The sequence below is a fragment of the Mauremys mutica genome, chromosome 1 (genome assembly GCF_020497125.1).
Source record: "Mauremys mutica isolate MM-2020 ecotype Southern chromosome 1, ASM2049712v1, whole genome shotgun sequence".
Classification (NCBI taxonomy): Eukaryota; Metazoa; Chordata; order Testudines; family Geoemydidae; genus Mauremys; species Mauremys mutica.
Window position 1 is genome coordinate 323,422,437 of NC_059072.1, and position 72,089 is coordinate 323,494,525.

Genomic DNA, 72,089 nt, shown 5'->3' on the forward strand with positions numbered 1-72,089 from the left:
GTTTAACCTGTCAACCTTCCTCCTTTGAGCTAGCATGCTTGTGGCCATCCAGCCACACACTTCAATAACTCCCCAGAGCTGGCAGAGGCCTCTACTCTCTGGCATCTTCCCTCTCTCCCTCTTGGTTGTCAGGCAATGGAAATACTGAGCCTGCCCTTGGCCATGCTACTTCCTGGGAGAAGCAGTCCTCTCCCGAGGGTTTCCTCAGCAACCTGCTGCACTCCCTGCCTGAGTTGGTGGCACAGATACACCACAGAAGCCAAGGTAAACCCTGCAGGAGTGGTTACATATAAGATCCCTCTGTGCGTGTGCACAGCTATAGCCCTGACAGTTATAAAAAGTATGTTAAAGCTAGTCCTTTCCTCAAACAATGTTAATAAAAAGAGGAGTTAAAAAAGCCCACTCTACACAAAACATATGCTAACTTAACTTCTCAACCACATACCTAATCATAGATATCAGGGTTGGAAGGGATCTCAGGAGGTCATCTAGTCCAACCCCCTATTCAAAGCAGGGCCACTTCCCAGACATTTTTTTGCCCCAGATCCCTACATGGCCTCCTTCAAGCATTGAGCTCACAACCCTAAATTTAGTAGGCCAATGCTCAAACCACTGAGCTATCCCCCCATCTACCTCATCTCCCCCTCTATTTGTTTATTTATATCACAAGTTCTCCAGGACAGAGCCCTTGTCTGCATGTTGTGTGTCAGCTGCCTAGCATATTAGGTTTGTGTACGCTTCTGATTTCTTTTGGCACTCCTTATGTTACACAGTATCCTCATCTTATATTTTGTGTTAAGTACCTTCCTGGGTGAGATGGGATGACACACTTTATTGCTCCTATTATCACCTAATCATAACCTTGAACTATTAACACACCACAGATAGCACTTATTAAGTTTCACTGGCAGACTTTTTTTTAATAGGATGGCTAGTTGTAATACAGCTGGAGCTCTCTCAAGAGGCATGAGGTTAGCTTACATCACACTGTATCACTTCTCATTTTACTAATCATTGTTGCACTTGGCTGACATGGTTCACCATCATTGTATATATTCCTTTAAATAGCCTAAGTACTGCTAACCACTCTGCTGACAGAATGATCAGGGATTTTATTTGTTTGTTTTGTTAACAGAAGGAGGTTCTATCCAATACATAACTTTCTTGAACTTGAAATCTGATGATTGCCCTGGCCTCACTGTTGTTTATTATATTGTCTAGTGCTCGTGCATGCTTTCCAAGTGAGGGAGTAGGAATATTTTCTTCTAATTCTTAGATCTATTTCATTCTTCATTCCACAAATACACCTGGCATTGTGTTCTCTGTATATGATCATGTAAACACAGTTGTCATTGTGACATGGGGTCAGTTTATCACTGCGATATATGCTAAAGATGTTTCCTTAAAAGTTCAGCCGCCTTCCTCTTTTATTATAGAGTGCTGATCAAGCTTTTGTTTATGTTTCACTGTTGCCTGCCCTTCAGAGGATGGATGTTATGGCTGGTTTTGAAACTTTTCTGAATGCTATGTGGAATGGTGAGTGAAATTACTTGTAATTCTGCATAAAAGAGTGAGTGGGATAAGTGTGTATACATGTGAGTTTAAGAGTTTTTCTGTACATATTTTTGTCACTAACATATGACATGCAGACAGGCAGACATGGTACCTATGGTCAGCTTCTCATTGTTTGCAGGATTGTATGCATTTTTCACCAGATTTTACAATAGGTTGTGGTACCTCCCATTATGATTTCCATTAGAAATAATGGCTCACATCCAGCGCATCTTCTTCCAGCAATTGCTGAATACCTGCAGTTCTCTTGAATTAAACAAGAAATTTGTGTCACTTGTCCAAGAAATTATTTTGAAGAATGAACAGGAAAGTTAAATGCAAGAAAATGCGAAGGAAAAGGAGGGAAGAAAGAAAGAAAAAGAACAATGAGCTGGGATCAGACTTATTCTCTATTTCTCTCTCCGGTGTTGCCCTTGGCTCAGACACCCTGCATGGAAAATTTAAGTACAAAGAGTAAGAAACAAGCATCTGAAAAACAATATAAACAATTGGAAAATTGTTGGGCAACCTTAAATTTATATATCACTACCTGCACTGCCTATGATAATAAAACTTAGGTTATATATAGCATTCATCATTTTGAAGCATTTTACAAAAGAAGGTAAGAGATGTTATCTTCATTTTAAATATCAAGAAACTTATACACAAAAAGGTTAAGTGACTTGCCTATGATCCTATGTCTGGTCAGTGGCAGACTGAAGCATAGAAAACATGACCCTATTGAAGTCAATGGGAATTTTTGTCAGGATTTGTCAGGAATTTCATCCTATGTCTCCTTGCTCTTAGTCCAGTGACCTGTTCCATGAAACACAGCCATCTCTATCAGGAAATGCAAAGACTTTTTAACAGCATACAACAACATTACACAGTGCTCCTCAATTTGGGACTATGCTATCTATTTTATAGAAGCAGAATGCAATTATCCCAATTGGAATCTGGCCAGTTACCACGTTTAGTACTCTACTCTAGTCTCTACTTTTGTGAAAAGAGGCTACCCTGCATTTAATGCTGTGTCTATTGGATAATTTTGAGTCAAAGGAACTAATTAAGTTATTAAGGAAATATAAACCAAATATTAAAAGCTACATGTTTCCTGACTTTCTTTTTATAGTAAAGGGAACCTGCCATGCTTTCAATACATACAAATGTTCTTCTTGGGTATAGAGAAATAATATTCTTTTTAGGGAATTTGAATGAGGTTCCGAAAGAAATGCCTTGTGCATATGAAGTCCACGTGGTATGGATACTTTGGCATGGGACCAGAAGTTTTCTCTGAGGATGATCTCTAACTCCTCCTGTGCCTATTAAATGACTGGTAATTCTATTTCTATGTAGTTAAACTCCTGCACTGGGTCAGGGGCTGTTTTGCACAAGCTAGAAAAAAATATAATTGCTTGTGATGGGCAGGTACTGAAATACCAATCTCTTCCACCCTTGGTACCTATGGGTACCACTACAATACTTGGCAATAACCTGGTAACCAAATCCACCTAATATCTCAAAGTGTAGCTCACATATCTGATATATGAAAAAGAACTACTGGAAACATACTGCCAAGATTGCTCTAATCAGAATCTAAGCACTACAACTGCATGGAATATTCATTGGAAAATATATAATGCTAGGGGACAAAACCCAACCCATGAGGGTCCCTTTTATCCACTCTACTGCCATCAGCTGTAAAGCTGCCCTAACTGAGTAGCTGAGGATTCTGTCAGTAGGTTAGAACTAGAATATCTGTTTTATGGCACCCCAGTCCCGTTGGTCATCTACAGGTCCAGTGCCAAGTTGAACCTGAAAACAGAGACCTTAAATCTTGCCTACTTATCAGTTTGCTGAGCTCCCACAAATATGCAAGCTACATTATGAAATTTTTGCTGCCAGTGGCATTAATATTTTTTTTATTCTGTAGACGGCCGTGAAAATGTGAAGGCTGCCATTCTGAGTTTCAAGATGGGAGTAATCACATCTATGCTCAGGAAGGTCAACTAGGATGACCAGATGTCCCGATATTAGGGGCTCTGTCTTATATATGCAACTATACCCTCCCACACACACAAAAAAAAGGGTCCTGATTTTTTACTGTTGCTATCTGGTCACCCTAAGGTCAACAGAAGCCATTTTGACATGTTCTTGCAGCATGAGTAGTTGCATTTTGTGTGCTATCTCTGGGACAATCAGAAAAAATAACTGGGGGCCAGATTTTTTTTCTCCCTTAGGTGTAAATTCGGAGTAACTCCACTGAAATCAATGGAGTCACATTTGTGTAAAATTAGTTTAAGTGAGAGAAGAATCAGGCCCTTGCTGTGTAAGCCACCTTTCCAGAGATAAGCCCTAGAGTTTCCCTAGCCACCTGATATGTGATCTCTCTGCTGTAGAATATGGAAGAGAGTAATTTACCCCATCCCTCCACAGAAGATTAACTGGAATTGGAGGGATGACAACTGATGCTTGTTTACACCCCAAAAACACCAATAGGAAGACTGGATCTGCTATTTACCAATTTAATCTTTGATAGGTGTAGCATGCTATTGGTCTTTGCCCTTCAGCCTCCTAAAAAGTTAAAAAGAAGTACTATAAGAATCATGGGGGATGTCAGGGAATGTGATAGGGTCTATTCAATGGAGGAAGATTGTGTGAAGAATATGCACCACTATGGCTCTGGTTTTGCACCATTGATGTTAATGGGAGCCTTGCAGAGGTTGCAGAGGAGCACATTAAAAAAAGAATAAATATTAGCAGCAGCAAACGGACATAGACCCTCTGCGCTGCTCCCCCAAACAGAAGCCCTTTTTACTATTGCTAATACTTAAATGTAAAAACTATGTTAGTCAACATTAAGACTTCCACAGGTGTGCACTCAAGTAAGAAAATGTCAAATTCAAGGATGAACATGCAATCGTAACACTGCTCCATTACATTACAGCCTTGATTTCTCTGGTCACACATTTCTCAAACACTATAAAAATAAAATATAATAAACATAAGAAATAATTTTAGAGGAAAATGGCTTTTACTTTAATATGAATATATCTGATGCTGTTAAAAAGATATAAACCTTTCTGCCAGGAAGACGATATTTTTCTTTCATTTAAGATCCAACCTTGAATTGGCAATGCGCAGAAGCTACATCTTCTGGAGTTTGCAATATGCTGAGTAAATGCACTTCATCCTCACACACTGTTAGTATGGTCTGTAGCCACTACAAACCAATGCTAGCTTTATTGATTCCTGGAGATAATCTCCTTGAATTCTTTGATTACAAGCAGAATGCTAATTCAAGAAGGGTTTAATAATCATACATAGGTCAAAAATCATAATGCTCCTTACAACAAAACAGAAAGTAAATATAGAAACTGTTGGAGGATTATGCAAACAATTTATTCGAGGAAGCTTCTACTCAGGTTAAGGGGAATGTAAACACTGACCTTAGTGTACTGTGATCTGCTGAAATATTTGCAGTAGCAGATATCACTTTGTCGATGTTTTTTCTTACAAAATCAATAGTGGAAGTAAAATCCCAGAACACAATCACAGAGAGACAAAAGGATCAAACTTGATGGGAGAGTTCAGTATTCCCTTTTATACTCATACAAAGGAAATATTTTTCAGTTTACAACAGTTTATAAAAGAAGAGCCAGATCACAACAATATTACAGCACACAGCAGATCATTGTGTGTAATGCCAGGAAGGCCAGATCACATTGCTTTTGACATACAAATAAGACCTGCAGAAGTAAATGAAGTAGCACTATAATGGAGTCAGACAGACCCCAGAGGGTCATGATGGGTACCTGCTCTTCGTCCCCTCTGTTTTTCTTATGTTAGGGCCACTTCTGCATGTAGCAGGGAGATCTGCCATGGAAGTGCCTGGCCTGGACACACATTTTTTCCATTAAAACCATAAGTTGGCTCAAGTTGTTAAGTCATCTGTTTTCTATAAAAACAACATAGATTATCAGTACATTTGTCTTCCTATCAATTGTGATCGCCAGTGTGTTAACACTGAGCTGCATAAAGGACAAAGATAGATCCGTGAAATTCCTTTGTATATATATTTTAACCAACAGATGGCTATACAGCACAAAGCATACATAGAAAAAGAGTAATTTGAAACCTGGATGGCAGTCTATTTGTATGACACAGCTCTTGCGGACATTTCAATGGATTTGCTAAATGTTGCCCATACAATAGTACTGTATCAATATTTTTTTTCAAATATGAGTAATTAAAACAAAATAATCAATATAAATGTTCTTGTTGTTGGAATAAAATATTATCATCACTTAGAAGGTTTACATCAAAGAGTTGGTCAATGTGTCTCCACTTTTGCTCTTGGGTGAGATACTAGCATGAGCAGTAATTACTTGCACGTCTGCCACAGTTCCAGTATGAAGGAAGTCAGCAAGGTCTGTCTTCTCTTTCTGTAGTAAGCAATAATCAATCTATCTTTTGTCCACTGTTGATCTTTCTGCCAACCAAAAGCTTTCAGATAATCAGATTGCTCCAACTGTATGGAATGGACATATTCATAGCCAGCTTCAGTTATTTGCCTTGCTTCCTGCAGCTACTATACAACCAAACAATACTCCTTTCTTAGAAATTCTGCCTCAGCTTCTCACATTACAGGTTCTGTTCTATATTATATCTACAGTACACATTTAACTAAATAAACTAATATCCTAGCTCCAGTTCTTCTCAAAATGTTTCAGCAGTCATGAGTTTGACTCATGTTTCTTTGAAGCATTCAAAAATAGATCTACAGGTGTCTGCAGTTACTTCTTTATGCAACAATAGAGGAGCATGGCTGGGTGATAATGGATTCTTTAACTATCGGACCTCTTTAAAAAGAGGAACTACATATTCAGATAATTTATTCTCAGGCCTATTTCCTTGCTGGAAATGTTGACTGTAAAGTCAATCACTGTAACACAGACATGTCTGATGGCTTAGTATGAACTGGCTTACAGAAAACTTGTAAGGAGTTCAATAGACAAATACTCTGGGACAAATTCTGTTCTTGTTTACACTTGTGGACCCCTGATTATATTTAATGGTCTGTGATTGATGTTAGGAGTGTTAGCAATGATAATGTAGTATTCAGGCCTGTATATTTGCCTGAGATAGAATTTTGAGTCTTGTTTGGCCATTTGACTTTTAATACTTTTATATTCTTACTAATATGTATGAACAAAGACACTGTGTGTTACATCTGCCCACAAGCAGATGGGGTGAAAAAAGCTAAACTGTTGCTGGGTATAGTGGGAGTTTAATATATGAGCACACACTTAAAGAACAGCCCTGGCTCAACTCCTCTCCTGAGATAAGGTCGAACAACCAGTGAGGAGGTGCGAGGGGAAGAAGGGGAAGGTATAAAAAACACTAAAAGCCAAATAAATGCCTGTCCCTGACAGAAGCACCTTACCTCTCCTATAGGGTACAAAAAAGGTGGTACCAAAGCCCCAAGACCCTCCAAAACAGAACATGACTGTAAATTGCAAGGGGTGGGACCAAGGGTGTGCACTACAGGTATAATTATGCCTGCTAAGAAAGAGAATGGGAACACTGGTAAGGCTCTAGAGCATACAAAATTATGAATATAGACTCATAGACTTTAAGGTCAGAAGGGACCATTATGATCATCTAGTCTGACCTCCTGCACAATGCAGGCCAAAGAATCTCACCCATCCACTTCAATAACAAACCTCTAACCTATGTCTGAGTTATTGAAGTCCTCAAATTGTGGTTTGAAGACCTCAAGATGCAGAGAATCCTCCAGCAAGTGACCCGTGCCCCATGCTGCAGACGTTGCATTGCCTACACATCAAACTTCTGGTCTTCTACTTTCTGTCTGTATGACAAAAAACAGAGCAGGGTGAAGGGAAAGCCCTTAACAATTGACAATACACTAAATTAGAAGTTTGGGTCCAACTGAAGACCCTCCTCGGCATATCCATTTACCTACACTGCATCATGTGGTCTCCCCTACTCACCTGGGGCCAATACGTGCTCTCATTTTTCACTCATGCAGCTCCATTGGTTACTCAGAGCAGAATTTGGCTCCAGAATACTAGTGTCTCCTCTGATCTCATACTTTTGTGTGGGATTTAGCTGATTTTTGAGTGCAGGTCTCTTAAGGATTTAAGATTATTTAAATGTTTTTATTATTTAAATGGTTTGAATATTTGGTTGCATGAGCATGACTGAGAGTTTCCATCATTCCTCCTGGAATAATATTTCACGGTCTTGGAGTATGGCTTGGGACACAGATTATCCAAAGCTGCACTGTGGTTGGCTATAGAAGCCTTTTTTTAGGAGGTTGGAACTGTGCTGTAAACTAACTCCTATGGCCCTGTAGCACTGCATTTTCTTATTTCCTCCTTATTGGCTGCCCTTTTCCAAAATGAGAGGCTCCTCATATAAGTCCCACTCAGGCCTTTTCTTCCTCAGGCAGCATTCCTGGGGATATTTGTCTCATTCCCTTCCTACTGTCTGCACACACAAGATGGCTCCCTCCCATAATTCAAACACTGCAAAACAGCATGATTGACTGGAAAGAACTGAGAAGCTGCCCACCAAAACAGCCTCTGACTAGTTCCAAAGCTGCTTCCTGCTGAGACAACAGTAACCCACTACAGTTACAATCTGTGTCAGAGCCCGGGTTTAGGAATTTTTACATGATTGTTGCCTCTTCTTGAGTTTAACCCCCTGATATCTAATACATATTTACAAAGAGAAACAAATTGTAAATAGAAGTATGAAATGGCACATCCCACCTCTCTTACTCTCCAGGGGAACCGTATATAGCTTCTCCCCTACATTAGGGCTGCCTTATGCATGAATCCCTAAAGCCAGTGTAACTAGACATCAGAGGATCACCTCCAGTAGCACAGAGCAGGTGCCCTGGAATGGCTCCTATGCCACCCCTGTTCTGTAGGGAACATGGCAGCCTGCACAATTTAGAGGAGTCACCAGCTATGCACCCTCGCCCACCGCAACCTCACAGATTACATTCTGCATTGGTTGGCCACAGCCAGGGTTTTGGGCCATAGTTTCCCTGTTTATACTACAGTAAGAAAATAGTAATAAAGATTAAATATCTATCTATATTAATATATTGTCACCCCTCACTGTAAGCTCTAAATCAGTCCTACAAGTGGTATCCCATGCACTGTGGGGAGATCTGTTGATTAAAAACAGAAGCAAACTACTAAAAGGAAAGAGAGGGATCATTTCAATCGCAACTATTGAGCAGAAAGGCAAAGCCAAAGGACTGTGACTGATTCATTGAATAAGTTATTCTTCCATAGACTGAAGCATCCATATATTTGTCATTAAAGTCCCTTTTTAAAGAAGTGAAAGATACTAGTAGAAATAAATGAATACCAGCAGAATGAAATTAAGCAGAACAGAGTCCCAATGGTATTTAATTCTACAGTCTATAATGAATGGATATGTGTTTCTGAGAGATAAACTAGATAAACGAACCACAAGATCCAATCATTAATCACTAGAGAGAACATGACTTAAACATCAAAACAAAAGGAGAAGAATGGAATGTTCTATGGAGGAATGCAGTGAAAATTCCTAAAAATGTCAGAATGAAAAATATTGGGGCCTGATTCTCCTCTTTGCACTGGTGTAAATCAGAAGTAACTCCACTTAGGTCAGTATAAAACTTGTTATTATTAGGCGTTCAGTACACAACCGGTGTGAGTGAAGATAGCTGGGCCCATTAATAATAAATATATACACAGGGCATACCTAACACTCAAAACTATAATTGCCAAATGATGGATTTGGCAAGAATTAGTGTTTGTTTGGAGAGAGTCATGGGTAAAAATAGGGTGAGGTTGAATTTTGAAAAATTTTGTTGGTCACATTAAAACTTTGCACAATGAAAAGTGGTAGCTGGCTTAGCAAATGCTTTGGCTGAGTTTTTCAAACCCTATAGCAGGAGATTTTTGATCCAGGTCTCACTTTATCCCCAAGCCTCTAAGTTTAGAGGGATTTGATACAAGGTTCTGGTGTGGCCCATCTTCATATATATTCATATTCATGATATATTCATATTTCATTTATTAAAAATTGGATCTGTACTGGTACACAGAGTATATGCACAAGTGATAAGATTGTTCAAACCTGGTTTGAAGGCTATATAGTAACTCTTCAAATTAAAGATCTGTCAGGCATATATTTTATCTATGCTCTACTTTTAGGATGTTGTATCTCCCACTGGAGTTAAGGTCAGTTAGTTTCCTGGACTTTTAGGCCCATGTTCTCCCTACAGCTAACAAGAGCAGAGAAGAACCAACCCTTGTAGAATTCAGGGCAGGGGGATTGAAACTGGAGGAAGCAGTGGCTCCATGGAATGCTGCCCCTTCCCATTCATGCCACAGATGCCTCCTTCCACTTCAGTGCAGTTGGGTTGAGGCCCTGTGATGAGCAAGCCAAAGGTGGGATACAGTAGGCCAGGCGATACTGCCTCACATCTTCAGGGATGTGTAAAAGATTCTATTAACCCTGTTGGCATTAACTTCCATACAGTTTCCATAGCACAGGATGGAAAAATCTCACAGGATGGAAAAACTCCCTGAGCAAGGAGACCATTAGATCATCAACTAGGACTTCCCATCTAACAGAGGCCAAAAATTACACCAAGTTATCCCTACACTGAGCCCAGTACAGAGAGCACTGGGAGGCCATTACAGAAACCTTTGGGAGCAGGGCCGCCCAGAGGGGGGGGCAAAGGGGGCAATTTGCCCCGGGCCCCGGGCTCCGCAGGGGCCCCCAAGAGAAGAGCGGAGGCTCCCGCCTCCGCCCCTCTCCTGGAGCCTCAGCGCATCAAGCGCCGAGACTCCGGCCGAGCCCCTGAGCCCCGCCCCGCTCAGAGCCGCGTGGTGAGGGGGCGGGGCTGGGAGCTCCAACGGCTCCGCTCGGCGTGGAGCTCACAGCCCCGCCCCCTCACCACGCGGCTCTGAGCGGGACGGAGCTCAGGCCCTGCCGGCGACGCGCTCGGTAAGAGGCCAAGGCCGGGGCCGGGGGGAGAAGCGGGGGCCGGGGCCAGGCAGGCAGGCGGGCGGGCGGGCCGGGAGAAGCGGCGGCCGGGGCCGGGCGGGCGGGCGGGGGGGGGAGAAGCGGCGGCCGGGGCCGGGCGGGGAGAAGCGGCGGCTGGGGCCGGGCGGGCGGGGAGAAGCGGCGGCCGGGGCCGGGGGGGGAGAAGCGGCGGCCGCGGCCGGGGGGGAGGAGAGAAGCGGCGGCCGGGGCCGGGCGGGGGGGGAGAAGCGGGACCCGCCGCCGTCGAAGCGCAGCCCAGTCTTCGGCGGCGGGGGGCCCCTTCTGTTCCGGGACCCGCCGCCGAAGTGCCCCGAAGGCCCGCGGCGGGGACCCCTCCCCCCGCCACCGGATTACCGCCGAAGACCGGGCGGCGGGTCCCGCTTCGGCGGTAATTCGGCGGCGGGAGGCTCCCGCCGCGGGTCTTCGGGGCACTTCGGCGGCGGGTCCCGGAACGGAAGGGGCCCCCCGCCGCCGAAGACCCCGGGCCCCCGGAATCCTCTGGGCGGCCCTGTTTGGGAGCCCATTAGATCATCGTCTGACCTCCTATAGGCCACATAATTTCATCTGATTGCCCCTGTATGGAGCCCAGTAACTTGTGTTTGGCCAAAGCATATCTTCTAGAAAAGCAACCAGTCTTGATTCGAAGACGTCAAGAGCTGGAGAATCCACTGTTTCCTCCAATGGTTAATCACCCTCACTGTTAAAAATGTGTGCCTTATTTTTAGTTTGAATTTTTCTGGCTTCAGCTTCTACCCTTTGGTTCTTGTTAGGCCTTTCTCTGAAGACCCCTTTATTTCCTGGTATTTCCTCCCCATAAAGGTACTTATACATTGTAATTAACTCACCTCTCAATCTTTTTGTTCTTTTTAAATCTCTCACTGTAAGGCATTTTCTCTCTGCTCCTACTCCCGAGTCTATCTATTGCATTATCCCTTTTTGCTACAGCGTTGCACTGGGAGCTCATGCTGAGTTGCTTGTCCACTATAACTCCTAAATCTTTTTCAGAGTCACTGGGTTTTCAGAAAACAAGCCCCAATTCTGTAGGTTTGGCCTGTGTTCCTTGTTCCAAATGTATGACCTTGTATTTAGTTGTATTTACACATATTTGATTTGAATAGGCCCATCTTACCAAGCGATCTAGAGTGCTCTGTATAACTGCCCTGTGCTCATTATTTATAATCCCACCAGTCTTTGCATCATCTGCAAATTTTATCAGCAGTTTTCTATATGGGGAGCAGGCATTTGGGAGCAGCTGCCAGACAGAAGCACATAGGAACTCAAGAGTTGAGGAGGCAGTGCTCCTATGATTTGCGGGTGTGGAGCAGTTAGGAGGCTCTAGGGGTCAGACACTCACAGCCAATCAGCGTGCATAGAATTGGATAAATGAAAATTCATGGAACTGATCCACTGTAAAACTAGAGTAACACTGTGGCCCATTGCGTTAATTGTGGATTTGTAAATTTTAAGGCCACAAGGACCATCACGATAACCTAATCTGACCTCCTGAATAATAACTCAGCCCACAGAACCTCACCCAGTAAACCCTGCATCAAGCCCATAACTTCGGATTAAAGTAGAGCATATTTTTAGAAAGACCTTTAATCTCAGTTTAAAGATTTCAGTGACAGAGAATGCATCACATTCTTTGGTAAATTGTTCCAGTTATTAATTACCCTCACTGTCTATATTTTGCCTCTTATTGAGCCACTGGAAGTTTTAATTCTATATTCATTGTATGCCTACATCTTTAATTTTACAAATAATATTTGGCCTTTCCTCACTGTTAATCACATTGAAGGCCCTAAATTAATCTAGGGAAGAGAGAGAGAGAATTTAATACATTATAATATGTTTAAAGTTTGCTGTTGATAGAAACTCTTTCTAAAAAGAAAAAAATATTTGGTTATATATCATGTATTATATGAGATTGTAAGACTGGGCAAAGTGTGTGTGTGTGTGTGAGAGAGAGAGAGAGAGAACACAGCTCTGTTCAATTTGCTGAGAAAAAAACAACAGGATGTTTTGTTCATAAAAGCAAGCCAGAAATTATTCCCTTTTTCTTATTTTAGCTGCAAATAATGGTGCCTGCTCCATAGGGCATTTTTAAATAAGAAGGTTTCAAATTTTGAAATATATAAGCTCATGTTTCTTATTTTGGTGCTTTGGTGTCAAACAAGAAGAATGTGCTGTACGTTAAGGAAAGGATACTGCACCACTGAACTCCATGGGAGCTTTGCTGTTGATTGGCATGCACGCAGCATCGGGTCTTTAATGTAAAATTAGGAAAGGGGGTGCTACTTCTACACAACCAGACCAAAACCACTGTCAACTTACAAGGGTTTGTGCAGTAATAGTCAAAGTGACACTACTTTGTTGCCTGCACAAATCTGGAAGATTTGAAGACCACTTGCCTTATAACACAAAGGGATTTTTTTGGTGTGGAAGGTAGGCAGAGGGGTTGAGAGAGAGATGGGGAATGAACAAGTTAACAATGATTCCCAAAAGAGCATAACTGGGAATCAGTATTCTATGGGGAGGAAACTATGTATGGCAATAGTGATTATATTGCATAGTAAATCTTATACAATCCTGAATAGAAGCTAAAATAACAAGGAGAATGTATATTTTAAAATAAAATTGTTACTGGGAATGTAAATGATTGGGAAGAGTCATGAGGAGTTATAATCCTGCATTAGCAAAAGCTTCTGAAATTACTCTTAAAAACGAAAAAGCTTGTTTAAGCAACAGACAACAATAAATATGGGCCCAAAAAATAAGTGATTGACACTATAAGATAGAGTAGAGATTTCATAGATACATTCTAAGGGTAGGTCTATACTCACCGTCCAGGTCGATGCGGTGAGTTCGAACTCCCCACGCGCTCCGGTCGACTCCGGAACTCCACCACCGCGAACGGCGGTGGCGGAGTCGACCTTGGAGCTGCGGAGTTCGACCCTGCCGCGTCTGGACGGGTAAGTCAGTCGAATTAGGGTACTTCGAGTTCAGCTACGCTATTTGCGTAGCTGAACTTGCGTACCCTAGTTTGACCCCCCCCCCTTAGTGTAGACCAGGCCTAAGAGACTCACAGCAGTTTACTGTGCATGGCTATATTGAGGGACCCATCCTGCAAGTGCCCTGCAAACCCATCTCCCACTGAGGTAACTGGGAAGTCAGTTTATGAGACATTAATGGAGCTTAACCCCCATCACGTGATAGCAAATGCACCCAATTAACCACATATTGCTCCTGGAGAGGTGAGTAGCTAATTGGCTCCTGATCACAAGGGGCAGAGCTAAGTTATCATAAGTAGACTGAAGAAACTCAGTTGAGAGAGAGACAGCAGAGGAGACAGGTCTCTCTGTCTGAGAAAAGCCCAGGGTTAGGGTACACAGACAGAGACAACAGGGACAGTGCAGGCTCCTGCCAGATTGGAGAAGCCCTGAGATAGGGGCTGTAAGTAGAGACGAGAAGACTTCAGTAGCCCAAGAGGACAGAAGAACTATTCAGTTTTGTTTGGACTTGTTTGATACCCCAGAAGGGTTCTCAATTTAGGTGACTTGGCCTCAGGGCTGAGACACAGAAGACGTGGGGCCAGAGGCAGGTGGCAGCAGGAGGTGCTGGAGCTGAAGATAGAGGCAACATCCTGCATGGATGCAAGGGAGCACTCCAAGGGTGAGAGAGCCCCACCACAAGGATACATACAGGACTGGCCTCTCCGCTTATGGCTGAAGTCAATGGGACTACTTACAGAGTAAAGGTACTACTCAATACAATCTGGCTTTATTGTATATAGATAGCAAACATCCTAATTTTTACATTATTATGTCTCAGACATACAAAAACCTGGTTTTCATTGACACTGAGCCCCTTTAATATCACTCTAGCAGTGAAATGGGCCACTCCCATTTTCAGGCCCCTTTTTTTTACAGTGACAGAGCTGTGTAAAAGGCCTTCTGTGTAAATGTGAATCAGGACTAAGTGTTTTTAGGGAGTTAAGAGCCTAACTTGCGTTGTCTTACTAGAAATTATGAAAATATTATAATTAAACAGGTTCAAATACCTTGAATATATCAGTGTCATTACCACACCCTCTTTTTAGTCTGTCTAATACCTTCTTTAAGACAAGACCGTAGATATGGATCCTTCATTAGAGCGCTTGTAAAATTCCCATTTAAGAACAAAGAGGTTGCTGAACCTCTGATTAGAAACCAAGTTATAATTCAGTGCTCCTGCATTTCCTCCAGTGCATTTGGGATGACTGTATAGGAAGAGTATACTGTGATCTTGGGGACTCGATGAAACCATAATTTGGAGAAACAAAAGAATTTGGGACTGAAAAATCCTAAATCATCTCTGTGATCCTGACAACTGTACTTTGCACTGGGGTAATAGATCATGTGTAAATAATAATCCCTGAAATTAAATGTGTAGATATTGGATACTTTCTCAACTTCACCCACTAATAATAATTTTGTTAGTATAATGTATTGCTATCAACGGCTTCTACAGTGTAGCTTTCAATTATTGGGTCATACATTCCATTTCAAAATGACACAAAGCTTTAGCTGACTTTTCCTCATAAGAAATATTTGCCAAATGTCTTTTGCCACCTTTTCTGTTGCTGTGTTTTGCCTAATTTTGGAAATGAATTTAAGATTAATTTGCCTAAACCATCACAGATTATATTTATAAATACCATAATAACTCCTCAGCACCCCAGTGTCACCATTATGATTAAACACACTTAATTTGTCCTGTACCCATTGTACTGGAGATTTTAATTTTTCCGTGGATCCATGTCTACACCATTCAAGTTACACACTCTCACTTGCTCCTCAGCTAGAGTAACTGTATTGTGTCTCCAAGAGGGACTCAGGGACCCACCGCCGAATTGCTGCCGAAAAATGAATGAAGCGGTGGCGGCAATTCGGTGGCAGGTCCTTCCCTCCGACAGGGACTCAGGGACCTGCCACCGAATTGCCGCCAAATAACCTGAAGCCGGCCTTTGCCTTGGGTGCAAAAATTCCTTGTTAATCAGGAGTAACTCCATTTAAGTGAATGGTGTCATGCAGAGCTGTAACACCAGTATGAGATAAGAATCAGGCCCAGAGACCTTAGAATTTATCCAGTGCTCAATAAGTCATGTGCATGAAGGGAGCTTTTGCCTCCCTACACAAGTGAAAATTTTAAATTAAATACAAATAATAGGAATATATGGGGGGAGGGAAATACTAGAGTCCAATATCTCTATTAACAGTGCAACTAAACTTATCACTTCAGTAAACAAAATAAATACAGTTGAAAAAGATATAATTATCAGCCTGCTCAAATTCAGAAGAAAATATATTTAAGTATTGGCTCTATTTCAAGGCTTCTGTTCTAATCTCTGCCTGCATTATATTTGTGTTACTGGTAAGAGGACATCAAATTTAACATAAATACTAAAAGCCCGGTATGCCTTGTGAATGGCTCTCCAGTGGATTTCTATAGTGCACTACATGCGTACCAGAAGAAATTCTACAAAGCTGTATGAGCAGTAATTACATCTTTTTTCATGCTTTGAGTAATCTGAGGAAACACTGTTTTTAGAGAGGAAGAGAAAGCATGACAATATTATATATTAACATCCAGGGGTTCTCAGGGAATGAGTTCTTAATAACTTTCTTTAAGACTTTCTGACTTCAGAGAATGTAATTGAGTTTTCCTCCAAAAAACAACCCCTGTGCCACATCATGGAGCTATCCTCCACCACACACATCATCTTGAAAAAAGTTACACTCCCTATACAGTAAAAAAGTATCTTACTGTGTAAGGAAGGAAGCAAAAGCTAGAAAATAACAAGACACAATGCTAATAGATAAGACAATAAAAGATAACTTTGTATTCATAAAAAAGGTCAGCATTAATTAGAACAAGGGCAACACTTCCCCAGGACTAAGGAAAGTACCAGGAATAATTTGACCTGAGTATGAAATGTAGGCAAACAATATTGCTCTATATCTACTATAGACAGGGAAACCCCAATTTCACAAACTTCAGTTAACCAAAACTCCCAGTAAGCCAAAGTTCACCTACATGCCATAGGGCTGCTCAGTGGTCCAATACTGCTTAGCTCAACAGGAGGGAAATGTCAGGCTGTACCGTTGTTAATTATTGTGTGTATTGTGTGTATTATGGTAGCACCTGGAAACCCCAGTAGAGTAGAATGGAAAGGGTTATTTGTTTGGTTTTTTAAAACCAAAACTATCTTGGTTTTCAGCAACCCAAAACTGAAAATTTTTGGCCAAATACTGCTGAGACCTTTTTTTTTGGCTAAAACTCAAAAATTGTTTGACCAAATTGCTTCTGGCTTTTCTTTCTCTGTTTAAATAATTGCATCAAAATTTAATATTTAACAAATTATAGATCCAGACTCTCTGCCAGACATTCAGATCTGGGTCATCTTCTAACTTTGAGGTTTAGCCAGTTAATTTTCCAGTTATCAAATTACAGAGCTGTAGACTCCTGTTCAGTCAAGTTAGGGCTCTTCACAACAGGACTATTTTTCTCTTCCCAAAGGGAGTATTATTGCTACTGGGGCCACAAGACAATTCAACACAATTTGGAAGCAGGTGAAAATGACTAACTACCTTGAGGTGCAGCTATATCCCGTGACTGCATCTGGTGTTATCCAATATTTTTCCTCATTCAATTTGGTCAAGATTGGGTCTCCTGGTTAAACTTTGTTTTAAGCTCTTGTGTAAGCTTTAGGCTGCATGCTGGTAAATAAAGAAGAGAGCCTGAGACCTCTTAGATTTGACATCTCAGTCTCACATTCTTTACGCAGCATGACTTATAATGAATATTTACTCAAAAGTTAGCAGTGTTATACTGATCCATTGACCCATAAGCAGCTGAGTCAGGCTTACTCCTGAGACTGAAGAATGGGGTTGCCCTACAGCTCAGTAGAGCTAATAATCAATTTTGTTAGCTGTAGAGTTTTATTAGTTACCTATACTGTGCTCCCTGAGGGGTCTATTCTCTTGAAGGTGGGGGACTGGAAGTAAGCTCCTTGAAATTTCATTCCAGAAGCTTGGAAGACAGCCCTCGCAAAGTAATGAGCATTGTCAGTGATTATTTCTGACAAAAGACAAAACTAGAAAAGATGTCTTTTAACTTCCTGTGACCAATTGACGTTTGAGTCGCGTGAGAAGCAGAATTTCTACAAATTTAGAAAGATAGCCACTGGGAGCAGATAGTTATTTACCTTTTCTCACCACGGGTCTAGTGCTATTCTGCTGTAAATCTTACTAGGTACAATTTTTGATATGAACATTTCTTTGAGTTGTGTATTTATGGTTATTCTGTACAACTTGCTTGATTGTAGGTCGTACTCTGTGCCGGAGCATCTCACTGACATTCCAGCTTACTCATGGCATTTCTAGAAAAGCCCTGTTATCCTGATGTATCCTTTCTAAAATATCCTGCAAGGACAGTGGAGCTACGTCATTCCCAGAAGTAATTGGACCTTCAGTTTCAAAGAGTTTCATCTAATTGTAAAATAATAGAAGTCATGGACCAGATATGAGGTCTTGCTAAGTAACTGGGACAGCCATGCTTCTAAACTTGGGTCCAGTTGTAGTTGCATATCAGCACTAGTGGCTGTTTTAATCAGTTCTAATTTCTGTGGTGAGACTAAGAGGCCAATAAAAATGACACATGCTTGGGCTGCTATATTATCCAGAGCCTCCAGAAAATCTGAGTGATCAATAGAGCTCTTTGATAAGGTGTCAGCCATTACTAGGGACTTCTTTGGTGCATATGCTACAATAACTTTGAATCTTATCAAATGTATGAATAAATGAAGACTTTTAAAGTTTAAACTTTTTCTTTAAACAAACACTGTGAAGGTACAAGTCACACCATTCCTCTGGGTCAGAGGCCTGCAATTGACTGATTAGCCCCACCTGCTGCACCTGAGAAAGAGCTGTAACTCGATTAGCTGACTGTATAAAAGAGGGCAACAGGAAATGGAGGGGGGGAGACTGTCCACCCTGCAGAAAGCTGAGGGGCCACACTCCCAATGGACTGCTACTGGAGCTACTGAAAAGAGGGAATTGCTTCAGAAACCAAATGGACAGAAGGGAGACTGTGTGAAGTCCTTTATGCCTGAGGTATAAGCCTGGAAATTCTGGGTTGCTGAAGTTACTGGTGTGAGGGACAGACTTGGGGAAGGGACTACTGGGCCTGCACAGACTTTTGAAGGAAGAGTCAGGGAGGTTTTGATTTGTTTGTTCATCAAGCTTAAAATCAAACTATTAACCATGCTGGAAACTGTTTCCCCTGGATTCCCTTAGAGCGCTCAGGCAGAATTACCCCAGGGAGTGAGCTGGCTCAGCAAGAGCAAAGCCAGGTCCAGGAGGAGGAGGAAGCTATCAGACAGTTCCCAATCCTTTTACACGTGGCATCTGAACAGGGACTGACCTGAACACCTTCCATTGAGAAGGGCATGGAGGAGATAGTCTAACTGACAGTGAATCAACAGCAGGCGGAGAATGAAAGGAATCACCAGTTCCAGAGGCGTTGCTTGCTGGCCACCAAGCAGTGCCTGCAGGAAGCCCAGCTGGTTGAATATGAGCAGAACAGACAGTTCCAAGTAGAAATGGCCCAGCTGCTCTCTCAGCAGCCACTGGAAAAAGGGTGGTCATCTTATCTGTGCATATATATTCCAGAACAGCCTTTGGAGTTGATTCTGCAAATATATCTTGAAAGGGCTTTCAGTTCATCGCCTAAATCACTTGCATCAATATCATGCATGTCATCATGTGTCAACACTGTCTCTAATGCCATGCGTTGCTGGTGTAGGTCTTCTTCAGGTATAGTGAGGAGTTTTGGAATATCATATAACATCCCAAATATACTGCTGTGTTCCTTGAGATGCATGAAATGTTCTTCAACTGACTGTATTGCACAATCTAGCACCTGGTTAAAGAATTCAACTTTGAATTGTTATTTGGGGTCTCTTATGGGATTATCCCGTGCCTCATAATCAAAATATCTTCTTCTTCAATGACTCTTGTATTCTTGAATAGGTGGGAAAGTAGCTTCAGTGTGAATTTCCTCTGCCAACTTCTGTACACTCTTCAGAACGTTTTGAAATCCCTCATCTGACTGGTAAGACTGTAAGTATGACTTTGCTTTGTCCGGTTGTTCCATTGCTCCTGATATACCAAGGTCAACACCTTGGAGTCTCTTGCTTATAACATTTATTTCAAACAGTATGTCATGCCACAACACTAAGCCACACAGAAATTTGAAGTTATGTATGTTTCTGGTGATTCCATTTCCCTCTGCCACTGTTCTCCCTCAAACAGTTCCTGTCATAGTATTATCCTCCATAATGGCAACTTTGGCATCATCTATCTTCCCAATGTGGTGTTTAATAGGCTTTATCGCCTCCACTCGACTTTCCCATTATGTGGCACTCAGTGGTTTCAGTGTCAGGAGGATGTTCCCAGATGTTGCTTCAAAATTTGCCATCGATGAGTTGATGCAGAGAAAAATACATAGATGCTTTGAATGACATTAAAAAATTCAGCAACCTCACTAGAAGCTGATGCTGCATCACTGACCACCAAGTTCAATCAACGAGAACTGCATGGGGAAAAAAAAAAGCTCGAGGGTTTAACTCTTGGATCTGTGTCTGCACTCCTGTATTCTTTCCTCTTATGTTGGCACCATTATCGTAGCCCTGACCTCTCATGTCAGCTATCGCAATTCCCATATCTTCCAGCTTTTTAAGAAGCACATTTGTCATACCAGCTCCTGTAGTATCATCAATGTCAACAAATTCTAGAAAAAGCTCTCTGACAGTCACCATTGCAGGGACATTTTCTCTAGATTCTGTTAATGTTACAAAACACACTATTAATGTAATTTGTTCTGTATGGCTGATGTCAGGTGTGCAGTGCAGAATAACAGAGTAATATCTTGCTGACTTCAGATCTGCCACAATCTTCTGTTTGACTTTTGTTGCCAGTAACAATATGATCTCATTTTGAATTGTTTTTCCAAGGTAGTGGTGTGTGAACATTTCTTGGGTGGTGACTCTTCTTAGATGCTCCTGGAGTACAGCATCAAACTCAGCCATCAGCTCCACAATTTTAAGGAAGTTTCCATTGTTTGGCACATACAGCTATCTGAAGTGCCACGCAGTGCTAGGTTTTGGGTAGCAAGCATTCTCACAATGGCAATGAGCCTTTTCAGAACATTTTGCTAGTAAAAAGACTCTGATGCAATCTTCTCTTGATGCTAATCATCTGTGGTGGCCTTTAACCTCAGTCTCATCTCAAGCTCTTTCCACCTATGGAATGCTCTCTGTTGATTTGCTGCCTTCTCATGGCGTGCCAGATTTCTAGCCAGATTTTTCCAGCCCATTGTTCCTGTAGAACCCAATGTGGCTGGAACATTGGACTGGAAGAGTTTGCAACAAAAACAGTATGCAGCATTCTGGGTTTTTGAGTACATAAGCCTCACTTTGTCATCCCTGGGGATTTCACACCAGTAATGTGTTAGATGGAAACTTCTGTTTTCATTGTCTTTGGGGAACATGAAGTTTTTCACTTGCTGTGGCCCATTCAATAGAAGGAAGTCCCTCAGGCTACTGCTCAAGTGGGTCCACAGTCCTGGATCATCTGGACTTAAGGAACTAAACTCAGCAGCAGCTGTTTCTTATGCCTCCACCACACTCTTCTCTGATCTACACTTTTCTTCAGGAATGTGCATGGTTACATCCATTTGAGATGGATGCTGCAGTAGCTGCCTGGTCACCTACACTCTGGGTACGTCTACACTACGGGATTATTCCAATTTTACATAAACCGGTTTAGCAAAACAGATTGTATAAAATCGAGTGCGCGCGGCCACACTAAACACATTAATTCGGTGGTGTGCGTCCACGGTCCGAGGCTAGCATCGATTACTGGAGCATTGCACTGTGGGTAGCTATTCCATAGCTATCCCATAGTTCCCGCAGTCTCCCCCGCCCCTTGGAATTTCCGGGTTGACATCCCAGTGCCTGATGGGGCAAAAATCATTGTCGCGGGTGGTTCTGGGTACAGCCTCACCGCTCCCTCCCTGAAAGCAGCAGACACCCGTTTCGCGCCTTTTTTGCTTGGTGAACTGTGCAGACGCCATAGCACAGCAAGCATGGACCCTGCTCAGCTCAATACCGCAATCGTGGATGTTTTAAACACCTCGCGCACTCTCGTGCAGTATATGGTGAACCAGGACCTTCAAACCGAGGCGAGTAAGAGGCGGATACGGCAGCGCGGCGATGACAGTGATGAGGACGTGGACACAGAATTATCTCAAACCGCGGGCCCCTGCGCTTTGGAGATCCTGATGGTAATGGGGCAGATTCTATCCATTGAACGCCGATTTTGGGCCCGGGAAACAAGCACTGACTGGTGGGACCGCATTGTGTTGCAGGTGTGGGACGATTCCCAGTGGCTGCGAAACTTTCGCATGCGTAAGGGCACTTTCATGGAACTTTGTGACTTGCTTGCCCCTGCCCTGAAACGCCATAATACCAAGATGAGAGCAGCCCTCACAGTAGAGAAGCGAGTGGCAATAGCCCTGTGGAAGCTTGCAACGCCAGACAGCTACCGGTCAGTCGGGAATCAATTTGGAGTTGGAAAATCTACTGTGGGGGCTGCTGTGATGCAAGTAGCCAAAGCAATCACTAAGCTGCTGCTACGAAAGGTTGTGACTCTGGGAAACGTGCAGGCCATAGTGGATGGCTTTGCTGCACTGGGATTCCCTGACTGTGGGGGGGGCGATAGATGGAACCCATATCCCTATCTTGGCACCGGAGCGCCAGGGCACCCAGTACGTAAACCGGAAGGGGTATTTTTCAATGGTGCTGCAAGCACTGGTGGATCACAAGGGACGTTTCACAAACATCCACGTGGGATGTCCAGGGAGGGTTCATGACGCTCACGTTTTCAGAAGCACTACTCTGTTTAAACGGCTGCAGCAAGGGAATTACTTCCCAGGCCAGAAAATAACAGTTGGGGATGTTGAAATGCCTTTTGTTATCCTGGGGGACCCAGCCTACCCCTTGATGCCATGGCTCATGAAGCCATACACAGGCAGCCTGGACAGTGGTCAGGATCTGTTCAATTACAGGCTGAGCAAGTGCAGAATGGTGGTGGAATGTGCATTTGGCCGTTTAAAGGCGCGCTGGCGGACATTACTGACTCGCTCAGACCACAGCCAAACCAATGTCCCCTATGTTATTGCTGCTTGCTGTATTCTCCACAATCTCTGTGAGAGTAAGGGGGAGACCTTTATGGCGGGGTGGGAGGCTGAGGCAAATCATCTGGCCGCTGATTACGCGCAGCCAGACACCAGGGAGATTAGAAGAGCACACCAGGAAGCGGTGCGCATCAGAGAAGCTTTGAAAACGAGCTTCATCAATGGCCAGGGTACAGTGTGACTGCTGTGTTTGTTGATGAACACCCAACCCCCTTGATTGACTCATTCCCTGTAATCAACTCACCCTCCCCCTTCGAGTACAGCTTACTTATGCAAATAAAGTCACTCTCGTTTAAAAATCATGAATTCTTTATTAATTCATTATAAAAACAGGGAGAGAAGTAAGGGTGTGGTTTGGGAGGAGGATAGGAAGGATGGAGAAGGCCATTAAAAAAATTTCACAGTAACGACAGCCTTCTGGTTGGGCTGTCCACGGGGGTGGAGTTGGCGGGTACACGGAGCCTCCCCCCACGCGTTCTTACACGTCTGGGTGAGGGGGATATGGAACATGGTGAGGGTAGAGGGTGGTTATACAGGGGCTGCAGCGGCACTCTGTGATCCTGCTGCCGTTCCTGAAGCTCCACCAGACGCCGGAGCATGTCAGTTTGATCACGCAGCAGCCCCAGAGTTGCATCCCGCCACCGCTGATCTTCCTGCCACCACCTCTGATTTTCCTGCCGGTCTTCCTGCCGCCACCTCTCATCTCGGGTGTCTCTCCTGTCTTCACGTTCACTGGCATCTTTCCTGTAATTTGATACCACGTCCTTCCACTCATTCAGATGAGTTCTTTCATTGCGTGTAACTTCCATAATATCCGAGAACATTTCATCTCTCGTCTTTTTCCTCCGCCTTATCTGTGCTAGCCTTTGGGATGGAGGAGGCACGCTTGAAAAATTTGCAGCTGCATGAGGGAGAGAAATATTTTAAAAGATACATTTTACAGAACAATGGTTATACTCTTTCACAGTGAACAGCACTATTCACCTTACATAGCACATGTGATTTCCCTACAAGGTCGCATTTTTCATCTTAATAGTGAGTGCCTGCAGCTCTGGAGTTACAGATCTCACAGACACAGGTCCGGGCATCAGAATTCAGCTTGCATGCGGCCATGGTAAGCCACTGTCTTTCGGCTTCTGCAGTGATTTACCCCTCCCCCCAATGCATGGCTAATACCACGCTAGCTCCCTGCTAATCAACACCCTTCCCACCCCCCCACCCACTGCGTGGCTGGTAGCTTGGGGAAGATCGACGGTGACCAAACACAAAAAAGATCATCGGCATTTCACTCCTCCCCTCCCCCCGCTTGGCTACGTGCAGGAAAGGTTTTTTTTTAAGCTGCTGCAGTCCACGAACCCAGTAGGAAAATGGCCATCCCCCTTACTTAAATTCCTGATTTTTAACCAGGTTATCCTGAACGATATCACTTTGCTGAGGATCACACAGCGAGATAAAGAACGGATGCTTCTTGAATGCCAGCAATCACCGGGACCATACGCTGCTATGCTTTGCCATGCAATGATACCTGATTACTTGCTACATGCATGGCGTGGTAAAGTGTCCTACCATGGTGGGTGGAACAAGGCTGCCTTGCCCAGAAACCTTCTGCAAAGGCTTCTGGAGTACCTACAGGAGTGCTTCATCGAGATGTCCCTGGAGGATTTCCTCTCAATCCCCAGACATGTTAACAAACTTTTCTAAGTAACTATACTGTCTGCGAATGCATCCCAAGTCCTCAGGGCAAATCAATCATTAAAAAACACTTGCTTAAAAAACAATGTTTGCTATTTGCAAAGGTACACTCACCAGAGGTCCCTTCCATGGCGTCATTGTCTGGGATAGTTGCTTGGGAGGGCTGGGAGGAGGGTAATTCCGTCAGGGTGAGAAAAAGCTCCTGGCTGCTGGGGCTCACGGAGTGCTGTGTGCTCTCTGCTAGGTCTTCCTCCTCTTCTTCATCTTCATCTTCCCCGTCCGCATCATCCTCAGACATGGCAGAGATTACAACCCCCACCTCGGAATCCACGGTCAGGGGTGGGGTAGTTGTGGCGCAGCCCCCTAAAATTGCATGCAGCTCAGCATAGAAACGGCATGTTTTTCGACCTGCCCCGGACCTTCCGTTTGCTTCTTTGGTTTTCTGGTTGGTTTGTCTGAGCTCCTTAACTTTCACTCTGCACTGCACTGAGTCCCTGCTGTGGCCTTTATCCGTCATAGCCTTAGAAATTCTTTCAAATACTTTTTCATTTCGTCTTTTGGAACGCAGTTCTGTTAGCACTGAATCCTCTCCCCATATAGCGATCAGATCCAGTACCTCCCGTGCAGTCCATGCTGGGGCTCTTTTTCGATTCTCAGGAGACTGCATTGTTACCTGTGCAGATGAGCTGTGCGTGGTCACCTGTGCTGATGAGCTCTCCACGCTGGGGAAGCAGGAAATGAATTTCAAAAGTTCGCGGGGCTTTTCCTGTCTACCTGGCCAGTGCATCCGAATTCAGAATGCTGTCCAGAGCGGTCACTGGTGCACTGTGGGATACCGCCCAGAGGCCAATACTGTCGATTTGTGGCCACACTAACCCTATTCCGATATGTTAATCCCGATATTAGCGCTACTCCTCTCGTCGGGGAGGAGTACAGAAACCGATTTAAAGAGCCATTAAAATCGATATAAGATGCCTCCTAGTGTGGACGGGTGTGGCGTTAAATCGGTTTTACGCTCCTAAAACCGGTTTAAACGCCTAGTGTAGACCAGGCCTCTGACTAACTGGAAGATCAGGCATCTCCTCACCACTCACATCCTTGCTGGGGCCACAAGGCTCACCGTGAACATCTGTGTCTATGTATCTCAGGAGAGCTCCTTCCTGCTTAGATAGAAAAGTTTCCTTTGCTTTCTTCCTTTTTCTGAATGCTGCCCCAGAGGGGCGTTTTCTTCTTTCACTCATGACTGCTGTTCTGTGCCAGCTATAGTGGCTCTCAACACTCATTTGAAGGGGACAAATAAGCAGGCTGGTAGCAGGGCCTGAGTGAGGGAAGATATCAGCATCTTAAGGGCCTAACTGGCCCTACCACTTCGGTTGACTGCCTATTTTCCTCAAGTGGGTTCAGGGAAGCAGCAGGAAACAGGAAGCTCCCTGAGAAGCTGGTGTTAATCAGTCCAGGCTCCTGGGAGTGCTAGAGAGGTACATAAGAGTCTCCTCCTCCTCTCTCTCCCTGCAGTTCCTGCTGCTTTCTGTTATTCCCTCTCACCTTTTCTCCTGCCTGCCTGTTATGTCTCTTGTGCCCTCCTTCCTCCAGCACAGCACTCCACCATCTCTGTGCATCTAGAACAGAGAGAATACATATGCACCAGCAGCAGACACAATTTTCTACACTCTGAGTCCTAGTGGCGCCCCTGCACAGTCTGGCACCTCAGGTGATCGCTTCAGTTCGCCTCATGGTAAGGCCAGCCCTGCCACCTGCTGATTATATGAGACAAGTTGCACCAGTTTATCAACAGAAGACTAATCACATGCCCAAGATGTCATTGTTCACAATTGTTAAACACATACTGTATTTTCTTCTCCCTCCTGCTGCTGCTAGTTGCCTGTCTGGAGTAGCAAAGACAGCTTTTTGAAAATACCCAGCTTCTCTTTTAGGACCTACAGCATCTTATTGCATTAGAAGTAATAACACCAATTTCTCTTCTTCAGTCCCCCCAGGGAACTAAAACATTACAATGTGACTTAGGGCACCAGTTCAAATAGGGAATTATGACTAGCCGCTCTGAACAATTACTCTAAGATGGGAAAATTTTGTGCAAAAGATTTGTCAATCACTTACAAAGAGATTCAAAAAAATCACTGTTGGCACACATTTAACAATCAGAAAAAGGGACTTAATCACAACAAATAATTTAGTGAATATGATCACTCAGCTCTCCCTCACTTTGCATCATAACATAAAGGCATGACAGCACAATGTGATGCACACAATGACGTGCGGGTCTGATTTTCAGAAGATTGACTTCAATGCAAGTTGTAGATGCACCTCTTACAATCAGGCTGTAAGCCTTGGAGAACAAAATGATAATGGTAACCCTAATCTAAATCAAAGCCAAAACCATTATGTTGGCAAATAAACTTGACAAGATAATGACAAGATAATGACAAACTGAAGGAGTTGTTGTCCAGTACTAACAATACTGCTGTGTGGGGAGTAACTGTGGGAGGGGGCTATTATGGCTTTTCATTTTGCCAACTGATATATCCTATACTAAAGCAGCAAAGAGTCTTGTGGCACCTTATAGACTAACAGACGTTTTGGAGCATGAGCTTTCGTGGGTGAATACCCACTTCGTCGGATGCATGTAGTGGAAATTTCCAGGGGCAGGTATATATAAGCAAGCAAGAAGCAGGCTAGAGATAACGAGGTTAGTTCAATCAGGGAGGATGAGGCCCTCTTCTAGCAGCTGAGGTGTGAAAACCAAGAGAGGAGAAACTGGTTTTGTAGTTGGCAAGCCATTCACAGTCTTTGTTTAATCCTGAGCTGATGGTGTCAAATTTGCAGATGAACTGAAGCTCAGCAGTTTCTCTTTGAAGTCTGGTCCTGAAGTTTTTTTGCTGCAGGATGGCCACCTTAAGATCTGCTATTGTGTGGCCAGGGAGGTTGAAGTGTTCTCCTACAGGTTTTTGTATATTGCCATTCCTAATATCTGATTTGTGTCCATTTATCATTTTCCGTAGAGACTGTCCAGTTTGGCTGATGTACATGGCAGAGGGTACATCAGCCAAACTGGACAGTCTCTACGGAAAAGGATAAATGGGCATATGGATAAATGGGCATATGCCAGCAATGCCCCTCTGCTATGTATATCGGCGAAACTGGACAGTCTCTACGGAAAAGGATAAATGGGCATATGGATAAATGGGCATATGCCAGCAAAGACTGTGAATGGCTTGCCAACTACAAAACCAGTTTCTCCTCTCTTGGTTTTCACACCTCAGCTGCTAGAAGAGGGCCAAGCATTTCTGAGCAAGTCGTAAACTCTGGGGTTTGTTCTCATGTCTGAAGAGAGTCGTTCTGATCAACAGGTTCTACATACAGTCATCCTGACCTTCTTTCCCAATAGTTGTCAAGACTGTGAAGTGTAAACACTCTACAGGTTACCAAAAAGTATTGCAGCCATCCAGCTCAGTGAGTCTAAAACTGTGGTCCAACAACCACTGATCCATGGAAGACTACTAGATGACCCATGGAGCTGCTTCTGTCATAATGTTTGTGCATCTATCTGTCTTTCAGGATGACTCCTTTTAATTTTCTCTCAAGCCCAGATGCTTTATAGTTTTCCAGAAGCTTCTTGGCCAACTAAAATTAAAAAAACAAACAAAGAACCTCTTTGCATCCTCTGTAACTGCTTCTGCCTTTTCTTTCTTAAATGTTTCTTTAGGGATGACAATAACATTGAAGGGGTAGCCAACACACAGGAGGGCAAAACCAAACTCAAAGTGGCCTGGAAAGAAGTGAATGGTGGCAGTGGCTTCAAGGTAGAAGTTTTGTTCTAATAAATGTAATACCCTTCATTCAGATAAAAGAGCTAGCCCAGCTACAAAAGGCCTATGCGAATGAAATAACACGTTGCATTTTGTGTGACAAGTAAATCTTTCAGTCTCCTTAATATTCTTTTAATATTCCTTTCCCATGTATCCTAGTGTTATAGTCGCTGCAAGGAATTGGGAAATGTTTTTCCCAGCCTGTGAGAATTTGAGTTTTCAGCAATATTTCCTGACCTCACTTGGACCCAGAAGTCAGAATCTCAAATTTTTGCAAACTACACATAAGAAACAAAATTCTAATTGGGTCAATCCAAATGGTACATTTTGATTTTAACATTTTTTTCTATAAATAACATTTCTAAATGAAAAGTTAACTTATTTTGACTTTTTTTTGCTTTGAAAATTCCAAAACAGGGCATTTAGATGATTTTTTTCTCAACATTTTATAAAATGGGAAATTTGTCAAAACCAACCCTTCCTGAAAACACTTTTGGTTTCGACAAACTGGCATTTTTCTAAAGAAAAAGTTTTGTTGAAAAGTTCATGACCAGCCCTAGTTAAATTTGGATTAGGGAATTCTGGAAGGTATGTAGCCCATAAGAATGTCTCCATTTTAAGAAGCATGAATAAGTCTGAGAACAACCACCTAGCTCCTGAAGACTCTGATTTATTTCTGGACTGTCTTAAATCTTCCAGAACCGTTTTATACAAAAGGAAAGGACCATTAAAAAACTGATGCCTGCATATGGTGAAGCTAACTTACTGAAAAATGTCCAGAATCCCTTTCTTACTGTTCTGGCTCTGAACGAAGACCACCTTCAGGCACATTCCTGACACCAGGGCAATCGCCTGGCCAAATTTCAAGTTCCTGCTACAAAAGCATGGAAATGCTAGAGATTCTCAAGTAAACAGCTGAAAGCATTTTTCAACATGGGCAAAACATGTTTTTCCCTAGTCTGATTCTGAGGAACAGCAGAGTTGTTTCTGGTAAAGCTTTTTTAAAAAGTCTTGCAAAATTATAAGTAACTGAAAACAGGGTCTTGTAATGGAAACCTTTATCATAGGCAGTGCTATTAGCTCAACCTGTAATTTTTGTTACAGTATCACCCCTTCCCACCAAGGATCTGGCCAGGATCAGGCCCTGTAATGATACGCACTGTGTACTCAAAAAGAGCTTAAAATCGAAGAATTGTATTTGTTTACAAATGTTGAGCACTGTGTTTATAATAATTATTAAATTTGCAGCAATTGTCTGTTAAAAGCTTAGTTTCCTGCAGATATTGCAATGGTACCGCCAACCCCAGGCATTGCCTGCCCCAGGTATTCATTTGGGCACAAAAATCATGGAATTTTTTTTTAGTCATGATTTTTAAGACAAACTCATATCGGGTGCTTTTTATTTGCCTACAGGTTTCTGAGCCATTAGGTGAACTTGCTTCAGGTTTTCAGGCTTTTCTCCATAACCATGGGGGCTAGCAGCATCCTGGTTTTTAAATGAAATATGAGATTCTTACCTAATCACATGCCTCCAGCAGTTGGAGCTTTAAGAAAAATACCAAATATTGCAAGACACACAATAAAATTAGAGTTGGTAACATTGCCTGAGGGCCTGATTCTCAGTTCACTTAAAGCCCCTTTATACTACCAAAGAAGAATTGTCTTCGTGTAAAGGATTCAATATATTTACCAGCTGCGAAACATTTTCCCCTTGCAAAGTAAAGTTTTCTGCAATTTGCCTTTTAGGAATCTATCTTATAAAAACCATAAGCACTTAACCTTCTGTAACAATATTCATAAAATCCCTATAAATTGAAGTTAAAACTTTGTTCTTGAACAATGAGTGAGAGATGTCTGCAGTCACTGAAAGAATTGCAGAGAAACTACCATTGGGAAATAGGGCTGTAATTAGCTGGTGCTGATTCCCCATCAGGAAATCGCTGTATGAGAGGAAAAGAAAGAGGCAGTTGTTGCCCTAGGAGCTGAACTAAAAGTGAAATAGACAGAGAAGAGACCAGTGAAAGACTCTGGTTAAAGGCTATTACTGGAAAGACTGTCGGGATATGGCAAACCTGATTCATTTTATTTGTTTGAACTCTGGCTGTGAAAAGCTATTTATTGTGGTTTTGCTCTTTGGCCACAAAGGGCTGGTTTTAGTTTGCAAGATGCTAAATAAAGGTGAGACGATCTCTGCTCCTAAGAGACATGACCATGCTGCAATAGGTGTACACCCAATGAAATAAACTACACGCACAAACTCTGCAGCTGTGTGCTCCAGATCCATAATTGTGCATACAGACCCTGGTCCAAAGCCCTTTGAAATCAATGGACAGAGCCTCACTGACTTCAGTGGGCTTTGGATCTGGCCCACAGTGAGGCTTAAGCATCCACAGCTACCTGTTTCTTCAGCAGGGATGTCTTTGCTATAGAAAGAACAGGAGTAATTGTGGCACCTTAAAGACTAACAAATTTATTTTAGTATGAGCTTTCGTGAGCTGCAGCTCACTTCTTCGGATGCATAGAATGGAACACACAGACGGGATATTTATACATACTGAGAACATGAAAAGATGGAAGTATGCATACCAACAGGCAGAGTCTAATCAATTGAGATGAGCTATCGTTAGGAGGAAAAAAAACTTTTTGAAGTGATAATTAAGATGGCCCATAGAAGGTGTGAGGAGAACTTAACATAGGGAAATAGGTTCAATTGGTGTAATGACCCAACCATTCCCAGTCTTTGTTTAGGCCACAGTTAATAGTATCTAGTTTGTATATTAATTCAAGTTCAGCAGTTTCTCTTTGGAGTCTGTTTTTGAAGTTTTTTTAAGTTTAGCCTTTAAAGGCCTCATACATACATTTCGTCCAACACAAAACAAGCCAGTGCAAACCAGCATAGCAACACAGTGTATTTTACCACAACAGACCTACTTTTTGGACATTGTGCCAACTCTTTGACATAAGTATTGCAGAATTGTTTTTTCTGCCAAGGTAACAGCTCAGCCATTCCCTTTCAGATTTGATATCCTTTTGTTATCAGCTTTTCTTGTGAATGAGCGCCTGACGTGTTTGGAAATGAAGTGAAATTCAGTTTCTCCTCATGATTGCAAAATATCACTTAAAAAGACTGAGAGCATTTGTTTTCAGAGAAACTTACGTACGTTGTGGTTAAATCATCCAACTGTCATCTTGGATGAAGCAATATCAGCTGGCAGAGGAGGGCATATCTACTACCTGTAAGTCCATAATTATGGACTAAGATGAGTTCAGAGAAATTCAGCTTCTCCTATAGGGCACTTGTGCACCCTAAAGTTGTTCAAAATGAAGGGCTTGATCCTGCAGGTCTTGAGCACCTGCAACACCTAGTGATTTCAATGGCACCTGAGAACACCCAGTTACTTTGGGATCAGACCTTAATACAGTGTGATTAGTCCTGGGATCCAAGAATATCTATGACATTCATTCTTGGGACTCTAACAGAGTCAGGGCAGATCTAGACAGCAAAATCACCAGATTGACTAACAGGAAAACAAAGGTCCTTTAAGCAGAAAATGTTGCTCCTCTCTTTAGAGACTGGATCCTGAGAAAGACTGAGTGCCTGCAACTCCCACTGATCCTGATATCTTTCAGGAAGCATTTAATGCAGGCTGGGACCCACAGAGAACTTATATCAGCAATAATAGACATATATGGTATTGATGACTGGGTCAATTGGAAAATTTGGCATTTTTTGGCTCTGGTTTGGATTTGGCTTTCCATAGTCAGCAGTGGCTGAGCTTGGTCTTGGTAGAGATGGAGTCCTGTTACCCATTTCTGGATGGAAAATACCTTCAGGGAAAATTGGACTAGAATTTTATTTCAAAAACTGAAGATAGATAGTTAGTTTCTAAATAATGTTTAACTACCAATCATCAGACAGACACCTCTAAATCTTTTATCAGGTAGCAGGATTTTAAATAAAAAGAGCTTTAAGAAAATATTTCAGGGAATATATAGTTTGAGTATCTTAATATTTTTGAGTTTTCTGGGTCACATTTTTAAAAATTTGTGGCATTCAAAGAATCTGTTTTCTCAATAGATATTTCCTATTTTTCTTCATCTTCGTGCCCACCAAAGGTTTTATATTAAGTGATCTTTATCCAAATCTTTTTCGTGGGTGGAGTTTCCCAGTTGGATAGGATAATATAATATCCCACAGCTCTGCAGGTTCTCCTTGTTTGGAGGTATTCAAATTACTGCCTAAATTTTCAACAGACGCGTATCTCTGCTCGGTGAGCAATTTCTCATCTTCTGTCCGTAAACAGAGACCTGGAAGTTCCCCAGGAATTCGTAGCATTCCACTGGGGTTCATTCTCAGCTCAACACTGTGTCTGAGCTCTATGCTGATGCTCTGGGATTTGAGCCATTTGTATAATGAGGCTCTCTCTCTGCCTGCTGATGACATACAGCTGTATTTTTCTTTTAAGGCCATTTCTTCCCAGTGTTGTTTTATTGTTGTCTGATGCCTGTAAGATATTTGCAGCATAATAAACCACAGGTTTTTTGTGGGGGTTGAATTTGTTTGTAGGCACCTGTTCCTGCTGTCACAAGACACCTTGTTTCTATATTAGCAACAGAACTTGCCTCAATCCTTACATGTCACTGTGATGGGGTTCACTCACTGCAGGTGGCATCTCCTTAGGGATCAGTTCTCACCCGGTCTGGTGCCCTCTTTCATTGGTTATTCAAGCTGTGATCCTTCTCTCTCTCTTCACGACTCAGGGTGCTCCCTTTTCATGACTCAGCCCTTTGGCCAGGTCACTATATAGTCCTCCCTTTCTGGAGTAACAAAGTCCCTTTGGACCAGCTGCTCAGTTGGCATCTCCAAAGCGCCTGTGCCACTTCCCAGTGGCTGGTAGGGGAACCCAGGCCTGCTCTCTTCATTGGATTCCAGCCCAAAAACCCTATAACAAGCAGCCAAGGTTCACACAGTCCTACCCTTTGATGGTGTTTCCCTGGGCTTCTTCCTACCTAGTCCTCTCAGGCATTCTTTTACCACAGCTCCTTTGTAGTTGACTCTTCTTCCAGGGCTAGAACCCCAGGGTTTATTCTTCCTCTTGGGTTTTCACCTCCCCTGCTCTGTGCTCCCAGAGAGTAACTGCAGACTCTCTCCCTGCACCCCACTTCTGCTGCAAAGTTCCTGGCTTTATACTCCAGCCTACTCTTTCCCAGCTGGGTTTCTTGTTCAGTTAGGCCTGGATCCCCTCCTAGTGCAATTTAAGTGGTTAACTGGCCACATAGTCACCTAGCCACCAGCAGGGGCGGCGAGTTATATGGGTCCTTGGTGCCCAGACTCCTGCAATATTCAGGGCCTGGGGACCTAGCTCCACCAGTGCTTGGAGCTGGGTCTCTCCCCTGGCCCTGCCTGCCCCTCCCCTGCACGCCTTCCCTGAGTGTCCCCTGGCCCCCCACTGGCTGCCCCCTCTGCTCTGCTGGCTCCCGGCATCAACTGCCACCATGGGCTCCTAGTGCCCCCCAACCACTAGTGCCAGGGCAGGCTGACCCTGACCTTGCCCTTCTGCCTCAGACCCTTCCCTTTTCCAGTGGGACCCTCCACCAGCACAGCCCCTCCCCGCCCCACCGGCAGTCACCGCTCCTGCCCCACGCTGGGAAAGGGGCAGCCCCATCCCTCACCCCCAGTAAGGCTACAGTGAGGGGCAGCAGCAGGGGAGAAGGTGCATATGTGATGGCAGCCCCCCCCCTCGGCACCCACCATAGGGGAGGCGAGGGGGCTTCCTGGACCTGAGGGGGCCCTAGGAGCACATGCAGTGACAGTGGTGCGAGGTGAGTGTGCTGCCGGGGAGTGGAGAGGGGAGTCCTCCTCTCTGGCCCCAGCCCCGGGGCAGCCTTCCTGCACCCCAAACTCCTAATCCCCAGCCCCGCCCCACCCCAGAGCCCACACCCCAGCCAGAGCTCTAACCCCCCCCGTGCCCCAACCCTCTGCCCTAACCCTGAGCCCCTCCCACACCCCAAAGCCCTCAGCCCCAGCCCTGAGCCCCCTCCTGCATCATGAATCCCTCATCCCTGGCCCTACCCCATAGCCCTCACCCCTGCACCCCAACCCTCTGCCTGAGCTCCACTCACACCCCAAACCCCTCATCACCAGCCCCATCCAGAGCCCTCACATTTTTGCATTTAAAAAAAATGGCCTTACAAGGCAGGTGTGTGGGGGCAAGGCTTGGACCTGTTCTGGGCAGCACCAAAAATTATACAAACCTGCCGCCCCTGGCCACCAGGGACAGTTATGAATATCTCATCACAGTCACCTTGTACTTAGATTTTTGGCCTTCAACTTTCCATACCCAAGATAGAGTTCTGCATACACCTTGTTGCTGGAAGACTTATAAAAATACCATTGCTGAAGTACAGTTCTCTACGGTATTTGTAGCCAGTCTCTAAAATATTTGTAACAGTGTTCCAAGATATCATTGTGTACATACAAATAAAAATCAAGAGACCATTTCCCACCCTGCTGAGATGATCAGTAAAAATAAACTGATAAACTAAGAATTTGGGAAGTGTTAACAAGGCAAAGAGTGTTCCTTTCATACCAATTTTGTTTGGGGGGGGGGAGGGGGAATTTTTCACACACACACACCCCAACTCCCTGCTCTGTGAGGCTACTTAAATCTCTACTAATTAAAAAAAAAATCTGACTTTATTGTCATCACACCCTGTTCCAGAACTTTGGTTGTCAGGAAAGTATCAGCCCTACGATTTGCACTCCCCTATGCGCCGTATTAACTAACATTCCCCTCTGTTCCTCTCGCTCATTTCTACCTTTCAATTCTTGCTTCTGTCACTTGGCACTAGTGTGTGGGGTACTCTTCCCAGAGACACTTTGTGTTTATTCAAGTATTACTTGGCTCAGTGACCAGAGGCGTCACATGGGGTCTCAAGCTCGGGGGTGGGGGGTTAGAGGGGAAGAAGGTGAAGTCTAAAAAATTTACTGAATATTTCCTGAAATTTTACCAAATCGTATCAGCGGCTGGTATGGAGGCTGCAGGAGGAACAGGAGGTGCAGTTTAGGGGCGTGGGATAAAAGCGTTTGGGGAGCAGAGACTCTAGCAGAGGGAGGAGATTGGGGAAGAGGATTTAGGTGCTGCAGTCGGGTGGGTCAAAGGCGGTAGAGGATGTGCCTTACCAGGTCTGATACTGAGACCTGAAGTTGAATTGCTGGGCAGGATTAGTACTTTTCTGCATGATCCCCCCACTCTGCACTAACACCCCCTTGTGGCCGGGCTGGGCCCTTCACTCTGGACACATGCCTGGGACTGAGCCAGCCTGGCCCCACCCTGCATCACCTCAGGTGTTACTAGGAGAGGGCAGCAAAGTTTGGGCTCCTGGGTGGAGCCTGAAAAGGGTGTGCAGTAAAACATGCCTGGCAGTGGCAATGCTGTTCCGCAGGCCACCCCACCACCCCTTTCCTGGAACCAGCATCCCCAGTGCCAGCTCTTTGGCAGCCTCTCTCCCTGGTATCCCCAGAGCCAGTTCCTTGGCATCTTCTATCTCCCACAGCAGCCCCAGAGCCAGTGTCATCCCAGCTGACTGACAGCAGAAGCAGCCTGAGATCCTCCACCCCTGCCACTCTCTTTGAGCAGGGGGAGGAGCCTTGCCAGCTCAGCACCACACTGCCTCTGAAGCTGCAGCAGCAGCAGCGCTACCATTCAGGGAGCAACATTTTATTGGATGTGTTTGGAGTGTTTTTCCCTCTACGGCACCCCGTCTGTGATGAAAGAGGCAAAGCAGTTGTGGTCAGCTAGAGCTGTTTATTTCATAACACTGCAACGCAGATCGTTCTTGTGTATGCGGATGTCCAGATGAGGAAGAGTTGCCTAGCTGTAAAGCCAATCAAATTCAATCCCATGGAATTGTTTACCTTTCCCTCACCCTTTCTCCTTATCTACCTGAAATTGTAACTGTTTGTGTTATATGCGCTCGGTACAAACAAGGCTCACAGACCCCAGTGAAAAAGGCCCATCTCTTTTCCCTAATGTCATTGTTTCATTATTCATATTGGGTCAGACTGTGCCTGGCCCTTGGGCTGACAAACAGTGAAAAGGGAAGACTGTAAGGAGCCTTGTGCCACCCATATACAGGCCAGGTAGAATTTCAGTCGCTTGCGCTGAGGGGAACACAGAGACTATTCCATTCCCACTCTCCTGGGAGCAAATCGTCCTCCAAAGGGGGAAAAAGACAGGCCCCTCTCTACAAGAGCCTGCAGAGCAGGATTGATACATAAGGGGGAAGAGGCTCCATACCAGGCACAGTGCCCCTGCAAAATATGGAGTTCAGGGAGACGGTCTGCCTCCTTGAGGTATTGGACAGGAACCAAATTAAAAAATTACCCAATTTCCTCTAAAAGAGTCACCTAATATTGAGAGACACAGCATGGGCTGGAGGAAGGGGCACTGGAAAGGTTGGATTCTATTTCCAGCTCTGCCACTTACGTGCTTTGTGACCTTGGGCAAGTCCCTTCACCTCTCTGTGCCTCTGTTTCCTTTTCTCACCTATTCAGAATTTAAAGTCTTCAGGAGAGGGACTGTCTCTCACTATGTCTGTACAGCGCCACATGCAAATGGGCTTCGATCCAGCAAAGCACTTAAGCACATGCCTTACTATAAGTGTCTGAAGTCCGGGGGCAACCCAGGTACTTAAAGTGAAGCACGTTGTCAAGCACGTTTTTTGGTTGGGGACTCTAGGAGCTCCTAGGATACAAACAGTATTTTTGTCAGTGGCCCTGAAATATTTTGAAAGCTGAGGCATTCACTGTACATGGCCATTAAGGCCAATATTGAGAACCAAGCAACGTTAATTCACAAACTGTCCATGAATGAAGTACAAATGAACAATCTTTCCAGTATACTAAAAAAATCATCCCCTACCATTATTTTACTGGTTAGGTCCCATGATAGATCTCTTCTTGCTCTAGCTTCTCTAGCTTCCCTTCTCCCGCAGGGTCTCTCCTGCTAGCAGGTGCTTGTTTCCACCACTTTGGTGGGCACCTAAAGGGCTGCTGCTCTTCATCTTTGGCATTTCCATTGGATGGGAAGCCGCACTTCAAACAAATGCCTATTAATAGCTGCATTCTTACTTTCAATAAGCAACACAAATAATTAAAACTGAAAATACGTAACCTTCATACATTTACATACGGAAAGGTCCCTCAGGAACAGCTGCAGAAAGGCCCTATGCCTGCCAGCGGAAAGCTATCCAAAGTCAGAGAATGCTTGGTATCAGGGTCCAATCCTGATCACTCTCAACTCCCATGGACTTTAATAGGAGTCAGCAGCGCTCAGAAACTCCAAAGAGTGCTCAGGGCCTGCTGTTCCCATTGAATTCAGTGGCTCTCGGGATGCAATCTTTCAGGACGGAAGTGTGAGCCCTGAGTAGCATTTGACTCCACGTGCAGCCCCACTGGCTTCCCTGGGACTGTGATTTGATTTGCATTTTTGCTGAGTGTAACACTCAGCGAGTTTTCTGACATGTAGTTCTTTCAGGACGGAAGTGTGAGCCCTGAGTAGCATTTGACTCCACGTGCAGCCCCACTGGCTTCCCTGGGACTGTGATTTGATTTGCATTTTTGCTGAGTGTAACACTCAGCGAGTTTTCTGACATGTAGTTCCCCATATTTCTCACTGCATGTACAATCGGCTACCAAGACATCTTCATTTGTCTGTTATTTATTTATTTATTTATTTATATTATTATAGCACCTAGATGCCCCAGTCATGGGCCAGGATCCTTCTTGTGCTAAGCACTGTACAAACATCAAACAAAAAGATGGCCTCTGCCCCAAAGAGCTTACAATGTACGTTTAAGACAAGAGATGGTGGATGCACACAAACAGATCGGAGAGTACAAGGAGTCAGCATGATAGGCCAGAGTCTCAGGAAACCAAGAGCCCAGCCGTTGTCAAGTTTTTCTGTAAACATCACAGCAATGGAGAGAGCAAAGGAAGATAATAAGGCAGCTTTATGGATGTTTATGCGAAGCTCCTCCCAAGCCTGAGGGTAGCTTGGGAGAAAGCACGGAGGTGCTTGATTGAAAATTTGACAAGTAGGCGATGGAGGCTGGCATCACAAGGTGATCCGAGGGAAGCACTGATAGCTCAGTAGTGAATAAGACCTGATAGGTAGGTTGGGGATAGGTCATGAAGGGCCTTGAAAATAAAGACAAGCAGCTTATATTTGATGCAGTAGAGAAGCAGGAGCCAGTGAAGGGATGCGAATAGAGGGAGGACATGGTAAAATGATGGGCTACAACAGCATTCCAAATGGATCTGAGCAGGGCAAGGCTCAGTAATCAAGCCGTGAAATGATGAGCGCTCGGATGAGAGTTTAAGCTGTGCAGATGGATAGGAAAGGCCCTATCTTAGAGCTGTTATGCAGAAAGAATTTACAAGATGTAGACATAGCCTGGATGTGAAGACCTAGAGGGAGGTGTGAATTGAAGACAATGCCCAAGTAATGGGCCTGAGTGACAGGCGGGATAATGGCATTGTCCACAGTGATCAAGAAAGGAAGTAGTGGGGAGGCTGGGGGAGGTGGAGATTAGGAGCTCGGTTTTAGCTTTGTTGAGCTCGAGCTGACGGCTAAACATTCACAAGGCGATGTCGGATACAGGCTGAGATTTTAGTTTGGACACAAGGAGACAGGTCTGGGAGAGAAAGGTTTACCTGTGAATCATCAGCAAAGAGGCTGAATTTGTAGTTAAATTCGTGTTTGCAGATGACATTACCCAGAGGTAAGGTGTAGAAAGAAGAGAAGGGGACCAATGGCAGAGCCCTTTGAACTCCCACAGAAAGTTGGAGGGTAGATGAGGAGAATCCACTACAGCAGGGGCGGACAAACTTTTTGGCCTGAGGGCCGCATCGGGTTTCGTAAATTGTATGGAGGGCCTGTTAGGGGAGGGGGTCGTGGCCCGGCCCCCCACCTCCTATCTGTCCCCCCGGGACTCCTGCCCCATCCAACCCCCCCCCGTTCCCTGACGGCCCCTCTGGGACCCCTGCCACATCCACACACACCCACTCCCTGTCCCCTGACTGCTCCTGAACCCCTGCCACCCCACCAACCCCTCCTCTCATTCCTGATGCCCCCCCAGGACCCCTGCCCCATCCAACCACCCCTTCTCCCTGTCCCCTGACTGCCCCCGGAACCCCTGCCCTTGACTGCCCCCCGCCGGCCCATCCAACCCCTCTCCTTCCTGACTTGCCCCCCGGGACCTCTGCCCCCATTCAACCCCATTTCCCCCCGACCACCATCCACACCCCCGCCCCCTGACCGCCACCTCGAACTCCCCTGCCCTCTATCCAACCCCTACGCTCCCTGCCCCCTTACCGTGCTGCCTGGAGCACCGGTGGCTGGCAGTGCTACAGTCGCGTCACCCAGCTGGAGCCGGGCCATGCTGCCACCGCCACCACCACACAGCACAGAGACCAGGTCAGGCCGGGCTCTGCAGCTGCGCTGCCCCAGGAGCTTGCAGCCCCGCCGCCCAGAGCATTGCGCCGGCGGTGGAGAGAGCGAGCTGAGGCTGCGGGGGAGGGGGGACAGCAGGGGAGGAGCTGGGGGCGAGCCTCCCAGGCCAGGAGCTCGGGGGCTGGGCAGGGCAGTCCCGCGGGCTGGATATTGCCCACGGGCCGTAGTTTGCCCATCCCTGCTCTACAGGACACACTGAAGCAGTGATTAAAGAGGTAGGAGGAGAACCAGGAGAGGACAGCATCATGAAAGCCAGGGTTAGACTAGATTTCAAGACAAAAAGTATGGTCAACAGTGTCAAAAACACCTGACAGATCAGAGGATGAGGATAGATCACAGGTAGTGAACTTTAGCTAGGAAGCAGTCATTAGAGACTTTGGCAAAAACTGTTGGAGAGCAAAGGGGCAGAAACTGGATTGGAGAGGGTGGACTTTGAGTAATAGAATTTAAGGCCAAAAGGGACCACCTAGTCTGACCTGTACATCACAGGACACCAACACCACCCAGCACCCACAACTTAAACCCAACAACCAAACTAGACCAAAGTATTACAGCTTACAGAAGATTAGACTATTGTGTGCCACAGGGAGAGAGACTAGGAGGGACCAAGGTGCACCAATGCCCAAAGCCCCTGCAATGGCAGGGAAACAATTAAATGCGATAATCCTGGCAAGTTACCGACATGCTGCAGAGGAAGGCAAAAAAAACAAAACAAGTCCGACAATGTGACCTAGAGAAAATTCCTTCCAACCCCCACATATGGTGATCAGTGAGACTCTGAGCATGTGAGCAAGAACCAGCCAGCCAAACACCTGAAAAAGAATGCTCAGTGCCACCTCAGAGCACTGGCTGCCACCTTCCAGTGTCCCATTTCCAGCTGTGGCTATCCCTGTTGCTTCAGAAGAAAGATAGTAATTTTTTTTAAAAACAGAATACGTTGGCTTCCTGATCCCTACAGATGGCTGGCTGAAGCCCTGAAGTCCTGAGTTTTTAGGAACATAAGACATAAACCAGAAGAGAGCCCCAAGGCTGCTGAGCCCTGCCCCTTACAATCACAAGCAACACCTTCACATGACATTCACAAATTTGTCCAGCTCTGTCTTAAAACTAATTAAGTTTTTTTGCCCTTACAACTCCCATTGGGAGGCTGTATCAGAACTTCCCCTCCCCTCACCCCTATGGTTAGAAAGCTTCTAATTTCCAGCCTCAATTTGTTCATGGCCAGTTTATATTCATGAGTTCTTGTGCCAACTTTGTCCTTTATCCTAAATACCTCTTCACCCTCCCTGGTATATATCCCCTAATGTATTTATAGACAGCAATCATATTCCCTCTCCGCCTTCTTTTTGCTAAACTCAACAGCCAAGCTCTTCCAGTCTCCTCTCACAAGATAGGCCCTCCATTGCACTGATCATCCTAGTAGCTCTGCTCTGCACCTGTTCCAATTTAAATATGTCTTCCTTGAACATAGGTGACCAGAACTGTACACAGTATTCCAAATGCAGTCTTACCAGTGCCTGGTACAGTAATATTAATACTGCTCTATATCTAGTGGAAATGCCTCACCTGATACATCCTAGGATTGCATTTGCCTTTTTCACAGATGCCTCACACTGGTGGCTCAGTCATCCTGTGATCGACCCACATACACTGGAGAGGAACTTCAGACAGTGATTGTAGACAGTGCATTCAGTATATTTAGAGATGAAAATGTGATATGTCTATGAATGGTACATGTGGTCTGATGGAAAGTGATGAGCAAAGTGAAAAGAAAAAAAGTTACTCTTATTGGAAAAATACTTCTGTTATCTGAAAATAATATTACACAAGTTTCTCTTTTTGGAAAATATCTATTCATTCGCTTCATAAACATTTCCTAAGGAGAAAACTATTTTATGAACATATGGCACTTGTCTCTGTTTTGGATGTAAAAACGTCTGGTATTTTGCTGACTTCATTTCATTGTGAGTCACTTTGTAGCTTTGTATAAACACCAGGGTATTTTCATCAATTAGAAATAACTGAGATATTTTAACATAACATTCCCATTATGTATTTGTAATCTTGTAAGAGCTCCCAATGTCCTAGACACTGTCCACAGAGAGAGAGAGAGAAAGAGAGAGAGATGCAGACATGCAGTCTCTGCCCCAAAGAGATTACAGTCATGGAAACCTCACCTTAGAACCCATGATTCTGTCTTTTCTATATGTCTAAATTAATAATAGTTCTTGAAACGTCTATAGCATGTTTCTCTTCAAAGCAAAAATTGTCTTGCTTGCTGCATGCCTGATCATTATAACAGCGGTCACATAAAGGGTGAAATCCTGGCTCCACTGAAGTCAACAGCAAAACTCCCTTTGACTTCAGTGAGGCTGAGATTACCCCCAAAATGTGCAATCTTTAACTTTTAGGAACACCATTTCCAGATACAAGAAGTCTTGCAATCTGCTCCATCAGTGAAAAAATCTGCAACCCAGTTCATTATTTTCATATTCCAGTGATTGTGCTATTTTCAGGTACTGATGGTGAGCATTGCATCTCACTGATTCAGCTACCCCTCCTCTGTCATGCATTCCTGCATATCATTAGCTAACTGGATACCAAAGGTGAACAAATTCATGGTTCCAGCACTACATTTATGGCCAGATTAAGCCTGGCTCTATACTGGATTACTAGAGTGAAAAAAGGAGATAGGGAACCTGTTTTTCCCCAGTCCAATACATCTGTGAAAACATGAGCCATAATATTAATACAAAGAAGTGGGCAGCACCATGGGAAACCAAGCCAGCAATCCATGCTCCTGAGATGGCCTCTCTGGGAGGGGCAGAAGTGTTGACCATCTTGTGCACTGATAAGCATCAGCAGAACTATGCAGCTCCAAATCACTCCCTACTGAAGACCATGGTATAAATGTCCTGATCCACAATTCAGCCCTCTAACTGCAAATCACTTTTCCTCTCAGTAGCTCAGCTTTCAGTATCTTCTCTCTTGTGAGGTCATAATTTCAGTGGTACTCTGTTCTCCATACAGTCTTCCAGAGCAGAGAAGACCTGAATTTCCATAGTTAAAAAAAAAAGCATAAACAAACCTTTGTGCTAGGTGCTGTACAAAGAGTGCCCCAAAGAGCTTTTAAATCTAAGTAAAAAGACAAGAGACAACAGACAGATACAGGCAGACAGGGGAGTACAAGGAAACAGTGAGACAATAGGCAAAATTAGACATGCAGGGAGTAAAGGGTAGAAAACTTAAGCAGAGTGAACAAGTCCCCAAAGAAAAGTGAATTTCAGAAATGCAACCTTCTTCCCCTCCAAAAGCCATGAATTTGAAATCAACAGCCTGTCCTGGTGAATTTCCTTGTCCTTCCAAGATCTGACATTAGATGGTGGTACTGAGGTCATTATAAATGCTGTAGATCCTTTGCAAGACACCAGAAGGCTCTCAAGAGAACACTGATCATCTTCCTTTGCCATGAGAGCGTGTGGTTTCATTGTTACATTACTGCAGACTGTAAAGGCCACTACATTACTGTGAAAAGAACAGGAGTACTTGTGGCACCTTGTGGCACTAATAAATTTATTTGAGCATAAGCTTTCGTGGGCTACAGCTCACTTCATCGGATGCATGCAGTGGAAAATACAGTTAGAGCGTGTATGGTAACACCCATTGTTTCATGTTCTCTGTGTATATAGATATCTTCCTACTGTATTTTCTACTGCATGCATCCGATGAAGTGGGCTGTAGCCATCGAAAGCTTATGCTCAAATAAATTTGTTAGTCTCTAAGGTGCCACAAGTACTCCTGTTCTTTTTGCGGATACAGACTAACACGGCTGCTACTCTGAAACCTACATTACTGTGAGGAGTCTTATGCACTGTAGTACTAGTGTAGTGTAGTACTAGTAAATATTTGATTTATATTATGGAGGAGACCAAAGGACCCAATGTGTGTAAAACCTTATTTTTTCCTGAATTTGTTTGTCTATCCTTAGTTTTTATTCTGTTCTGAGCCTGGTCTCTAAGGCCAGTTTGCCTGCATTATAAATTACAGATTATTTTAAATTAAACTCATAGAAACCTTGAAGCATTTTATTATCCTAATTGTTATATTGGAATTAACCAGGCTACCTTTTGGCTGTATTGTGCAAAATCCCAAGAATAATGATAATGATAGTACATCATCAATAATAATCACCGAATAAACAAATTGCAAATAATAATGTCACAGCATGGATTCAGGAAACTTGTTTCACAGTAGCCTCTCATCTTTGCAAGAAGCTGCTGAAAGAAAAGTCATTAACTCTCTAAAAAAATGCTCATCACCACTGTAGGATATTTTCTTCTTATGCTAATGAGGCATGACTTCATTGCCAGCAAAATCAAGACTATTCAAAGTTTAACAAAGACCCATCAAAAGAGATGATGAGCAGTAAGCAGTGTTAGTCTCATAACATGTGTCTCATTTCCTTCACCCAACAATTTTGTTTGATCACCCTGCCATAGCTAAAGTTGTCTCGTGGCATATCTATACTACAGGCTAACAGCAGCACAGCTCCAATGCCGCAACTATGCCACAGTAGCGCTGCAGTGTAGACTCTTCCTACATCAACAGAAGGGGGTTGTCTGTTGATGTAGGTAATCCACCTTCCCGAGAGGTGGTAGCTAGGTCAACAGAAGACTTCTTCTGTGGACTTAGAGATGCCTACACTGAGGGTTAGGGGTATTAATTTTTCATGCCCTTGAGAGACGCAGCTAGGTCAATCTAAATATTAAGTGTAAACCGGGCTCAGTGCTTCCATTGTAAATGTATTTTTAGGGAGGTTATTGCTAAACTGTAACAATGCCTTTGGCACTGAAATCTGGAATTCAAGCTCTCAGCTTGGGAGAAAAAAATAGTGTCCACATTACAACTAATCCCATCAAACCTTATTTTGAGTTTACAGAAGGCAAAATAAAGTGGTTTGGCTCCTGGAATCATAGATATTAGACACTGTTAAGAACTAGGAGTTCACCTACTTAGGCAAAGCTCCTCTAGACCTCAAGAGACATACAGATCCAATTTAACAGTTGCAATCTGCAGTGCTTCAAAAGTGAGTAGTCAGTTAAAAATAAGTGACTTTTTGTGACAACCCAAAAGGAGACATCTTTGGTTTAACAGTTTTGCAAGGGACAACCTTGATAAATGTTACTTTGGCTTTGGTTATTCCAGAAAAACAGAAGTGTAGTGTATAGGATATGGGTAGTATCTTTTACAATATTTTGTGAGTCCTCTAGAGGCCATTACTGTATTCTGTGTTCCAGAAGCCATGAAGAATAGCAGTGCTGATACATATTACTGGGTCCTGCATGTGGTATCTAGTTAGTAAACCCAGTTATTTGGACCTCACTGTTCCACCGGAGGAAGGGAAGGATAGGATCAGAAGAGACCTGTTGACCTACTTTTCTGTCCACTGTTCTCCAAATGCTTGTTGCCTCCGTGGGGTGCCTATTTGAAGCCTTTCCTAGAATATTCCCAAACTATCCTCCCAACTAAATCAGAGCCTACTGACATATTTGTCTTTACAAATAAATTATTTGTTTCCCAACACATGTGCTCTAAAGTTTAGTAATAGGTCATGTGGCTTCATATATTTTCTATATGATAGTACTTGAGATTGCTTGGCTCTGCTGCCTAGGCTTGAATCTTATTTTTATGATGTCACTTTAACCATTTTAATTTTTTAAACAAATATCACCTAGTGTTTCACGACTAGTTTCATTAACCAATTGGCACCTTTTTCATTGAGCTCCTTAAACAAACTTCTGTGTGTCCACTCTGGCATTTTTTGTCTTCAAAACAAGGGTTCTGTTAAAACGTTTTTCCAAAATATTTTTTGCTGCTGATGTACTATGAACAACAGGATCCCTTTGTGACCCCACTAGAGATTAATGTGTCGGTATCTGTGTCTTTCTGTGGAATGGAAGACGTCAAAGCTAAAAGCTTCCTTACCCCACAGCTCATCAGTTCCAGTCCTGTTGTTTTTCCAGTTTTCAGAAAAATCTTTGGCAAGAATCACCATGTTTCCGCTCACCAAATTTCCAAGAGTCTTCTCTACAGAGCTCTTTTTCTTTTCATTGACTTTCTGATCATAGTAAATGCAGACCTCTAGCAGGACTGTGGACCAGACATATGTAGGAGCCAGATGAGCTATGGCCTGGGACAGCAGTAAATGAGCAGTGAAATCCAGCAATCAAATGAGAGAGTTAAAAGGAATCACAGGTGATTTCTCATGTTTTTATTGATTGAACTCTAATGTGCATTTCTCTCTGGCCCATTGGATGGTTGGCTGCTCATATGAAGACACTGTGTCCAAAACATTCTTCCAGACACTTGAAATCTGTTTGTCAAAATTGGCAGATTTTGGACCATTTTTCACTTTATGTCTGACTTAAGATGGAGCAGGCTGAAAAAAGCAAAATTTTTTATCTCAGCGCTTGTCAGCTAAAAGGGTGAATCTAGGGCCTGGTCTACACTAGGACTTTAAATCGAATTTAGCAGCGTTAATTCGAATTAACCGCTCAACCGTCCACACTAGGAAGCCGTTTAATTCGACCTAGAGGGCTCTGTAGTTCGAATTCGGTACTCCACCCCGACGAGGGGAGTAGCGCTAAATTCGACATGGCTATCTCGAATTAGGCTAGGTGTGGATGCAAATCGAACTTACTAGCTCCGGGAGCTATCCCACACTGCACCACTCTGTTGACGCTCTAGACAGCAGTCCGAGCTTGGATGCTCTGACCAGCCACACAGGAAAAGTCCCGGGAAAATTTGAATTCCTTTTCCTGTCTGGACAGTTAGAATCTCATTTCGTGGTTGGACATCGGGGCAAGCTCAGCAGCACCGGCAGCGATGCAGAGCTCTCCAGCAGAGGAGTTCATGTAATCTCTGAATAGAAAGAGGGACCCAGCATAGACTGACCGGGAACTCTTGGATCTGATCGGTGTGTGGGGCGAGGAGTCTGTGCTTTCGGAGCTGCGCTCCAAAAAACGGAATGCAAAGACCTACGAGAAGGTCTCCAAAGCCATGAGAGACAGAGGATACAGGCGGGATGCCACGCAGCGCCGCGTGAAAATCAAGGACCCCAGACAAGGCTACCAAAAAATCAAAGCGGCAAACGGACGCTACGGAGCCTGCCACCACTGCCCCACCAGTGACCATGGACTCTGACGATGGGACAGTGTCAACGGCCAGTTCCTCGGCGATGTTCGCGGACGGGGAAGATGAGGAAGGGTTTGTGGAGGACGAGGCAGGTGACAGTGCTTACAACGCTGGTTTCCCCGACAGCCAGGATCTCTTCATCACCGTCACGGAGATCCCCTACCAACCATCCCCGGCCATTAACCCGGACCCTGAATCAGGGGAAGGATCACTCAGTAAGTGCTTTAACCATGTAAACTTTTATTCTTAATATAACAGGAATCTGAAGTATGTGAAAAGGAGGTCTCTCTATATATGGGGATAGAACAGAAATCCTAATGGGAGATCTCCACGAAGCTCTCCTGGAGGTAATCGAAAAGCCTCCACAGGAGGTTCCTGGGGAGAGCTGCCTTATTGGGTGCTCCGTGGTAGCACACTTTTCCGCGCCAGGCTTTCATGAGGTATTCAGGGAGCATTGCCTCCCCGAGCATGGCTGCATAGGGCCCTGGTTTGTGCTGGCTTTCACGCAGCATGCGCTCTCTATCTCCTTCAGTGACCGTCCTCAGGGTGATCTCGCTCGGAAACTCCTGCATCTAATTAGGGGAATTACTGTAATGTTACGCCTGGTCCAAAGTATTTTTAAAAAATCTCCGGACAGACGGCATAGCAGAGACTCAGCACGCTGCTGCGTGACGAGCGTAACGGAAAGCCAAAGAATCAAATGGACGCTCATGGAGGGAGGGGGGACTGAGGACGCAAGGTATCCCACAGTTCCTGCTGTCTCCGAAAAGCATTTGCATTCTTGGCTGAGCTCCAAATGCTTCTAGGGTCAAAAACAGTGTCCGCGGTGGGTCAGGGCATAGCTAGGCAATTTACGCAGCGCCCCACCCACCCCCAGAAGTGAAAGGGAAAACAATCCTCTCTTGACTCTTTTACATGTCACCCTATCTTTACTGAATGCTGCAGATAGACGCGATGGTGCAGCACTCAACACCAACATCCTTGCTCCCCCCATGCTATGGATGGCTGATGGTACAATACGACTGGTACCCGTCCTCATCATCAGCCTATTGGCACATGGGGCAGTGCAAAAGGGCTGGTAACCATGCTGACTAGCATCGGTAAGGTCAATCAAGGGCGCCTGGAACTAATTTTTCCTGGTAGATGGTACAGCATGGCTGATAACCATCGTCATCATAGCAACAGGGGGCTGAGCTCCATCAGCCCCCACCCTTCATGTGTAAAGAAAAGATTCAATTGCCCCTGGACTAGCAGCAGGATGATGGGCTCCTCTCCTCCACACTCCTTAATGTCCTATCTGGACTATCATAGCAACTGGAGGCTGCCTTCCACTCATTTCTCACTAACAAGTCACTGTGTCTTATTCCTGCATTCTTTATTACTTCATCACACAAGTGGGGGGACAATGCTATGGTAGCCCAGGAAGGCTGTGGAAGAATGGAATGAACAGGTGGGGTTGTTGCAGGAGCACCCCCTGTGAATAGCATACAGCTCATAATCTATGCAGGATCTGACACAGAGCAGCTGTGCTCTCTGGTTCTCTGATACAGTGGTTCTGTAGTACACTTGCCCATATTCTAGGCAGGAATGATTCTATTTTTAGATACCAAAAAGGAGGGATTGACTCAGGGAGTCATTCCCAATTTTGGCTTTTGCGCCCCTGGCTAAGAGCAGCCAGGGGCACTTATGACAGCAGCAAATGGTGCAGTGCAAAAGGACTAGTAACCATGCCCATCTTATTACCAATTTATGGTATGGTAGATGGTACAGTATGGCTGGTAACCATCTCTGCTGTCATGCAAAAGCAAAAGCATGCTGCTGTGTAGCGCTGCTGGACCGCCTCTGTCAGCAGCATCTAGTACACATACGATGACAGGCACAAAAGGCAAAATAGGCTCCATGGTTTCCACGCTGTGGCGTCTGCCAGGGCAATCCAGGGAAAACGGGCTTGAAATGATTGTCTGCTGTAGCTTTCCCGGAGGAAGGGATGACTGACGACATTTACCCAGAACCACCGTGAAAATGGTTTTTGCCCCATCAGGCACTGGGATCTCAACCCAGAATTCACAGAGACAGACTACACTGTGTTCATTCTTCGCAAAAATTTATCTTTGCAAGGAATTCAATCCCTTTTTCACATCACACAGCTTCGACTGTCTCCAGACCTGCCACAGCATCCCCCTCACAGAGGCTGGCAAAGATTAGGCGGCGAAAGAAAAAGACAGGGGACGAGATGTTCACTGAAGTTATGGGGTGCTCCCGAGACGAGGCGGACCAGCAGAGCCAGTGGAGGGAGACCCTCTCTCTGTACCAGCGCTCACACAGCGAACGGGAGGAGAGGTGGCGTGAGGAAGACAAGCAGGCGACTCAAACGCTGCTTGGACTAATGATGGAGCAAACGGACATGCTCCGGCGCCTTGTGCATGTTCTGCAGGACCTCAGGCAGGAGGACAGAGCCCCCCTGCAGTGTATCTGCAACTGCCCTCCCCCGCCACAAAGTCCCATACCCCCCTCACCCAAAATAACCAGAAGGAGGGGCGCCAGAGGCCGTGTAAACTGTCACTGCACCCCAGCAGAGTGCTCAAGTACCGAAAAGCTCTCATAGCCTAAATTTTGAGAAGTCCTTTCCTTCCCGCCTCACCCAAGCCCCCATCCCAGTTTCATCCCCTAACTGTCTAGTTGATAATAAAAAATACTTTTCTGTTAATTACTTTTTCCGTCATGTTCTTTTAGAGGAGACTGTGTTTGAAGGGGGGAAAGGGGGTTGGTAATTTGACAGGACAATCACCTTTACCAGGGTACAGACATGGGGGCAGGATCAGCAGCAGGTCACACACACACTGCAGTCAGTACGCACCCTGGTCGGTATGGGAGGTGGTTTGCAGGTTCTGTGTGGGTGGGGGGGTACGTGACTTTGTAGCGGGGGAGGGGGGTTACAGATCTCATGCAACGGTCCCTGTCCTGGACCACAGAGCCACGCAGCAGAGGAATCTGTATCCGTCCTCCCCCGCCAAAAGGCCACATAGCCCCCACACACAGAGTCCCAAAAAGGAGGGATGGCAGGCTCCGTTGAAACATCCAGTCCGGCACTGCAGACCGCTCTGGGAGCAGGAGCCTGTCATTCCTCGAGTTTACAGGCGGTCTTTACATCACAGCACACCCTACCCAGCACAGTCCGTGTCCCAGTTTCAACCCTGTAACGCAAAGTCATCAATAAAGAAACCTTTGTAAAGTTACAGTGGAACATGTATTTTATTTTTAAACATGTGTTGGAAGTTGGGGAAGCGGGGTGGGCGGGGTATGTAACTGCAGATGCTAGTCAACAGTAACTTGGTAAAGAAACAGGGGCAGGTTCAGCTTCTCTGTAAAGAAACTGAACAGTCACAGGTCACGCTGCTCACTGCTCGCTGGGACTTGAAGAGTTCCTTGTCGCTGTGCAAGGCGCCTGCACAGAGCTTCACGAGCCAGGGCATTAGCGGGTAGGCTGGGTCCCCGACGATCACTGTAGGCATCTGCACATCATCGAGACTTATTTTGTGGTCCGGGAAGAAACTACCTTCCTGCAGGCGTCTAAACAGACCAGAGTTCCTGAAAACACGCACGTTATGAACTTTGCCTGGCCACCCGACGTTGATGTTGGTAAAACGTCCCCCATGGTCCACCAGTGCTCGCAGCACCATTGAAAAGTAGCCCTATTTCTCAGCAGCTGACTGTGGAAGAGGTGGACGATAAGGTGCGAGGAGTTGACAACGGCCATAACTGCAGCGGGATCCGTGCTCAAAGTGCTGTGGCGCCCGCGCTGTCACTGAGCAGAAAAGTGCAAGAAAAGATTGCCCGCAGGTGCTTTCAGGGAGGGAGGGAGGGAGGGAGGGCGTGATTGATGGTTCAATGATGACAGTTACCCAAAACCACCCTCGACACATTTTTTCCCCCAGCAGGCATTGGGGGCTCTACCCAGCATTCCACTGGGCAGCGGGGAGTGCGGGAACTGTGGGATAGCTTCCCACAGTGCACCGCTTCCAAAGTCGACGCTGGCCCCGTTACTGTGGACTCAGACAGTCGAATTAGTGTATTTAGTGTGGATACACAAATTCGACTTCATAAGGTCGATTCCACAAATTCGAATTAAGTAGATTCGAAATAGTCTTGTAGTGTAGACGTACCCTATGAATGTTCTGACTTTGTGCATATGAGTGAGAGTGGTGATGTCCTCTAGGTGGCTGGCCCACAGAGAGAATAAGGGACCTACTATTATTAGCTGTTTGTCTCTGCTCAAATGGCAGAGGTCAGTGGTTTGGGCTCCCCTTTGAGGGGTCTGATTTATAGAATTAGGCCCACATTTTCAGGAATAACCTTTAAGGCCTCAAATCAGCAAAGCAAATGCACTTTAGCATGAGTTTAACTTTAAGCACATAACTAGTCTCATGTAAGGCAAATGGACTACAGACATGCTTCATTAAGCATGAATTTAAGTGCTGTACTGGACCAAGGCCTGAATTTGAGAATCCAGCTTTAGACATCTGTGGCCTTATTTTCAGAGGTACTGAGAAAGTCTGTCCTGATGATCGGCCTACATTTCCTTCCTTTCATTTTATCCATTACTTCAATGCTGGTCCTGCCTCAAGTAACCCAGAAAATGGAAGCTCTTCTCTCATTTATTTTATAAAATAGCTTGCTTACTCCTGAACAGTCAGAAATGTTATTTTTTAGAAAACGGGGTGGCTCCAGGAAAAGCTTTTAGAACCCTGCACCTCTAGGTCAGTGGTTTGCTAGTGATTAAAAGTGGTCTCTATGTGCTGGCTCGTGTGAAATAAGTAGGCGGTTTCAGTCCAGCTTTCAGAATTGCATTCCAGGTTGTCAGCAGTCTCAGCAAAAAGGCCAAAGACTGACTAACCATGGAGACTAAAGCTAGCTACCCTTTCGCCTACAGAAACACTCCCACCACATCAGAGTTAAAAAATATTTGCCCCAATTCTCAGTCACGTTTCTCCTTTGGAAACATAAAGCAGGAGGACAGCTGGCCTGACTGGCTTCTTGGAGATTCCCTCAGAGTATGGGGAAGCCTGGGTGGGAATTTCCCTGGTATAAGGAATCCTGTGTGGCACTGAGCCAGCAGAACAAACCTCCTATGCCCCTTCTAGTCCCCAGTACAGCAGTGTGTCAGGAGCATGGCTGTGGGAAAGGGGGCATGGCTACAGTGCATCTGCATTCCAGCTATTCTCAGCTGCCAGAATGGCCCCAGGAGTCCTGGCCTGCCTCAAAACGCAGGTGCCCCAATGGATGGTAAGGCCACCCTTTTCCCCTATCCCCCTCCTGAGCTCAGCTTTATCTCACACTCAGAGTCACTAGCAGGGTGAGGTTGGGAAGCTTCTAATGCCTGTGCTATACCTGTTTTCATGATGGTCAGAGGATTTCAGTCAACCCAGCCCCTTTCACCATCACTGAAATTGTTTCCAATAAAATAAATAGAAATGCTATTTTGTCAAGGCCACTTGTTTTCATTCCGGAACTTCTAGGAGGACGCCTGAATGAGTAAACAGGAAAACACCAGCTGTTTTTACTTCACCCATCTATAGAACCATCCTCCAAACTGACATCACGAAATGGCCTAGCTGAACTGAATGCACCCAGTAATTTGGTCTTGATGTGGCTGTGCTGGCACTCAGCGTCACGCACAATAGAAGTGAAATCCAAACAAACTGACTGTGCCTCAGGATTAGACAACGGCAGTAAATCCCTGCATTGGTAGCAAGCAAGCGTCTCACACATAAATCATTCCAAAACATACTGGGCCCAATCCTGCTTCCTCTACAAATGGATCCAGTGGCTCTTGTTTCGAGCTTGGTTGGGTAGCAATAATGCTGAGTGGGGGGAGGGTCTCATAAACATTCTTTTTAGAGAAATTCATGAATGAGTCACTTTCTCAGCAGGGATAGTGTGTATCTGCCTTCACTCTGCCCTCTTATGCATTAAGTCCTTATCTGTGCATTGCTGAGTGCCCTCAATTCCCCTTGACTGAAATGGGGAGGTGAGAGGGCCACTCACAGGAAGCACTCAGCACATCACAAGATCAGGTGCTAGAAACACAGTACAGAAGTAACCAACGGTGGGCCCGATCATGCAAGGTGCTGAGCCCTCTCCCAAAAGTTGCTCGACACTGTGCGGAAGGGACTCAGAACCTCTCAGCGCTAGGCCCAGTATTAGCATAATGTGAATCACTGTAACTGGCAAGAAGTACGTTTATTTTTAGCACCAATAAACTAGAATTATAGGCTGTGCAGCAGCTCTTCACTCGGAAGCCCTGGTGGGAAGAAAAACCTGCTGTATAACATTGTAATTTTGTCTCCGTTAGTGGGGTTTTCTTCCTGCAACCTGGAGATCAGCACTTTTCATTCACTACTCCAGTTGAGGAAGAACAGGTTGTGCCTTAAGCTGCAACTTCTTCCCTCCTGCTTTTGTATCACTTTATAATGAAATACACAACAGCTGTTACATAATAGATGTGTACAGAGCACTCTGTCTTTTGTGATCCCCAAAAGATCAGTTAAAAACTAGTTGCTTGCTAGGAGTGATCTTTAACTAAGGCCTGGTCTGCACTAGTGGGGGGATCGATCTAAGGGCTTGGCTACACTTACAAATTTGCAGCGCTGCAGCAGGGTGTGAAAACACACCCTCTCCAGCGCTGCAAATTGCGGCGCTGCAAAGCGCCAGTGTGGTCAAAGCCCCAGCGCTGGGAGCGCGGCTCCCAGCGCTGTCCGTTATTCCCCACAGGGAGGTGGAGTACGGACAGCGCTGGGAGAGCTCTCTCCCAGCGCTGGTGCTTTGACTACACTTAGCGCTTCAAAGCGCTGCCGCGGCAGCGCTACCGCGGCAGCGCTTTGAAGTGCTAAGTGTAGCCACAGCCTAAGTTATGCAACTTCAGCTACATGAATAACGTAGCTAAAGTGGATGTACTTAGATTTACTTACCATGGTATCTTCACTGCGGTAGGTCGACGGCTGATGCTCTCCCATCGACTCCGCCTGCGCCTCTCGCCCTGGTGGAGTACCAGAGTTGATGGGAGAGCACTCGGCGGTCGATTTATCGCATCTAGACTAGATACGATAAATCGACCCTTGCTGGATCGATCGCTGCCTGTTGATCCAACGGGTAATGTAGACAAGCCCTAAATGTTGAACAAAATTGTTTTGGAAATCCTCAGGATACTTTACAGTGGTTGCTTAAGACTGCAAGACAGGAGGTCTGCTGGAGGTGGAGCTTCTTGTAGGTTTCACTGCTTTCATTTTTTATCCTACAATCTTAACCTCTTAAACAGAACCGCCTCACAAATTTGTTAATTTGTTTATTTGCTATCATAGAAAACAACAGTGCTAAGGGAATAAGTTTGAACAGGAGAGAAGTGCCTTGGTTATAAGTAATTTCTGTCTCTGTTTTAAATGCAGAGAGTAAATTCTATTCTCAGTTACACCTAGGGTGACCAGATAGCATGTGAGTAAAATTGGGACGGGGGTGGGGTGCAATAGGAGCCCATATAAAAAAAAGCCCCAAATATCAGGACTGTCCCTATAAAATCGGGACATCTGGTCACCCTAGTTAAACCAATGCAAAACTGGAGTAAATACAGAGTAATTCTATTGTAACTGAGAGCAGAATTTAGCCTATACAATCAAGTTACTGCTTTAGAAAATAAGCAAATCAAGACATTAGTGATATTAATCACTGTCAGTTTATTTTGGTCTTTCTCTTTATTTAGTTAGGTGCTGACATGCATAAGCTGAAAGTAAATGGAATATCCTCTTGGTGTTTTATTACTTGCTAAAAACTTGAAAACCACAATAGTAGTAGTCTCCGTTTATGTTAGAGAGTACAACCACTATGAACTCTGCAACAGTGAATGATAGAGGGGCTGATTCTCCATCATCCTTTACACCTGTGCAAAGTGGGTGTAAAACATTATCCAATCAGCATGGTAGCATTTTACCCCTGATTTGCACTGGTGTAAATGACCACCCAAGGTGCAGGACAGAGGCGAATCAGATCCAGAATGTTTTAAACAAATAGGTCCAATTGTTTGCTGGATCTTAGACCCACAATAAAGTGGAAAGCATAAGATTTTGTAGGAAACTGAATCTAGTCCCCAGTTATTTTGTCACTAAGGTGGTTCATCCAGTCCACCTGCACTACACATCCAATCTGTAATTTAGTAAGAAGTTAAAATATGGAAACAGTAGATTTCTGGGTGATAAATTGGGATCTATTCCCACATTTGGTTAGATTCTTCTTTGCAGTCACTCGACCAGCTGGGTTTATATAATACTCTTTTCCCCATGAATGCTCAGCTGCCTATTTTAACTCCCCTTCTGCCTTAACCCCGTGGATTCCATCTGCTAGGTATGGGTTAAATATGATTCCCAAAAAATCACTGGGACAGACTCCAGCGTTTACTAACCTTATTTAAAGTCACTGGGAACCCCTAAATAGAGCTGTGCAGAACTAACACGAGCCTTTGGGAATTTGATCCAGGGATTACTGTTACTATTTCCAGCAAGCACACCATTTTATTCACAATGAAAAGGCAGAAACTTCTCCTTAGGGCAAGGCAAGGCAGGGCAGAGGGAGCCCAAAAGCCATTGTAGGTTAGCCCCTCGTTTGAAGGGGATGGAATAGGCCCTGGCAGGAATGGCTGGATTTTATTCTGACAGACTGGTACAGTATGGAAATCACTAATCTAAAGGAGCACTTCTTGGGAATTGCACTGGCGTAAATCAGGCCTCACTCTGATGGAGTCAATGGAGCTATACTGGTGTGAGCAAAAGGAGAGTCAGGCTAAAGGCTTCTTGTGACTATATAGTGGATATTCTGCTATGTCCCAGCATAGTGTTAAAAACAACTAGTCCATCCACCCATGCTCACTGGACAGAATGGAGCCTCATCCATTCGGTCTGCAGAGCAGTTGCTATTCCACAATTACTGTGAGCCAGGCAGAAGTGATACAGCGGCAGATTTCCATTTAGATAGTCATGTGTGTCAAATTGCAGATAGAGGGCAGGTGTGTACTTAGGGCTTCATCGTGCCATGCCACCCTAGGGAAGCACCAGGTGGTATCCTGCCTCTTGGAGTTCCCACTGTTGCTCCCCTTTAGGAGATGCAGCTTACCCCGACCCTTCCCCCAACCCAGTGTGTAAAGAGACACAGCTCTGGCCCAACTTCTTCCTCCCCCTATTTCGGGGTGGTGTGTGGCCCTGCAGCAGCGGGAAAGAGCAGTCTCTGCACCCCCCTGAGCATAGGGGTAGGAATTATGCTTCTTGCCCCCTCCACCACCACAAAAGGGCCAGACAGAATCCAGCCACTAGACACAAAGAAGCTGTATTGGCCTCCCCTTTTTCTGTTACCATAGAAATGAAAGGCAGTTTCACCAGTGGAAAATATCGTTTTGCTTGAAAATGTCAACATTTCTGTCAAAAACATGCATTCCCACCTAGGCACATTCATGACAATGTCTGAGTTTGCCCAGAAGAGGCAGTTTCCCCAGTCTTGCTAATATAAAGGCCACGTGTTGGCTGGTGAGACTGTAGGACTGAATTTTGTCTTCCTTAAACCTCACGGTGTCACTGAAATGTGTGCCCACTGAGAGCACGGTGGGTGGAAAACACAGCCATTCTGATCCAGTCGTGTTTTTACACCCACTTTGCACGGGTGGAAATAAAAGGCGCAAGGCAAGAGTGAATCAGATCCTACATGCACACAGAACAACTAACATTCAGAGCAGACCAATCTCCCCCTTGTGGGTGGGAACACGTGCAACTGAATGAAAGGCAGGCAGCATCCATGCTCTGGGACCCATGAGAGACACATAAGAATTGACATAAGGTATAAGGAGTAAAGTAAATCCGTAAGTGCTATCCACAGAGCCATGAACTACCAATACTGGTACAAACCCAGTGGGTGGGAAGCATCACTGCTCTACAGAGCAAGGAAAGAGTTAAGTAACCCCCTGCTAACCACAGCGTTCCTTCTGGCATCCGATACAAATAAAACATGAACTAAATAGGTCCATGTAAAGCATTCCTGAGTAGCTGGATTTTTTCCTTTCCTTTTAGACCTTTCTTTCAAGTGTTTCTTCTTTGATTTCTGAATGAAATTTCTGCCTTGCCTTTGTGGTCAACCATCCCAGCCATCTAAAGGTCTCCCAAGAGCAAGCCTCCTTTTCAAGAGTTAGTAATCATGTGTAAAGAATTTTGGACATAAATACTCCAGGGATGTGTTCAAGAATAAGCTCCAGCAGAAATACACAAGTAAAAAAAGGGATAAAAGCCTAACTGAGCCAACTTTACTTCCTCTGCTACCCAGCTCTTCGAGTTAATGGGCCCTTCATCATCATCTCGCAGTCCACAGAGGCTTTTCTTCCACAAAATACCTAAGGCTGAGGATATAAGCTACTCTACTTTGTACACCACATAAATCTACAAGAAACACTTATTTTACTGTTTTAGCATAATTGATGCTGAAGTATAAAGGTTATTTTTTAATTTACTGTATCCCATCTGCCAGGTGGTGTTGGAATCAATAAAAGCCAGAATCAAAAACCCTCAGCTCAATCCACCATCCAGAATTTCTGGAATCACTAAATTTCTTCTCTGGTCACCCTCAATATGCAATTCTCACTCGCAAGCACTGAGTCTGTGTATGAAACAATCTCTTTAGAAGGGAAAGAGGGACACAGAATCAACTTGGGAAAACACAGCAAAAATGTATCTATGTGAATGATAAATAAAACCCTGCCCCACTTTGGCAGTTGTCCATCAGTTCCCTACCCACCAGTGTGAGTGTCCAATAACCAAATGTTCCTTTGCCAAGCCACTTCCCTCTTCACCATCTGTTATATTCCACTCACAGTCAGGGGTCAGTGAGTAACATAGTCCCATAGTCCTGATGTATACTTGGACAGGCATGTCTCCAGTCCATTGGGGAAGTGCTGCTTGGTCCTATCCTGAGGCTCCACCACTTAACCCAGGCACAGTGATTTCAGCTTTATTTAATGGCTGGATAGGAGAGGCCTCCCCAAAGTTCACTCAGCTTTCCTGCTGTCCTCTGCAGCTTCAGCAAAGAGTGCTCTCTAGATCGCACTGTGTGAAAGAAGCATTTCTCAGCAGCACAAGAAGTTCAGTGAAAGGAAACCACTAGCATATAGGACCTTTGAGCAGCATCCTTGCCACAAAGGATATCCCATCTTTCAGTTCAGTTCCATATCCAGCCAATTCTGAGTTGGTGTACAGTTTTGGTGATCCCAAAGTGTCACAGGAGGTATACTGTGTAGAAAGCTTATGCAAATGAAGCTCTATCTGTAAATGTACTTTCCACCTATTGACCAATAGATCAGGGCAGAGAGCTCCTTGCTCTCTGGAGCATCTGTCCATCTGGAGTTCTGGGTAAACAGTTTATGCAGATGAAACAGCTGTGTGAGTGTTCTCTCCTCTGTTCACCAATAGATGGAAGCAGAGAGCTCCTTACCCTCTAAACCTTCTTGCCATAGCCTTAGATTATGAACCTCTAAGTATGAGAGTGAGGTTAATATTGGGGGAAACCCAAGTAAGGAGGTGGGTTTTGAACTTAGCTCTGACTGTAGTAAAGCTATTTGTCACTAACACTACAACCAGGGTCCAGATCAAAAAGGGTGTCTCCTTTTGTCAATAAAGAGTACAAACTGCATCAGGATTCCATCATGCCCCAAAATAAATTACCCAATGTGGCAAAACATATCAAGAACATCCATGCAGCAGTCTGGGATACTGAAGGCCAAATAAGAGTTGAAACCCAGTATTAGAGCATCCCCATTAACATCAGTTGAGTATTCTTCATCCATTATAATCTGAATACAAATCATCCAGCAACTGCTGCTCTGTTCAAAGTAACAAATGATTTTTCTCAAGTTTTGGACAAGCAATTGGGTGCTATTATTGCATCTTTGTATGAATCATTTGAAATGATTGGTTGGTTTGTTTTATCATTGACATTGCAGACTGAATTTTGCCCAACATTTGGTCTTTGTGTTAAATTTTATCAGTCACATGCACTTTAATTTGGTTCTGTAAATGGCTCCAAGTTCTTAGGTTTGGAAAGTGTAGGGGAATACCACAAGGGTCTGTTTTAGGCCCCCAGTTATTTCTATTTTTGCAAAATGAATAACTGACAGTAAATGAATATCATGCCAATGTTCAGATATACACAGATTATTGTAGCTGAGATTATTGAACCCAACATTCCAGGAAGTAACACACACACACCCTACAGCACATTTTGCATATATGCAACAAATGGTTTAATAATATTTAGGTGATGCTCAATGGAGGCTGTAGCCATGCTAACCTGATCTAACTAATTGATTATTTCTTTTGCTGTTGCCTTTTGAAACGGATCTAAATTGGGATAAGTCATTGAGTCACTCTTGGACCCACAGGAGGCCTAAGGCCTGATTGTTCAAATAACATTCCTACCACTCATGATAGGAGAAAGGTGTGGCAGCCTGGGTTTCCTCAGTACTTAGCCCAGCAGGGGAAATGTGTCTACATGGACAGATAAGTGGGCCAGGCCCACTGCACTCCTTTTCTCTTGCACACATGGAGTCCTGTGCTGGGTTGATGATGGCAGGCCTATCCCCTCCAGAGCAATGGCTCTTGTAGTTAACACCCCATTGAGATGTATGGAGCAGTTCATACCACTCAGAAATATTGGGTGACATTCTGCATACGTTAAATTCAATGACAAAACTCCCATCAACTTGAAAAAGGGCCCGGATTTCACCCCTTGTTTCAGGCTGTCTGCAGGTTCAGGCAGACATCTCTGCATCAGTAATACCACTCGGGTTCCATAACCAGGAGGGCAAAAAATGGTCTTTATTTTTAAATAGCAGCTGAGATTCTGGTGTGATCACATGACTCTAGCCACCAAGATCCTATGAGAAAGTAGGGCAAATCCTGAAGTCCATTCAGTTTTTACTGAGTTAGAGATAGAGTCATAGAATGTCAGGGTTGGAAGAGACCTCAGGAGGTCATCTAGTCCAACCCCCTGCTCAAACCAGGTTCCTACTAAGGCAAAATTCTCACTGAATTAATAACTTATAAATCAAATATAATATTTAACCCATGAAAGTAAATGAAACTTTTGCCTCAGTAAGGACCTCAGTTTGCTTTACATCTCATGGTGGCTCATATCAAGCAAAAGTTATTATATCAAGTAGAAATAATGACAAAGTAATAGTATTATCTCTTCTGAGGCCATTTTAATCTAGTGAACTGTTAGGAACTAATGATGCCTTAGAAGGCAACACTGCAATATTGTTTTTGTCTCTGAAGTAACCTGGACTCTTGAGAAATCTTATATATAACAGCATTATTTTATTTACCATCTGCTTCTAGAACTTATGTTTGTTATAATTTATATCAAAATGTTCAGGCCATCACACCCCATAGTACATTAGATCATCTACTGTTTTGAGATGTTAAATGCAAGAGTGGTTAACTTACACAACTATTTTCTTGTTTGTGTCTCCCCGACATCTACTTCTCTATGTCTGTTTCTCTACTTATAAGTATTTCTAGTGCACCTATTATCATATATCCTATTTGGGAAATACCATAGTATGTAGTCACTAATCCTAGGAATTCTGTGCGTACATAAAAACATACATAAGAAAGGCCAAACTGGGTCAGCCAATGGACCATTTAACCATGTCTTCCAACAGTATCCAGTGCCAGATGATTCAGAGGGAATGAACGGAACAGGGCAATTTTTGAGTGGTCCATCCGTGTCATTCAGTCACAGCTTCTGTCAGTCAGAGGTTTAGGGACACCCAGAACATGACCCTTCTGGCTAATAGCCATTGATGGCCCTATTCTGCATGAACTTATCTAATTCCTTTTTTGAACGGAGTTATACTTTTGGTCTTTGCAACATTCACACTGCTGGCCAGACCGTCAGCTGGTGTAAATTAGCATATCTCCATTGACTTCAATGGATCTATGCCATTATGCTGGTTTACCCCACCTAAACATCTAGCCCTAAGATCTTCGGACGTATGAAATCTTCTTTCTGTTTTTATTTTAGTACTAAGATTTATTAAAATATTTTCTCATTCATAGCCCCTTCTGCATGGAATATTCTTCATTCTGATATCAAATATACAGCCCATTATCTTATTACTTTTAAAGCAAAAACATTTAGTTCACTTATACATTGTTTTGTTTATAAATCCTATTGTTTATATCTTCCAAGACCCTTTAAGCCAAAAAAAAAAAAAACATTATTGTGTGTCATTCTTAAGGGGCTCTCCTTTTAAAATGATGCATATGTACTGTCCCTCTGGGTAAATAAAATGTTGCTGAAATGGAAATGAGAACTGTAATTGATACACTTTAAGACTTTCTTCACTTACACCAACCAGTTATTATTTTACATGAATTGCATGGTTGATGTTTTCACCTGTCCAAATAGCAAAAGCAAGTCTCTACAAAAGAGTCAAAGTTAAATCTGAGCATGCATTCACAAGATTAACTGTACCGAAATTGAGCTGTTTGGTGGATGAAGAGCATTTACACTTGCATTCACTGTTGGGTCGTCAAACTGACAGCTTTTCTTTTGTTTGTAACTGCATTGCCTTCCATTAAATACCTCAGTAGAACAGAGGACAAAGGAATGTGTGGGTGAGGAACTGGACTAGAGTGCCTATAGATGAACGACTAAATTCTGTTCACTTTATTCACATTAGCAATCCCATTGACATCAGTGGAACTGCTCATGTTTATAAGGCAAACAGAATTGGCCCATTAATGATTTAGAGAGCGATTTTAAATTAAAAGTTTTAAAAAGCCAAGGTGCACTAGAACCTAAAGTGTCATAATGAAGACAAGATCCTAGTTGTGTGTGGTGACATTCACCCTCAAAGGGTTTGAGTGGTGCACAGGGCACTGTTTTCAACTCTGCAGATGGACCCTCTAGGGATGAATTTTTCCCTAAATTCTCATTGCGTTATTTTAAACAATGCAGTGCAGAAGATGTGTCTCTTCCTAGAGCTGGTCAAAATATTTCTGTCAACAAATTTTTTGGCAAAAAATGGCTTTTCATCCAAAACAAAAAAAATTGTCAAAAAACTAGAAACAGAATATTATCTGTCCAATAAAAATGTTTTGAATTTCAATTAAAAATGGTAAAATATTCCAAGATTTTGGTTTTCAAATACTGAACATTTTTACTGAAAACCAAAAATAATTACCAAAACAAACAAACAAAATGATTTCTGGTTTGAGGAGTTTTTTGGAGGGGAAGGAGGAGGTCAAAAAAGAAAAAAGAAAAAGGATTTTTTATTTTTATTTTCCTGCAAAAAAAAAAGGCATTTTTCAACCAGCTCTCCTTCCTATAGCTCCATGCCCCATTGACTTGCCATCGTCTTTCAAATTCAAAGGAACGCTATACTTTCTTCCTTAGCCTGTTCCACTGAATTCTCTCTTTCTGTTCTATTGTTTATTATTTAACTATAATTCTAAAGAATTTTAAGATATTGTTTCTCAAAACAATGCTATACAAAATAAGGGCCCAATCACTACTTGAATGAATTTGCAGGGTCAGGCCATCTACTTGTATTATACTTGTTCCAGAATTTAAATTCACTCAAATCCCTTCCCTATTTTCCCATTCTGACTCCGCTCCTTTCACCACACTCTCCTCCCTTCCTTTTCCTTCATGTTTATTTGAGAGTCCAGAACTCTCTTTGACTGGAAGGTCCGGGTAGCCCTCAATAGACTGGTCTTCCCCCTACCATGGAAGATCATGAAGGATCCATTTACCCTTCATGTCTCAGTCATTTAAATATTGAGAGGGTTGAGGTATTTCTGATGTTGCAGCAGGGTACTCCAGGCCAAGGAACACCCTTGTGGCACAGTAATACACATTTAATCAAAAGAGAATCAGGAACCATAAAATTACTAAATCTGATAGCAGGATAAAGGTATGGAATTCTCAAGCACAGTTAAAGCAGCTGCTACAGTGAACAGACCCCAGGGATGTACTTTGTTGCATTCCTGGCCTGACTTAAAGCCTCATGTTAACTCAGTTTTCAACCACAATAATTCTTTTACTTAGTCATTATTATAGCATTATACAATAAAAATGTACAGATGGTAGCTATCCTTCTTCTTTGCTGCCATTGTCATTGGCATGGCAGGCTATTATATTGTATGATTATATTCATTTCCATACGGTCACATTTGCAGTTTTCCTAACATACTATGTTTTAGTCATGCATATAACTATGGCACCAGTACAAAGCAACAGGGCCAGATAATAAAGTGCTTAGTCCATCCTTGCACAAACAAAACTCCTTCTCAACTCAGTGGGAGTTTTGCCTTAGTAAAAACTGCACAATTGGCAGAATTTGGCCCAATCGCTCTAAATCTGGATATTCATCAGATTACAATAAGTTACACGTGTGTCTAGGTTTCTAGAAACATACACAGTATTGTGCTATTTGAGAAACAGTATGTGATCATGCAATATCAAAATATTGTATAGCAATATGTATGTCTAAGGAGGCAGAGTTCAGGCTGTAGCTGAGCTTTGGAATTAACTGACTTTTGAGTTCTTAAATGTGCAACTGTAATATTCTGTTAACCTAGATTTTTGTATGGAATGTCGTATATGTTTGTTTTGTTTCAATTTATGAAAAGAGGGATGCGGGGGAGAATAAATAGAAAAAGCTAAAGTCTCCAGGGCTTTGAAGCTCTCCTGGCTTGAGAAAAATTTCAGAGTGTCAATTCCATATTCTGGAACTCTTTCACAAGGACACCACCAGAATGCATCCGTCCTTGACTAAAGACACCATACCTAATCACCCAGATTGAGGCCTCCTGAGTAATATAAAAAGGGAAATGAATTCTTTAATCATTATTTGGACATTAATCTATACATTAGTTTCAGAACTTGGAATCTGACTCCTATTTAGCACAATTAAACTAGTTGGCACTAGCAAAGTTTTTCCTCGAGTTTCGCCCCCAAAATTCCCCCTTAAGCAAAGACTCAGCAGTGAACATTTCTGAAAATAGCTATTGAAAATGGGGAGTTAGAAAGAAGACCTCTCTACAACCTTACCTATATGGGAGCTGCTACATCCTTCTGCAATATAGAGCCTTTCGTGCAGCAAGATCCTTTCCAAATTGTATATAAGACACATGGTTAACACCCATCAGCACTTCCAGCATCACAGTGCCCCCTAGCACCACACAGGCCTGTGCTGGATCAATATAGGCTCAGAGCACAGAGAGCAACATACAACTTTACCTATTTTTTTCACAGATTACTATTTATTTTAACTAATCCCATGTGCCTCTTGGCCTGCAAATCTATATCATGTGTAGTTTAACCTTATTATAATTTGTATTATAGTAGCAAATGGAGACCTCAAACAAGGTTACAGCATCACTGTCATAGGCACTGGAAGAGATATGCTCACTGCTCCCAAAGAGTTTACAATCTATATAGACAAACGAAGGGAGAAAGGGTATTATCTCCACTTCCCAGAAGAGATTATGTACTTTGTGAAAGATCACATAAAACTATGTGGTACAGCCAGGAATTGAACCCTCACCACAGAGGCTGGGGGGGGGGGCATATGGGGTCACATGCCCCACAGATGTGCTGCTTGGCTTGTACTGAGCATGCTCAGTAACACTGCTGATGTCAGCTGCCCTCACTTTGTTCCCCCAACCCCACCCCACTATCAGCAGGCACAGGTTGTCTCTGTCTCATCCAGTGCCTTACCGCCAAGGCTGTCCTTCAGGTGTGCAGAACATTTAAGGTGTTCAGATCCCACACTGATGGGAGAGATTTGATTAGATAACTTTGGTGAATAATAAAATCAGAGAACTTCTACTTTACCCCAAAATGAGTCCAAGACAAAACTCATTTAAAATATTCTGTGTTCGGATTTCATTTAAATGGGTAGGAGCTCATATAGCATTATTCAGAAAACTAGCTGCAAAACATCTCAGGTTTTCTCAGCACCTGCAAATGAACCGTAATGAAATAAACTATATAACTAATCTTGGAAAGATTAGATTTTTATCAACTGTGGATAAACATTGATTTCACTGTATTCACACAAACCAGCAAAACCTATTTCCATCAATAATCACTGAAATTTACAGATAGAGAAAGTAAGAAAAGGGCCGCTTGAGAACCTATTAGTCAAAATCCTGTGATTTAGACTTTTGAATTAGGCTTCTTACAAATGGACTAGCAAATGGTTAGTAAAAACAGGTATGATTTTTTAATTTAAGAATATTTACTTAGCCTGACCCCCCTATAATTTCACACAACTGTGAAAATTTAAATTATTAAAAATCTGAAAACCTAAAAATAAACATTATCCACTGTAATTATACAAAAAATAAAAATCTAATTCTGCCGAGCCTAAGTATAACATAAACAATTAAAAAAAGAAATATTTATGACTGAGAATAAGACTTGGGTTTGGGGTTGGGGGGTGTGGGTGGGTGGGTGGGTGGGTGTGTGCACGCGTGTGTTTGCTAATCAGGACTGCCTTTCTGTTCAAAGAATTAAATTTGCTTCCTCAGAGCAGGTGAGGAAGAGGAATGTGAAACAGAACGATCAGATTTCATTAGAAAACGTACAGAAGTAATGGAAGCAGTCATTACATTAATCCAGAAAAATTTCTTCAGAAAAAATTTACTTAGAGTCAGCAGGTGGTAAAAGAGTGGACAAAAGGTGACAACAGAGTAATCTTCTCTTTCCTTTCCTTAAGCCTGTTGCAAAACCCACTATCCTTGTCTAGCAAAGCATTAGACTTTTTTTGTCTATATGACCAGCAGATCCAGTAAGTTCCCTTTTAACCCTTCAGCAGGTTGAGAGCAATTATGCTTCTTTTCCTTTAAAGCAGGGGCTACCAAACTTTGCCCATTTTAGGGCCACATTGGCAGCTTGCCAGGATCCTGACAGCCACACCTAATTTGTATAGATGGAAAAGACTGCATTTACCCTAATTTTTGGCATTGAGGTCCAGGCCTAAGAATCTATGGACCTGAACCAAATCTCACTGATGTCAGTGGAGAGACTTCCACTGACTTCAAAGATCTTTGAATCGGCTTTATAGTTCCCAGTGTCTGATATGCCATCTTGATCTGAGTGGCTACACCATCATATGCTGGGATTGGGTCATGCACATGTTTTAAAGATGAGGCTCACAAGGGGTTGTATTGTAGGACTCCATGAGATGCAGTTGGCCATGAGGCATGGGCTTCTTGAATTTAATCATTCACAGGTCCTGATTCTCCTCTCATATCCATTTTATACCAGGATAACTCTTTTGACTTTGCTGACATTACTCTTGATTTACAATTCTGTAAATGAAAGAAGAATAAGGCCCAACATCTTCAAAAGAGAAAGTTGGCAGAACCCACTGGCTTCAGGAGTTATATTTATAAAACCTCTGCTAAAAGTAGACTATCCTCTGACTTGAAACCACCTTATTCTTAAACAAACAATATCCTTAATCCAAACAAACTAACCTTTAACTTGGACCTTGTAACTAATTTGACAAAAGCAACTGTACCATCTAGGAATGTCTGTGACACATGAAGTTGGGGGGGGGGGTTCCCCTCTAGTGTTCAATGGGTATTTGAGGAGATTTGCAGAGTAAATCTGTAAAACACTGATGCAATTTAAAGCTGTACATTTAAAGCTTCCACAAAGTAACATTCTCCCCAGCTATTCCCAAACTCCAACTCCTCGCTGAACTCTCATAGGATTATCATTAGAGATTTAGGCACCTCAGAATAAAGGGGTTACTAGAACATTTCTAGCCTTGGGAGTTTCGTACTTCCCACTAAGAATATCCCAAGTGACACTTACTCCTTAGGATCTTTATTCTGGGATATTACAATCACTGTCCTGTCTGATTCATCCAGGGTTAAGGGAAGCAATACAAGTTTAGTAGTGCTAGGATGTGAAGGAAAATATATATATATATATATATATATATATATACAGACTATGTGAGCACTAAACTCAACTGCTAACACAGTCAAAACACTAACTATGCCCTAGAGCAGGGGTTCTCAACCTTTTTCTTTCTGAGCCCTCACCTCCCACTTCCCCCAGCATGTTATTAAAAATTCCAAGTCCCACTTGTGCCACAACAACTGGTTTTCTGCATATAAAAGCCAGGGCTGGCGTTAAGGGGTAGCAAGCAGGGCAATTGCCCCAGGCTCCATGCCATAGGGCTCCCCATGAAGCTAAGTTGCTCAGGCTTCTGTTTCAGCCCTGGGTGGCAGGGCTCAGGGCCCCAGGCTTCAGCCCTGGGTGGCAGGGCTCAGGGCCCCAGGCTTCAGCCCTGGGTGGCAGGGCTCAGGGCCCCAGGCTTCAGCCCTGGGTGGCAGGGCTCAGGGCCCCAGGCTTCAGCCCTGGGTGGCAGGGCTCAGGGCCCCAGGCTTCAACCCTGCATGGCAGGGCTTAGGCTTGCTGCTCTGGGCACTGGCTTGTTTAACGGTGGTCCTACTTGCTGGACCCCTTGAAACCTGCTCACAGCCCCCCAGAGGGCCCCAGATGCCACACACACACACCCCAGTTGAGAACCACTGCCCTCGAGCTACTCCCCAGTACTATATCCTGAACCATAATTCTCTAGGATCTTCACCCTTCCTATTCAGTTAATAGGCTACATAACAATCATATTCCCAAAGAAAACTTGTCCCCTCTTCGGCAGTGACAGAGGACTGTGCACATAGTAGGAATGGTTGGGTTGCATTGTGAGGGGGCTGACATATGCAGGACTTGAGAAAGTTATTCAAGGGGTCCACAGGTCACTCGTGGAGCCTCACTCTGTTGAAGCTTCCCACACAATGGGCTTGGAGAGCGGGGAAGGAGCTACCTCGGGGGAAGAGTGGGCCCAGGACAACTGCTGCTATACAGATCCACCAATCATTGACCCTCTCATCCTTGGGAGGGGATTGGACTCCTTTCTGCCTGCAGCTTCTACATAAAATATACCTCAGCTTCCAGACTGGGATCCTCAGATTTACTGAGGGGTACAATACTTGGCAGTCAGTGAGAATTTCAGTCCCTTCATGGCAAAATGCTACTTTCCTTAACTCAATTTTGAACCAATAAAGGCAAAAATGTTTATAAAATTGAGAGTCTCTGATTCAGTTTTTACTCCCATAGAGTTTGCCTGAGTTCAGACAAAGAGAAAACTGATTAAGGACTTCAGGATTTGGCTTCTTATGTCTTTGCAAAATGTTCTTTTTAATTAGCAGAGTGGACCCTGAAATGCTAAACATGCCTTTCACCAGTGGAAGAATAAATGTTTCCTTTTTTAAAAAATTAAATTGGAACTGGGATTAAAAATCGTTTTTGCTTTGTCTTTACCCTGAGAGGTCTAGGCTGAGGACAAATTTCAGATGAGCAAACTAAACACAAAAACGATTTGCAAAAAGGGCTTATCCCAGAGAGAAGAATTTTCTGTAGAACAAACAAATGTGACATTTCTTAACAGGTGAGCTCAGACAGAGAGGCTGCAGAGGTCAAAGACACAAATGGTTTTTTCATTGGCCTGTCTGCGTCCAAATGTTTAATTTCACACCAAAAATCCCAGCACATAGCCAGTCAGTTGCACTGAGTCATTTAAATGAAATAAGCAATTTTAAATCATTTGATCAGGCTAGCCAAAGTGAGTGGATTAAAAGGCATTTTAAAAAAGCTATTCCATTCCATTGAAGTGTCTTTTTCATGCCTCCAGTCTCCAGGACATGTCTTGGCATGTCAAAAGACTAGATGAAAACTCAAAGGATGAAATTCACTATTTAGGGGCTTAAGTGGAACTTAAGTGGTGCATAGACTTTGCATGCCCCTCTACACAGGGGTGAATTGCACTTGGAGAATAAGCTTTACATTGTAGTAAATATATTTCATTTATACTTTGTCATGAAGTTTCCTACGTGCACTACCAAAGGCTCTTAGTTAATTTTCAAAAATGAATTTTCTATATAATCCACTTTTTTCCTAGTTCCTATATTGAATATTTGGCACTATACATATTAGAGAATAAATGCTGCATTTAGACTGTTCTTTGACTCTGCCCTGTTTGGGGGGAATTCATTCTTAGCATGCCTCTCAAAGGCACGTCTTAGGATCATCCATGATAGGCAGGTCTGCTTGATCCTGATTAAATTGAAGAAACAGGAGATTTTTAATAGTTACGCCAGCACCTAAGGACAACCCTCGTTTCAAGACAAGGCATGGTGTTTACACTCCTGTGGGCAGCCACTAAAGATTTCAGGCTGTCTCTGAAATATGGCCTTCTGTAAGGTGACTCTTACTGACCATTGCATAGCTGTTGTAGGAACTAATTAGTGTTTCCTTTGCAAGTTATACATTACATTATACAAATACTATACCTTTTGTGATGGAATTCTATAGTGTGGCATGCAATTTACTACCAGTTCAAATTGGAAATACCCATGTCTTTTAAAAAGGAAATCAGGTGGCCATTAGGTGCAAGCAGAAGTGGCACACATGATGATGTGCATTGCAATGTTATTAATTGTAGATTATGGATTTAGCATGTCAGAATTGGACCCTAAATAGGCACCCCTTTGCCAAAGGACAGCTCTGAGGAGGTGATACGATACCATCCACAGGTGCTCACCAGCTGTAAACACCAAGGGCAAGGTCATGCCTTTTCAGCATAGAGCTGATTAGGGACATGTACTCCCCAGCATAGCTGATAACAGGAAGGGACAGAGCCATGGTTCTACCTAATTCCCCCTCTCCCCTGCTCCATCTGGGGTGCCAAGTGCCTCTGGGGAAGTAATTTTGGAGGAGTCTGTGAGCTCTGGAACTGAAATTCTGCCCAGAATTTATGTCATGCAAGTGTCAGGACAGGGGGAGCCTTAGTTCCTCCTCTCCTACTGCACACCTGTGTCAGAGCTACTCAGAATCCAGCCCCAACGAGGGAGAACAAGAACAGGTTGTAGGGATTAAAAATTTAAGTGAGATACTTAAAGATAATGTGGTGACATTAAGAGAAATATCTTAGCCTAAATAGCAAGCAAAACTTCTAAGAGAAGGAGTGGAATTCATCCCTAACTTTCTGTGCAGTTCGTGGGTGGAATTTTAACAAGAGCCTTGGAAGTTCCCACCAAGGTTACCCAGCAAATCACTCTTTTATGTGACTGCTTGTATTTACTGTATTTGTTTTACTGGTATATTCTGTATTAGATTCAGAAAGGCAGCCCTAGCTACCAGACTGAGCAGTATCCATTAGTTAAATAGTCATAGGTCAGTGATTGTGCCATTTCCAAACAGTTCTGGCTTTGTCCTATCCCTCTATAATCCTAGCATTTGATGTCATGAAACGTAAGAAACAGAAAAATACCAAATGGCTCAATAGGTTGGTCGGTTTTGGATTTTCTTCTTCATTTCTCAGTCCTGCATTTTCACCATCTCCATTATTCTCCACCTTTTCCAGAAACAACTCTGAGCATCTCTTCCATGTGACAGAAAGGAACAGAAATGTAGAGTTGTTACAGCTGGGAGTTTTCAGTGAGATATCAAATGGCACAGTGAGGGGAAAAAGCAGCATAAAGCTATCTCAGCAAGTCTGTTCTGATTCAGACATAAATGTCTGAATTTCACACTATACAATATATAGAAAAACATCTCTGGGAATAAAATGTGGATGCCAAGTGAATTTTAATGCTTTTTTGTTGTTGTTTTTTCACATTTGGGGATACTTAAATGGAGCTGTATAAACAGTACAACTACAGCGTAGCATAATTAATCAGAAAATGTTTGTGGAAAGTTACACGGTATGCACAATATAACCTTATATGCTTTTCCAATGTACACATGTAGCACATGTACTGTACATACATGCTGCAGTTTTCTGATTCTGGTGTATGTATTCCAACTAACACACTAAATGCATTTGACATGACAGTAGTTGATAAGAAACATTTACATATCATTACTACATCACAATGTCTTAGAGACGCAGTGATTTCTTAATCTAAGTACAAGGAATTATTGGTTCTACATCATCTCAAATATCCTAATGTGGCAACAGATAAATGTCGACATTTTAAAAGCAACCACTGTACCAAGATGTTTCTATAATATTTTATCATCCCCATCTCAAACAACTCCATTAGCATCCTGTTCATTTCAAGATCCAGTTCTGAATTGCATTCTTTAAACTCTCTGAATGGGGCTGAATTTCACCCAGTGAGAATACATATTCCACATCTCAAAGTTTGTGGGTGGATCTTACCCTACAGCAGCCCAGCTACTGTGCTGCTGTATTTCAATAGTGTAGGTGCTTCCTACATTGAGAGAAGGGTTTGTTTTTTTCTATCGATGTAGACTCATAGACTTAAAGGCCAGAAGGGACCATTATGATCTTCTAGTCTGACTTCCTGCATAATGCAGGCCACAGAATCTCACCCACCCACTTCTGTAACAAACCCCTGACCTATGTCTAAGCTACTGAAATCCTCATCTTGTGGTTTAAAGACTTGGAGGTGAAGAGAATCTTCCAGCAAGTGACCCATGCCCCACGCGGCATAGGAAGGTGAAAAAACCCCAGGGCCTCTGCCAATCTGCCTTGGAGGAAAATTCCTTCCCGACCCCAGATATGGCAATGAGCTTAGCCCTGAGCATATGGGCAAAACTCACCAGCCCGACACCCCCAGGAAAGAATTCTCTGTAGTAACTCAGATCCCACCCTATCTAGTGTAGTCAATCCAGCTCTCTGGTAGCTAAGTCGAAGTAAGAATTCTAGCTGTGTTTACACAGAGTGTTAGGTAAACCATCACTCATCAGAAGGTACAATATTTTTAACAGCTCTTAGCAACGTAGCTAGGTCAATCTA

The 72,089-nt window shown here is 43.8% G+C and overlaps 1 long non-coding RNA gene across 1 annotated transcript; it reads left to right on the top strand.

Annotated features, from left to right (window-relative positions):
- The first annotated feature begins 10,537 nt into the window (after nucleotides 1-10,537).
- LOC123355800 lies at nucleotides 10,538-18,365 on the top strand. Its single transcript, XR_006575202.1, has 3 exons — nucleotides 10,538-10,590; nucleotides 14,182-14,386; nucleotides 17,996-18,365. It is a non-coding gene; the product is annotated as an uncharacterized LOC123355800 (long non-coding RNA).
- Nucleotides 18,366-72,089: the final 53,724 nt, after the last annotated feature.